At 38.6% G+C, this 72,089-nt stretch overlaps 4 protein-coding genes across 7 annotated transcripts in view; 2 read left to right on the top strand and 2 right to left on the bottom strand.

The window, feature by feature from the left end:
* Positions 1-2,844: 2,844 nt before the first annotated feature.
* LOC123981454 (EKC/KEOPS complex subunit Lage3) lies at positions 2,845-5,323 on the bottom strand. Its single transcript, XM_046066287.1, has 3 exons — positions 5,210-5,323; positions 3,292-3,420; positions 2,845-3,200 (listed from the first exon to the last, which is right to left on the bottom strand). Exons 1-3 carry the CDS (start codon positions 5,257-5,259, stop codon positions 3,086-3,088), a joined length of 294 nt encoding a protein of 97 aa, XP_045922243.1. The 5' UTR covers positions 5,260-5,323; the 3' UTR covers positions 2,845-3,085.
* Positions 5,324-8,269: 2,946 nt separating this feature from the next.
* Positions 8,270-46,459, top strand: LOC123982177. The gene is made up of 23 exons (XM_046067598.1): positions 8,270-8,412; positions 10,523-10,678; positions 12,334-12,425; positions 13,103-14,068; positions 18,371-18,591; positions 19,431-19,466; positions 19,606-19,754; positions 21,360-21,531; positions 22,557-22,607; positions 24,543-24,657; positions 27,349-27,416; positions 29,031-29,122; positions 29,588-29,998; positions 36,303-36,395; positions 36,738-36,765; positions 36,925-37,016; positions 37,576-38,206; positions 38,325-38,498; positions 41,206-41,333; positions 43,434-43,619; positions 44,790-44,961; positions 45,671-45,712; positions 45,829-46,459. Exons 4-23 carry the CDS (start codon positions 13,120-13,122, stop codon positions 45,925-45,927), a joined length of 3,909 nt encoding a protein of 1,302 aa, XP_045923554.1. The 5' UTR covers positions 8,270-8,412; positions 10,523-10,678; positions 12,334-12,425; positions 13,103-13,119; the 3' UTR covers positions 45,928-46,459.
* On the bottom strand, positions 46,406-55,173 carry LOC123981452 (ankyrin repeat domain-containing protein 34B-like). 3 transcript variants are annotated; one of them, XM_046066286.1, is made up of 3 exons: positions 55,068-55,173; positions 53,612-53,871; positions 46,406-49,334 (listed from the first exon to the last, which is right to left on the bottom strand). In XM_046066286.1, the coding sequence occupies exon 3, from the start codon at positions 49,286-49,288 to the stop codon at positions 47,636-47,638; it is 1,653 nt and encodes a 550-aa protein (XP_045922242.1). In that variant the 5' UTR covers positions 49,289-49,334; positions 53,612-53,871; positions 55,068-55,173; the 3' UTR covers positions 46,406-47,635. The 3 variants fall into 3 exon arrangements, with proteins under 3 accessions (XP_045922242.1, XP_045922240.1, XP_045922241.1); XM_046066284.1 differs by having other exon boundaries at positions 53,608-53,871; XM_046066285.1 differs by lacking the exon at positions 55,068-55,173 and having other exon boundaries at positions 53,608-53,993.
* Positions 55,174-63,284: 8,111 nt separating this feature from the next.
* rasgrf2a (Ras protein-specific guanine nucleotide-releasing factor 2a) overlaps positions 63,285-72,089 on the top strand; it is a 45,133-nt gene continuing 36,328 nt past the window's right edge. For both annotated transcript variants that reach the window (XM_046067331.1, XM_046067332.1), the window contains exon 1: positions 63,285-64,085. In XM_046067331.1, the coding sequence (XP_045923287.1) occupies positions 63,807-64,085 (279 nt within the window). In that variant the 5' untranslated portion in view covers positions 63,285-63,806. The remainder of the gene's footprint in view (positions 64,086-72,089) is intronic.

Genomic DNA, 72,089 nt, shown 5'->3' on the forward strand with positions numbered 1-72,089 from the left:
GACAGGCCGGCAGATATTACTATGTTAGAGTGTGAAAATTTTACTCACTCGCCTCATATGTTTTCTGTTTTATGGGATGTTCCATTGTGCTGCAGAAACATATTTGTGTTTGTCTTTTATAACCCCTCACAGTAATCACACGTGTGTTACAACACGCTAACAAAGACATTTTAAAACTGCCTTCTTGGGTTAGGGGTTAAAACAGCGTTAAGTCCAGCCACGGAGCTTTGATGCATCTCTGTGTAAAGGCTTAAAATACCCCCAATATATTGATATATATTAAAGAAAACTCTATTGAGTTTTAGCTTGTTCTTGTATAACCAGAGTGAATATCAGTACAAAATTATCATAAATGTCATTGATGTCATTATAAACCAATATTTGGTGATATAAGTTTATTAAATAGTATTCGAATTAATTAGTTTTCGAGGGCGCCTAACATAACAATACAATACATAAAACAAGACAAGACATTACAATTATAGGAAAGACGAAAAACAAAACAATGAACAATTTCAAAGACACATTATAAATAAGACGAATGCAGAAACAGAATAAAGATAAGTCTATATGTGAAAAAAAACACTTGATGGCCACTGAACGGCCGTGAACAACAACTTGTCCAGCAAAAACATAATAAAGAATAAAGAATATTAAATATATAGTGAACTGTATATTACATATACCCATAGCATCATTTGTAACATGAATAATTAAAGACAAAATAAGAAGCATTTTTAAACTTGTGAAATGATAAAAAGGATAGTAAGTAAGAAGGGATCTTTCAGACAGGACCAAAGCGGTGGCCATCCCTAATGCCACTAGCATGGACAAAAATACAGATTTTTAAAAGACTAGTGTAAAAGAGTATTTCAAACCGCTGCAGAAGCTTTTTTTAACAGCCCAGTTTTTAAAAAAAAAAATCTCTCTCACAGTCTGATATCCGGCTCCTTATCCTGCCGAGGGCAAGAATAATGAGCATTAATGCACATGCAGACACAGACTGTTACACAAAACGAGAATACGCCTCATACTGTTCACACTGGTCGTTTATTTGTCATTAAGAACATCCTTTTCAGACAGCTCAACAGCTCCACAACATAAATAACAGAGCCTCTGTTATAAAGGGCAATTTTTGTCCCGAGTCACAATGCTTGTCTCATATTTTTTAAAAGGATGAAACTGTCTGCGGTGATGTGGTTTAAAAAAGGAAATGTAAGTTAGAAACTCAAGCAACAGAACAATCAAATCTTTTTCTAAAGCTCCTGGTGTGTTCACAGCCAGATTAAGGAAGATAACGTTTTGAATATAGACCACAGTCGGATACTCGCATTGTGAGATTTGATAAGCCGATAAAGCAGGAGCTTGTTTTTACATGATGCAGGACTGTTGTTTTACTTGAATTCTGTGGTTCCTCTCTTGCTGGGGTTGCTTCAGCTGTGCATGTATATATTGTTGCATAGTTTAATTTATAACAAAATATCATATTTTATAAGCTTAAAAAATTGCATTATTATTAAATTATTAAATGTAGTAAAGTAAAAAGTACAATATTTCCCTCTGAGATGTACAAGTAGAAAGTAGCATGAAAATAAAAGTAAAGTACAAGTACCTCCAATTTTAATTTAAGTACTGTACTTGAGTAAATGTTCAAGTTTATTTATATAGCACATTTAAAAAACAACCCTAGTTGACAAAATGTGCTTTCCAAGTTCAGAATATACAACAATTATACACGACAGTAGAAAAAGTAAAAAATGTCAATACTCAACTCTGTTTGAAGGCCAGTGAATAGAGATGAGTCTTTAGCAAGGACTTGAAAGTGTCAGCAGTCCGAGCAATTCTTATTTCAACAGGTAAAGTATTAAAAGATTAGGAGCAGCCACTGAAAAGGCTTTTTAACCTGGATCTAGGGACATCATGTATGTATATAGTTTACATCCAACACTGGGTGTGAGTGTAATGACTTTCCAGGAGAAGTACACATTTGATCATCTCTCATCTTGCCTGAAGTTTCATTATAACTCTGCCAGTCCTGTGGCTCACTGTGGCACTTCATTTCCTTTCTTCCACTTATGACTGTCAGTTACACAATGGTGTTTACCTCTCGTTTACTCGAGGACAGCAAAATTAATGTTTTTAATTTGATTTAACTTAGTCGGATACGTAGTTGAAAGAGAGGTTGAACTACTTTATGTTTTATTTCACCTCTCCTGAGAGAAAAAGACATTTTTGTGTTGCTCTGAAACAAAATCAAAAACAGGTGCAAGCACAAACAGGTAGATGAATTTTTGATCATCCAGCGCCCTCTGCTGGTCTGTATCAGTGTAGCATGGCCTCGTCAATTATCTACAGCGATGGAAGTATTCAGGTCCTTTCCGTAGGCGAAAATACCTATACAACAATGTTCCAATACTCTGTTACCAGTAAAAGGACTGCGTTTAAAATTCTACTTGAGTAAAAGTAAATTATTAAAAGAAAAAAAACTATTTAAATTATGAAAAGTAAAAAAAAATGTGATTATTAATATGGATGCATCAATGTTGGAGCAGCATTTTAACGCTGAGGTGGAGCTACTTTTATTTTATGTATGCTAATGTTCATTATACTGCTTATAAATGCTAAATACCAGGGGGTTAAAATAAAGTGTAAAAGACTGATCTGATGATTAGTTTCCCGATTAATCATTAAGTCTATAAAATCTATAAAAAAAAACAGAATAAAAAGTGTCCTTCACAGTTTCCCAGAGACCAAGAAGTCGTCTTCACATGACTTGTTTTGTTTAATATTTTATATTATATATTAATATGTGAAGTGAACTAATGGCCAAGACACAGTTGATAACTTTCTGATCTGCTGCCTTTTATTTTTTACAAAGGAAGATTAAATAAAAACCACACCAGAGTGAAACCAGCGGCCGCTCAGCGCCACTTAAACAGTCAGATTTTACGCGATAAAACAAAGGTAAACACAGTCTAAGCTGCCAGTTGCTCAAACATCCGTCGCCGTTTCTTCCACTTGTCGCACCTGAGTCGTGTCCAACGATTGGAAACTCAATCTAAATACTTTGGAATCATTTGTCACTTCACTGGGAAACAGGGGGACCAAACATCTCCATGGTCTCCATGACGAGCAACAGATGATCCAGAAACGAGTTCACAGACACTCTGAGGATTCGAGCTTCATCTGCGCTCCACCTCCTGAAACACACGAAGAAGAAATCAAATAGAAGACATCGCCGCTGTGACTGTCAGACAAAGGCTGAAGACGTTTGAAGCAGCGTTTTCTCACACGGACAGCGTGCTGCCGGACAGCGTGAGCTGTTTGCTGATGCCGCCTTTCCTCGGCTCTCGGTCTGGCGACAGAGAGCGCAGAGCGATGACGGCCTCACGAGACGACGGGAAGGGGACGTCCAGAGAGCTGCAGGAGGGTCAAGGAAGACTGGAGGAACTCACAGAGTCTGAACAAGAAGCTGTGAAAGCAAAGAAATGCTACAAGCCGGACGTTTATCCTGATACGTTGTTCCTCTTCTCTCAGGCTTTCGTCCAACTGAACAGGAATTTGTTCTGTTAACATCTTTATGCATCGTTCACATTTTAAAAAATGAGTTTCTGTTTTTATCTAACTAAACAAGGTGCTGCATGGTTCAACAGAAAACAGAATGAAACATGAGACATCACATCAAACAAATCGACAGACTAACCTTCAACACAGAGTGTTAAAAAGATCTCAACTGGCACATCTTAGATAAATTATATAATCATCCTAAATGTATGCAGTTTTGGTGTATTCCATCTTTCATTAACCAGCTATTATTTACCATTTATTACATATTAAAAAGTACCTTATGTAGAACAATTTGCACACGTCTTTTGACCAAGAGTCAATCAACTAATCATTTGTTTATCTTTCCTGTCAGCCTGTTGTCTTCCATACCAAGAAGTGGATTCCTTAACTCAGCGGCACGTCTTCCAGCAAACCTCCCATTCTTCCCATCCCAGATCCTTCAGTAAAGCCAACTTTGGTGCATGTGTGCACACCTTAAAGTGTCCAGTAGTACAGTTTTGCACCGTTTCACACGGAGAGGTTTTTTAAGGAGCTGAAACATCTTGGAATTTATAGATTAATTTGCGTCTGACGTAAAGGATTCATAATTTGAGTGAATCCTATTTTAGAGGGGATTTTCTTTTTAATAAGCCTGGATCCATCTCTGACCGTCCTCTATAGGAAAAATAATTTGACCTTTTACAAGTATTCTTAGTGGGAAAAAATGCGAATAAATTGTCAGCAGTGGTGGAAAAGTAACTAATTACATTTACTCTTGTACTGGAGCGCAATTTTTAGGCACTTTTGAGTATTTCCATTGTCACCTACTTTATACTTGTACGTTACAGAGGGAAACATTGTACTTTCTACTGGAATACATTTCTAGTTACTTTGCAGATTCACATTAATAATGCAAAATACAATCAACAAATAAGTGATGGTGTCTTTTTATAGGTTTAGATAAGACTTAATTGATCACTGGGGGAAATTCATAAGCTACCCAGCTGTTTATAAAAAGTAATAAAAAGGAGCTCTTATCTTTACCAGCTGCAATATCAAAATGATGAAAATATCAATAAGTATAATCCAATAATATTCTGGGCCATGCTGAAGTTAGCTTCTGATTCGCAGCTGTTAGGCATTTTAGGCAAAGCCTTAAAGCTGTCTTTTTAACATGTTTTTATTCTATTCGTGAAAATAAAAAAGGTGATTTTACGTATTTGCATTTTTGCATGTAGACCACTATGTTTTAAAGACTCTCTGGGACAATCTAATCCAGATTTGACTTTGACCTGTATCTAGTCTAATGTGGGTAAATCTGAAGCTGTAACTTCAGGGTACTTCTGTACTAACATTTTCAACGCAGTAGTAACTTCTACCTTGTGGTACTTTAACTGAAGGTCTGAGTACTTCTTTTACTATTTTGTCAGTAATCCTGATCAGCAGAGCAGACAGGCTAAATAAAGATGGACAATAACAAAGAGCTGGCATTAAAACATGAACATGTTAGCAAGAAAAACAAATCATCTCCTGAAGGGATTCACATGTGCATCAGTCACAGTGAAAGTATGCTGATGTTTCTCTGGTAAAACGGCGGTTTTCATTCCTAAATGTAAAAACAGGACTTAATAATATAAAATGATGAGCTCATATTAAAGGATACAATTCCAGTTTTCCCTTCTCACGGTCTGTTTCTGCGTCTGTCGCCGCCATCGTGCTTGTTGTTTTGAAGTAAAAGGAGTTTCCGGTTTCAACTTCTTCTTCTTCTTCTTCTTCTTCTGCCTGTGAGGGCAGAACAGAGACAGTGATGGCGCCCTGCTGTCCCCCCAGCGGCGGAGTGCGGCATTACAACTGTCTCCCTGCACAAATAAAGCGCCTGAAGGAAGAAAATAGGCTACATTAAGGGTTTTAAATTCCTGCTTGCCTACGAGATCATGATTATATTATTTGATCCCACAGACACTAGCCTAAAATTGCTGTTTGACATAACTTCTGACTGTCCTAAGGCATTTATTAGTTTCTGACTCTGAGTCTCAAATTCTATGTGATCTCCTTTTTGTGATATTGTTTCACTTCCAGTCTCCCCTGAAACTATTTGGAGGCCCACCTCCCACTCTGAAAACCCCTGCACTACATTAAATTAAATTAACCCTTTCTTGCATGAATTATTAAATCACAAAGTAACAATTTTTTATGTTTGTTTTTACTTTTGAATAAGTGAAAAACTTTTTACCCCCAATTTACATTTAATTTTGAAATGCTTCCTCTGCATTGGACTGGCCTCCATGCAAAAGTGATTCAATTGAACTCAGTATAGGCCCAGCAAACTAAATGTTTTTAAAACATTTACTAAAAGCAAGTGGTATAAATACACATAAAGTCATTCAAGTGCAACTTATATCATCATTCAAAATAAAACATACATAATAAGGCAGAATATACACTTTGGAGTGGACAGATGTATTTTCAGTTATTGAGCCAAAGTGAAACTGCGTCCGCTTCATGGAGCAGCTTTGCAGAGTGTGACAACAGCAGGCTGAGAGGAGTGTGGATGAGCTACACGCGGTGATTGATAACAGCCAATCCACAAATCCTCCTTTCAGAAACCTTCTGAATTAACAAGCACACTGTAAATTGGATCTGTCACTGGCAAAACTCAACTCCTGAAGGAAGATAAAACATCACCAGCTTGTCTTGGATGAGTGTAGATTTACTTTAAAGTAGAGCTGAAACAAGTAGTTGATTAATCAATTAGTTGTCAACTCTTAAATTACTCGCCAACTATGATAATCAATTAACAACTTTCTCCTGAGTCCTTTTTTTGAGAAAAAACGTCCAAATTCTCTGATTTCAGCTTCTTAAATGTGAATATTTTCTGCATTCTTTGCTCTTCGATGACAGTAAACTGAATATATTTGGTTTGTGGACAAAACCAGACATTTGAGGACTTCATTTTGGACTTTTGGGAAACACTGATCATCAATTTTTCACAATGACTAATCAATTAATCGAGAAAAAGAATCAATTATGAAAATAACTGTACCGTATTCACTAAATAAAATCAAAGTTCCTCTGCATTGTTTCGAATACTAACTTCTGCTTAAAGTGCATATTGTTTTCTTGTCTGTGATCTTGATTAAATGATTCCTGCAGACTCTGTTTAAAAATTCAGATATATACAATGTTGTGATGCTCTTCATGCTTTGAATAATATGTGTTCAGACTTTTGTACACTGAAGCAAGCAGATTATCACCAGTAGAAGAAACATTCACACCATTTACTTATATTTAGTACTTAGATGTATCAATAGCTCACTGAAAATACTACACAACAAGTAAAAGTCCTAGATTTAAAACTGTACTTTAGCAAAAGTATTTTAAGTGCCATCAGCTGCAGGTTACACTCCGCATCTGCAGATGGATATGGCGCTCATTATTGTTTATCAAGCCTTTCAAAAGTCTAGTTCTTTGAATGTGGCCATTACATTGAGGTATACAGGAAAGATAAATTTATTGGTTAATAAAAACAGATTATAGACAAAGACATTCCAGCAGCCTGTACGTAGAAACAAATAAAGTGGTAGACTCTGAGTCAGCAGATGACTTCATGCAGGCCGATAAATTACGTGGCCTTCAGGCACGGCGTTGGCGGATCAGTCATGTGTTTAAAGTGTTTGCTAATGAGCCCATTATCTACTATCCGTCTGATGAAATGTAAAGCCACAACACTTCATTTGTCTCAAAATAGTCTTTAAAACACAGATTCATGAGAATAGATCGACATGGAAAATTATATCACATTATGATGACATCCACTGTATGTTATATGTCTTCTGTTTGTTTATTTGTTTCATTATGTAAACCACCAGTCAAAAGTTTAAGAACAGCCCAATTTTTCAATGTAAATATAAATTCAAGTGAAAAACCTTCATTTGTTAACTTCCTTAAAGACAAAAAAAAATGTTTACATCACCAAAACAGACATTTTCAGGTATAAAATTAACAATTAAATGAAGGAGTTTTGTTCAGTATTTTAATGTAGGATCAACCGATGACCAGCTGCTCTGTCTTCCTTCATTAATATTATATATAAAATATATAATACAGTACAAATGAAGCTTCTGAGGGTGTATTAACAGGCTGTTCCAAGGTGTTTACTTCATTTCCTTCCACTGCTGCAGAATATCTTGTTAGTTCTTACCTCATTACTTGATCCCTGAAAATCATATATGTCTGAAATTTACTCAGTTTTGCTGACCTAAACTTTGTCTTTACCTTCTTTGGTTATTCTGCAGCCGTGGCAGGAAATGAAGCCTTCAAACACATTTCTACAGTAAACACCTTGGGACGGCCTCTTAATACACCCTCAGAATATTATATAATTTATATATAATATTAATGAAGGAAGACAGAGCAGCTGGTCAAAACTCTTTAATTTAATTGTTAATTTTATACCTGAAAATGTCTGTTTTGGTGACGTAAACGTTGTTTTTAACTCGGGCAGTTTGCTGCTTACTTTTAGAGCATTTAAGGTTTTTCACTGGACTTGAACGAGTTATATTTACAGATATATTGTTTGCAAACCAAACTGCCGCTCAGGGACAATAAATATCAAATCAGAGAAGCAGAAAATAGAAATAGTGAAGTGGGCCTGCGTTAAATGTACTACTGAGTAAATGTACTTGCTCGTCTTTGAGCGCCCAGGTGTGCTGCTGCGGTTTCAGGTACACGCTCCCTGCTCTCTCTGTGTGACGTCAACGGGATGGGCAGGTCACGTGGTCGCCTCCGAAGGGAAACCTGTGGTTTCACGTTACTGAAACGGGAGGAAGACGAAGAAGAAGAGAAGGAGGAAGGCAAGCAAACAAGGTAAGCAAGCCACGAACTAAAGTATCCATCCGTGCGTTTAGTTACGGGTCGAGTAGGAGTCGTTTATAATCTGAAATGTGAACTTTGTGCGTCTAAAAGTCAAACTTTACTTCGGGTGAAGTTTACCTCGCTGTTATTATCGTAACTACGTCAAACGGCGTTTTAAAAGCTTCTGGTCTGCGCTGCGTTTATGAAATAACACGTAACACCGTAAAGACTTCACGAGGGGGACAAAATGAGGGAGTTGAGTCTTGTTCTCCCCCCCGGCCGAGCCCTGTGGCTGCGAGCCAGCTGAAGGTTCACAGGTTTGTGGTCATTATTGCAGGCCTGCTTCCCTGCACACACGTTATTATATCCAGCCTGCAGTAATAAAGAAGCTTCTTGATGTTATTAAATCAGAGCTGAGATGTTTCTAGACTCTGTTGTTGTTATAAAACAGCCTGTCTGACTCAAACTGATGAGATGTTGTGCATAAAGTGCAAGCTGCCCTCTGAATACTCCCATATTGGACACAGTCATGTTTTTGTATTTCGTCAGTTTATATATTTATATCAATACAAATCCTCTCCTGCTGTAATATGTCTGCACACAAATGTAAATGCCTGCCACACTGATTTATTTATTTATTTTTTGTTACTACACATCTTTTTTTAATAAGTTGCATCTGTTTATTCCATATTTATATATTTTTACATTTAGGCCTATTTATCTCAACTGTATATTTGTCTACATGTGGTGCACCTAATCACCAAAGCAAATTCCTCTACCTGTAAAATACAACTTGGGATGAAGCCCTTTGTGATTCTGATTCTTTAGTGTAATCTTTGTTTCACTGTAGCAGTGAAATCATAATATCCTGTAGTTTGAGAAAAGCAGACTCTCTGTCATTTAGCTGACACTTTTATCCAAAGCGACTTACAATTGCTATATATGTCAGAGGTCGCACGCCTCTGGAGCAACTAGGGGTTAAGTGTCTTGTTCAGGGACACAGTGATAGATGTGGGAATCGAACCCAGGTCTCCCACACCTAAGGCATGTGTCTAATCCACTGAACCATCGCCACCCCGATGTTTGAACCTAAGCTTCTAGCTTTGTTTGCAGTTGATTAATAAGTATCAGTTAAAGTCGAATGGATTAGTCGATGCACAGTTGATTAATGTGAAAATTTACTGCCTTTCTAAATGATGTTGCATCAATTTTATTCTTTAGTGTCTCATTTCTCATCAGTCTAGGACTTGTTAGTAAATCTAGGACTAGGAAGGCCGCAACTAAAGATTAATTTCATTATTGATGGATCTGTCAGTTATTTTAGATTAATGGATTAGTTGTTTGGTCTAATAAATGTCATCAAAATGTTGCTCAGTGTTTCCCAAAGGCCCAAGATGATTTCTGTCATAGAGAAGAAAAGAAACCAGAAAATATCAAATCACTTTTAAGAAGCTGGAATCAGAGAATTTTTGTTTAAAAAAATGACTGAAACTGATTTAACCAGTTATCAAAATAGTTGCAGATTAATTTAATATTCCACAACTTATCCATTAACTAATCCAGCTGTAATGCACATATGCCTATTGTATTATTATTATATATATTGTAAAATATTTAGGCAATTTCATATATATATATATATATATATATATATATTATAAGTAAATTCCACAAAAAACACTGTGAAGTTGAATTTCCTTCATTCCCATTGCATGATACTACAAAGTAGGCGCACTACCTTAAACGGTGTTTAAAAATATGATATATTTAGATATATAGATATATGATATTCACACACATGCAGCTCACACATACACAACTGTCACAATATGCATAGAAAAAAGTTTAAATTTTAAAAAGTGTTGCACACAAATTGCACAGGTTAAAATAATAAATATACAGTGGTTATCTGGTATTTGTGTTTATGGCTTCTGTGTAAGAGCTGTTCATCTGTCTTGTGGTCCGGGCTCAGGTGGACCTGTATCTGGTCCCTGAGGGGAGAAGTTTGAGTCCTTTTTGTGATGCTGGATGCCTTCTGCAGGCATCGAGAGGTGTGAATGTCTTCCAGAGTAGGCAGATGTGTGTTGATGATTTTCTCTGCGTTTTTTATGACTCTCTGCAGAGCCTTTTTGTCAGCGGCTGAGCTGTTTCTGTTCCACACGAGTGTGAGTCGGGACACTCTCAATGGAGCAACAGTAGGAAGACACCAGGAGCTGTTGTGTTAACCATCCGGAGATTTCTGAGGAAGAAAAACGTCGCTGTTGTGCTTTTTCGACCAGTGAGTTTGTTTATATGTGTTGTGTTTGTGTTTGACTCTTACAAGTCTTACAATCAAGATTTCACTCATGTAAAACTACAAAGGTATTAGTATTAAAACGTATTATATAAAAGCACAACGTTCCCTTTCGTGGGGTGGTATTATTGTTTTAATAGGATATTATTGGAATATTACTATAACACGTACACAACATTTAACATGTACGCAACAGTTTTGATATTACAGTTGATGTTATTCTTTTATATTTTGTCATTTTTATATTTATATAAATAAAAATCCTTTCCCCTTGTAATATGTTTGGAGATGGAGCATGTTTTTACTTTAGCAAGATGTCTGTGAAGATTCTCAGTCATCCAGGTCATAGTTAGCTCAGTTGCCCTCGACTTTAACCTTCTTCGGATTTTAACTACTTTATATACTGCTGGATAGTTCAGTCTTTTGCACAGTATCATATTTTATTAATTGATCATGTGTTGTATTTGTAACATCGTAATCTATGAAGTAATAAGTGACTGCAGCTGTCAGATAAATGTAGTGGAGAGGGAAAAAAATACAATATTTAGCTCTGAAAGGCAGTGGAGTAGAAGTATAAACATGCATAATATTGGTATTCTCAAGTAAAGTCAAAGTACCTCCAAATTGTACTTAAGTGCAGTACTTGATTCTGTACTTTCCACCACTACAACAGTCCTCCCTTCATGACGGTTATGATGTTCAGCTTTTGTTGAAACCTTGAAGGAGGATTTATTGGTAACTGCATTAGCTTTAGATAACTGTAACTAATAATCCAGTAACTGATTTTTTTAATATTTTCAAACGTTTTACAGACAAAACAGTAAATCAATGGATTAAAAAAAAGAATCTAGAGATAATTCGTTAGTTGCATCCTTGTTTACTTCATTCTAGGTTTCCTGAACATGAATGCGCTTTAACAGCAGCGTCTGTTCACGTCGTTATCCTGCCATCCATGATGACACCTGTTGTGCTTTAACAATAAGTCGATTAGTCAGAAAAATAATGAACAACGAGTCTGTTTATTGCTGAAGTCATAAGGGCTGCACAATAAGAATTAAAAAGTCACATTGCGATTATTTTGACAGGTATTACGTGCTAACAGGTGAGCGATGTTAGCGCTTCTTCCCCTCGTGAGTTTTGGGAAGGTGGTGAAAAAGTTGGTTTAAAATCTGAAATGTCCTCCCGTCATCATCGTCTCCTAAATGACAGCAGCACTAATCTAACAGCATTACTAGTGTTAAATATATAGTGATACTGTAGAGAATAAAGCATCTGAATGACGTCACTTCTGATTCTCCCTTAAACACCAGCCACGCTCTGAAATGTACAACAGAACCCAAAGTACGTTTCTATTTCATTCTTTAATAAAGCTTCCATCTAAAACAAAACGTTACTGGCTGAGAATACAGGTACTAGATTGTACTCTGCAGGAATAAGGGACGATACATGACTTTTCTGTGTTTTGATATCGGCATTATATTTGCCGCCACAACAATGAAGACGTCTCCAGAGGCTCAGGCAAATTGTAGTGGCATTTATGCTCTTCAGTTGCAGCCCCTGCTAAAGTCCATCACAAAGCCAACAGGGTCAGCTGAGGCACCTGGTTCACCTCCTCCTCACACCTTTGTTTGTCTCCACAGGTGATTCCTCGGCACACTGTACGTTCATACCAGGTTTGCATTCTGAGCTGCAAGCCAATGTAAGTCGTGTTGAGTGACTGCGTGTGAAAGAGGTATTGAAGCACAGGTCTTATTATTATTATTTATTTTTTTTTACCTCTCATGATCATATAAAGAAACGGGCTTTTCAAGGGCTGATTGGTTTGTCAAGAATGTATTTTTGTGCCGTCTGCAGCAACTCCCGGTAAGTCGAGCTTTCCTGGATACAACACACGAGTCGTTATAACAACAACAGGGGAATTTGCGTTACTTATTTGGATGCAGCACAAAAATGCATTCTTGACGCAGCTTGCATGGAGGATTCTGGGATAAACTCTTCACTCATGAGGGCTTCTTTACTCTGGTGACCTCGTGTGCTCTGGGTTTATTTGTTAGGTACAGACTTGCATGGATGATGTCATTGAATGTCTAATTTGAATTTCTCATCAGTTCATCTTCTGGCTTCTCCCTTTTTCTACTTCCTCTTTCTTTGTCTACAGTTCTGTTGATGATTTGAATTGATGCTAATATGATGAGAGCTTAAACGATAAGTCGGTCGACAGCAACAAATCCTCATGTTTTGAGTATCCGGAACCAGAAAACATTTGGCAAAAATGACTTAAACAATTCATCAACTATCAAAATAATTTCCTCTCGTGCACCTTATTGTTTCAGCTCTCTTGTAATGCTTTTATTGTTACTACCAAACTGAAACACATTTAAACACTACATTTTGTGTGCGTACTCTCAGGGCCCATCACCATCCTCATGTCCAATGGAGGAGGCTTTTACGGACGCACTGAGCGCGTCCGCCAGTCGCCGTACTATGACGAGGTACCACAAGGAACCTTATCTCGATCCGGCTCCTGCGACCTGCTGCCGGTAAGGGAGCAGAGAGCGGCTCGCCTCGCTCAGAGCGCCGACCCCCTCCCTCCCCCGCCTCTGCCAGCACAGCCTCCTGTGGGCCTCAAGGAAGATCCCCCCGAGAGCGAGCACGCCACCGACCCAGACCACGATCCAGACCACGACCCCGCCCTCGACATTAAACCTGTTCACCGCTTCATCCCAGACTCCTGGAAGAGCTTCTTCAGAGGAAGTGACCGCAGCAGTAAAAAGCCGTGGTCCATGTCTGGATCCTCATCTAACAAGAACAACAACACCAGTGAGGGGGTGCGCTGCTCTCCTCCACACTCCCCCTCTGTCCCCGGATCATACCGCGACCCTTATGGCGGCTCAGGCGGCAGCTGCAACTCGCACAAGGAGCTTTTGGAACCACACGACGAGTCCGTGTCAGGGCGCACCTACCACACAGCTCTGACCTACAGCGAGCGAGTGGAAGAGTACAACCAGCGCTACGCCTACATGAAGTCCTGGGCCGGGCTGCTGAGGATTCTGGGCTGTGTGGAGCTCCTGCTGGGAGCAGCTGTGTTCGCCTGCGTCTGCGCTTACATCCACAAAGACAACGAGTGGTTCAACATGTTTGGATACTCGTCTCCTGGCGCAGCATTTGGAGCTGGTGCATATGGTGACTCCTACTACTCGGGCCCCAAGACCCCGTTTGTGTTGGTGGTGGTGGCGCTGGCCTGGTTGGTGACTGTGATCATGTTAGTGCTGGGGATGACAATGTACTACCGCACCATCCTGCTGGACTCCAACTGGTGGCCTCTGACCGAGTTTACCATAAACCTGGCGCTGGCAGTGCTGTACATGGCAGCAGGTAGGCAACGCAGCTTTAAACGCCTTTTCTCATTTACCCCCGTGCTGTGTATCCACGCAGAGAGTTTTGGTTTTGTTCAGGTTTTGAGATGTTTATTTAGCTATTTCATGTATTTGTAAGAGACCGAGTACAATATTAAATGTACAGTGAGTGGCAACTTCATCAAGTTCACCGGTAAAATCTAACGCAATCCAACACAACAGCTCAGCCACAAAATCAGCCCTTAAAAACAAAATAATTAATAGTTAATTTAACTATATGTATTCTATGATGTTGCAGTTTGCAATGTTGTTATAAGCTTCATGAAGTTAGAATATGTGGCAAGGCCTTTATGTGTATATTGCTTAAACATTTCTATACAACATTCAGCCTTAAATTGTACATTAAAACCACCCAGATTAACCTGTGCTGTTTGAGTCTCAAGCCCTCCTCCTCTGAAAAACAAGCCTGCATGAGAACAGTTCTGTGTTTTGCTGATGTTGCAGTACTCATGCGTTGGATGCTTATATCAACAAGACACACTGAAGGATGTGAATGAAACTTTGTTGATGCCTCTGTAGTGCTGTCACACCTCTGAGACTGAATGATCTGCCTTTTGTATTAAATCTGTTTTTTTTATTTCATCCTGACAGGGTTGGGTATCGTTTAAAGTTTTACAATACCAGTACCAAAACCAGTACCCTTAAAATGACACTAATACCGATAGAGTACTTCATTCGTCTTACCTTGCATGAGATGCCACCGGCTGAAGCCATAGTAGTTGATTGGTAGCCTTTTTTATTTTTTTTATTGTTGTATGGACAAGAAAGGTTATCTATTTTATTTTTTTCTTGTTTCAAATAACTGTTACATAAAAGTCTTGGGAAATTTTATCTGATCGCTCCTCATCCTAATACCTATAAAAATACCCTGTCAAAAACTCTGTCAGTAGCACCGTGTTTCTACTTTGCATGAAATGTGAGCGTCTTCGTAATCATTTCTAAAGTTCTATATCTTAGGTCTTTGTTTTCGCTGTTTTAGTCTGGACGGGAGGTGCAAACGTAGCAAAAGGTCTCCGTTTTAAAACGAAAACGCAGTAGTGTGGACGGGGCCTCATTCATCCGCATGGGTAGTAAAGGAAAAGACTACAGATTGCGATGTGTTTTATATTTGAATGAGAGAGGAGGAGTGAAATAGTTTAGTGACTAAATAAGTTGTTGGAAACAAATTTAAGGCAATGTTTTGAAAGTAAAAAACGGAAAATGATTTTGTTAACTTTCGATCAATAAACTAAATTAAAAGATCTCCGCGGGTGCTTTTTCCTTTGTTGGTGAGACGCACACCTCCTCCAAAAGCGACAGTCACAAGTATAAAACGAGAAAGCAGTATGTTTAAACAAGTCACTAAACTACATTTAAGACTCACAAACAGAGTAAAGAGAGGCGACACGTCCAGCCGATCAAACCGACTACACCTGAAGCAGCTCCATCACTGCTGCGCCACAAGCAGAAGGTGAGCGGCTCTTAAAATCACGCATGGACTCGGCGTGTGCAGGCCTTTTTTATACAGTTTTATGGTGCAGCCACATAAAAAGGCACGCTCTTTCTTTCAGTGTGTTGCTTGCGTGTTTGGCTGCAAGCAAAACCATACAAATAGTAATTTTTTTGCCGTGATCTGGTTACAAAAAGTATCGATTTGAAGTACTGGTTTGACTGGAGACATTTCGATTCTACTCGATACCGGGCTGCTTCGGTTGATACCATAAAGGTATCGAGTAGCGATACCCATCCCTACATCCTGATCTGCAAAATGTCACAACAAACTGCATGTATTCTTCATCATAACTGCACATTGTAGGTTGTTAAAATCACAATTACATTAGCTAACTTCCTACTGTATGTAATGTAATAAAGCCCCAGTGTCCTGCTTTTTAATGATATATAATAATGAATAGAGGCCTACCAGCTGTACAGGAACAGTGTTGATCCTTAATATCGTTGTCCTCTTTCTCAATAGTCAGGTAATGCGTTGGTTCACTTTTACTATGTGATCGGTAGGCTTTAGCTTCAGTATTAATTATTTTCACGTCATTTTGAGTCAGTTTGAAAGCCTGAACACAACCTTCAAATGCACAATGCAACTGCAAAACTGTCTGCGTCTTTCTGAGATCACTTTTCCAAATATTAGACAATATTTCTCCAGGGAGTGCAGTAATAAACAGTGGCAGCGTTGTGCTAAAAGTCTGCCATGTCCGACTGTATGTCGGACTTAGCAACAGTAACCAAAGGGGACGTGGCTTCAGCGAAGGGTCAATTGTAAGTCACTTTGGATAAAAGCATCAGCTAAATGAATAAATGTAAATGTAAACACAAACACTGTATGTACCCCAGCAGGGCTTGACATTAACTTTTTTGCTCAGTAGCCAATGTGGCTAGTGGTTTTCCAAAGTTACTAGCCACGCAGCATTTTCACTAGCCACATTTTTGTTGTTGGAAAATTACGTATTATATGATTAAAGTTGACAATGCCGTGCTTAAATTGGCTTGCGAAAATGTACTAATATAATCATTAGCTCTGATAAGGTTGTGTGTAAAGCTCCTTTTTTAAAAAAAAAAAAACCATGTAGTCTACTAAGGAAAACACATAAAAGAGTAGCTTCTTATTGTATAAAACTGCTGCATGGGTGTAAAAGATTAATTAAAAACAATTCATCAGAAACACTATTTATTTTTAACAACAGTAAATAGTGTAAACAGAGTAGAAAAAAGTATCTGCATTAGAAACAAAGAGCAAAGAATAAATTATTTTGTCTAAGAAAAATCCACAGTTAAGGCAACAGGATTAAAAATTTCTGTAGTCCTGTATCAGTTTTGGTCACTTTGGATTGTTTGTTTTGTATCTGCATATCCTCAGAGCTCTGACTGGATTTATATTTATCATCATTAAGCTCTTGTAGCTCTGAGTAACTGGAGATACGTCCACCTGAAACGAGTATACAGGGCTTTATTTTCTAGATTATTCCCATACAAACGCATCTCCGGCTTTCCTACATAGCATAAGGACAGCCCTCCTGCTATTGAAAAAGCTTGCTATGTCATCGCTGCCGCTGGTTAAGTTGATAATTAACGGCAGGCTAAAACAGCCCTCAGCCCGGCGGCCAGTCCGCAAGTTTAATTTCCACAGTGTCAACTTGTTTACAGTGTTGTCGGTCAATGAGCAAACACAGTGTGCAGTTTGTACTCATGGGGGCATAGTGTCAAATTGAAATTCATTTGTTATTTCAGATTCATTTCAACACTACAATTTGTCAACACGCCAGAGCGGCTAGTGGGAGTGACAGTGTTACCCGCCAGGGCTGAAATCCACCCACATTTGGCTGGTTTTCGGGTGTTAATGTCAAGCCCTGTACCCCAGTGAAAATTCATGAACATATGAAAAAAAAAAAAAAAAAATAGACAATGCCATCATCGTAGCTGATTTTTCACAGTATACCGCCAAATTCCCACGGACATTAATATTATTCCTTTTAAATCTACCGAAGTTGCACCTGCCCCAGACTTTTATTCTCACACACACGCACTTACACCTCTGGACTCTCACTGCAAACACACCGACTTGCCCCGCATCTCTCCGTCTCTTTCACTTTCATCAGCAGCCTATCAAATGATTGACACTAACATGTTAATGAACGCAGTCTGTGTTCACTGTTGTTTTACCTGGTCAGTGCGTATAAAACATCCACCGTGTCCGCCGCTTGTAACATAATAGCAAGTAAAGTTGTGTTAGCGCTAATATGACAAAAATTTTATTTGAATATGACTAAATTTACTCAAGTACTGTATTGGAGTACTTTTAAGGTACTTTATACTTCATCTCCACTACATGTCAGAGGCAGCTATAAAGTAGTTACTAGTTACAATATGATCAGTAATTAAAATTATCCCAACATACTCCAACAGTTGAATTGGAATAATTTTGTAAAAAGTGAACTTTTACTTTTATTACGAAAAGTGCATGTAGCTGATAATATTTAGGCCCTTTTCTTAACTAACGCTTTGCTGTTGTAACAGATTACGTTTGCAGTCTGGTGTTGAGACTTTTACTTAATAAGAATCTGAGCAACTCTTCCCTCACTGCTGGAAAGAGATGCTGCTGTTTTTTAATGTAATGTTTCAGTACTGTGAGCACCACACACAAAATGTCCCTTTTACTGACGTGGCATCAGAAATCTCAAAGACATCTCAAAACCTGGACAGATAAGACCAAAACTATCTAGATACCACATTAGAACTGCCTATAGGCTGTTTGCTTTTTGTTAACCAGGCATCGTCTATGTCCGAGACACAACCCGTGGAGGGCTCTGCTACTACCCAATCTTCAACAATGGCATCAACGGGGCGTTCTGCAGAACAGACGCAGGCCAGACTGCTGCCATTATCTTCCTGTTTGTCAACCTGCTTGTGTATCTGATCGGAGCTTTAGTCTGTCTCAAGCTGTGGAGACATGAAGCTGCACGCAAATACCGGGAGAGGTACGCCCAGGAGGTAAGATCCCGGGCCAGCTTCATGTTTTTGTTTTGATTCATTGTGTTTGTTGTGGCGGAGTTCCTGGGATTCCCCGAAAGCGTTCAGGAATTCCTCGAAATCATTCAGTGATTCTTCTTAAGCTTAAAGGATTTTTTTCAGCAAGCCACATGATTTGCACACAGCTGAGGAGGAGTGAGTGGAGTCTGTGAGTCCTACCTGTGTGCTGGGGCTTCTAACTGTGCTAATTTCACACACTGTGCACAATAAGAAAGTCCTGATTGTGTCTGCTTTGTGTTAATTTGGTCTCTTTAAAGCAGTGGTTCTCAAACTTTTTCACATCAAGGACCCCTACACTGACACAGATTAGACCAAGGACCCCCATTTGATAAGCTTCCCAGGATCACCGATCTGATAGGATATTGGCTTTCAGATATTTTTTACAGTGTATGAATCCCATGACCAAAAGAATCACACATGGTGTTACTTGTGAATGAAATTATAGTGAAACAAAAATAATTCCCCTTTTTGCTGGGGTCCCCTTGGGACCCTGGGGGTCCCCGGACTCCACTTTGAGAACCACTGTCTTAAAGGAATTGTCCAGCATTTTGGAAAATAAGCTCATTTGATACCACTCAAATATCTGTACTGTCAATATGAAGCTTTTAAAGCTCACTAATTACTTCACTTCATCTTGTTCAATTAATAAAAAAACCGTTTTCTACAGATTAAACAAACAACATGTTGGCTTGATTTTGGGCAGTGTATTTGTAAAAATGTCCAAACTGTTCCTTTTAATAGTAAATCATCATTATGAGCTACATGTTAATGGGATGATATTTTTCTTCTTGTACACACAGATGCAGCCTTCCGATATAAGAGCTGCGCAATCACTGGTGAGCATCCTGCAATACAATCTGTATACTCAAGATATACAATAATCATGAAAGCTGCCTCCCTTTTATTTTATTCAGAGGCCAAGTCTGCACAGTTATTCTGACATAGTTGTGTTTTTCTGTTGCTGTCTCTCATCAGATGGTTCCAGTTTCAGCTCCAGAACAGGACCAAGGCTCCTCAGTCATTCCCATCCAGGCTGCTCCAAAAGCAATTCCACCAAAGATTTTGCAGGGAACTATACCATCAGGGCACATCCCAAAACCTGTTGTTGTGCCTGACTATATTGCGTAAGTGTTTGGGGGGGTGCATTCTAACATTAGCTTAGCTCTCCTTATTAGCTGGGCTCCTTGCATGCTGGCTAATAACATTTTTTAATCTGGGTCTCCAATACTGACAGTATTGTGTTGGACAGATTTGTGCAGCGGTGCTCCATCAGGGAGAGAGAGCGAGAGAGGTACGGGTGAGTGACGGAGAGGAAGTGCTGCTCGAATGCACTACGGCGCTCTGCAATCAAATATGATTTTTAACAGGCTTAAAAAAAAAAAAAGTCAATCTGTGGCGGTCAGCCTTAATATTGTGGGGGGGCCGCCACAAATAAATGAACATATGGGAAACACTGGTGCTGCTTACATATTGGTTCTGTCTTGCCTGTCACTCTGTTGTCGTTTATTGTTTCCACCGGACACCCAAAATGCTGCCACACAAACAATTTTAAAGGGGTATTTTCACCCTTACACTCTTGCAGTCTTGCTGATACCGTGAGACAGCTTTTCACCTCGATTGTATCATTAACGTTTTAATATTGGGAGATCTTGTAGGAGGAGATCTAGTCACACCCCTAATGAGATGTGAATCCTAAGAGAGGTAAATATAAAGTGCGGCTGCTTTAGTTTTGGTCCGGTTTGTGTTTACACCAACTTTTTACAAACTAACCATGTAAACATAAGGTTATACAAACTGACAGTGAACGAATTGATTGGACAGATCTGGTCACCGTATTATCAGAACCCACTTGAGGAAATCAAACAGGCCCTTAGTGCTTCTTATATGTGTGTATTTATGTTCTGTGGTGTCACAAAGAGCTCACAAAGAAATAACTGATCATCAGTATTATTAGACTTCAAATCGACCGTATGTTATAATAATGAAATACAGGTACAGACCGGGTGATAACTGTGGGATTGCTCACAAATTTCTCGATGTACTTAACGATCAGCCAAAGTACATTTATTACAGTTTTAACTACTTTTGACTGAACTCATGTGCTGACGTGCATACATGTTACCACGCTTACCAAATGATTTGCCCAGATATGTACAGTATGTCGCTTAGACAGATTGCTTCCTGAACAGTTCACAGCCCACGGATGAATTTAGCTAAAACTCGCATCAAAACATCCTGCGGTTGGTTTGTTTGCTTGGAGTCTGATCGTTTTAAAGTGGTCTTGGTTGAGTTGTTGTGTCAATTAACAGCTTTCACACCAACCCAAGTGCAAACGCACCTGAGTTTGTTTTAACTGTTGCCAACAGGTTTGGCGTGAAAACACCCAAAGATATTCGAGGAGCTGGAACCAGTGACTGTTATTGATATTTTTGATAAATAATTGACACATACAGTTAATCTGTTACACAAGTTCTGTCAGTCGAATAATTGTCTCAGCTGTAATATAAAGGCGACAATTACAAAAACATTGAGACTTTGACCTTTACACTAAGTAAACATAACCAGAAAAGCTTCCTCCACTCCCTTGACATTACAATATACAGTATTATGACCATATATGTCTGTTCCTGCTTTTGTAGGTATTGAGTAACCTCTGCATGTGTAGCTTGGCCTTACAGTTATGCACATGTAGTACAGTTGAAGTGTTATTCTCTTCCTCCATCCTGCAGTAAGTACCCAACGATCCGGTCAGATGAGGAGCGGGACCAGTACCGAGCCGTGTTCAACGACCAGTACGCAGAATACAAAGAGCTCCACGCAGATGTGCAGATTACTCTCAAGAAGTTTGACGAGATGGATGCCATGATGCGCAGTTTGCCCCAGAACCCTACCAGCCAGATGGTGATTGGTTACGCACATCTCTTAAACTTTCTTAGTAGAGAAGCCACAGTTGATTTCGTCCCCAGTGTCAGTTTTTATCTGTACTCTATCTTCATTCTCTCTGTTTACCTTTTTTGTCATGACGCGGCTCTCACCCTCTCTATGCTTGAGTCACTGCAAGGCATTTCTTCAGTGTTGTTACATGAAGAGATATAATCAAATATTTGCACAAATGTGAGGGGAGTAAGCGCTTCAGGGAGATACTGTATCTATCCGCTGGACCAAATTATACCTGAGGTCAGATTTTGTATTTGTATTTTTAACTGTTGGTTTTCAGATATGCCTGCTACTTAAAGAAACACCCCCACCACACCAAAACCCGAACGCATTGCCATGGTTCCCTGATTTCATTTTGCCACACAGAATGGCTCAAATGGCTACCTGAATCAACGGCTTTGTGTCACAAGTAAACAAGACACAATGTGTGCAATCAGCATAGTAAAAGATGCAGACTAATAAACACACATTTCTCACGGTGTGTTGGTGCTGAATCCAGATGTGAAATGTGTTTTTGCCATCGTTTAGAAGCTGTCAGAGGTTAACAAAAAAAACTTTACCAAAAATGAAAAGGTCAAAAGCTGATGAAGAAGATCTGTGGTCCAGTGTGTCGCAGCACATTGGACTGTGCTGATATACAAAAGTTTCATTTCTGCAATAAACCACATTTCACACAAGGACACATTCCTTCTGTGTTTGGTTTTATGTGAGTGCTGAGGAAGCATTTTGGTCAGAGACTGACTGCATGTCTGGAAAATTGCACCGTGTGTTTTTTGTTGTAAAAAATAAGCCTCATTTCCCCATCGTGTAGCTTCCTCTGTTTACACTTCCTGTTCCCACTGAACTTCCCCTCCACCCTCAAATTCCTTCTCTGATCCATTCAGAATGGTTTTCATCAGCATCATTGCACCTAATTTCCATACATGTAAAAGGCTTGTACTGTATTTCACTCAACATACGTGTAAACCAGTCTCTTTTTCTTTTTATAGGAGGTTGAGCGCATTAACAGAATTCTTCAGGAATACCAGAGGAAGAAAAACGTGAGCCTTTTGTCTTGTCGATGTTTTGTATACACTGTGTTTTGTACATAAGGTTCAGTTTTATCTATAAACATTTACATCAACGGCGTTGTGTCTGTAAGTGGCTATATTTTCCACACAGAACCTTAATACTGTGATAGATTAAAGGACAAGCCTGATGGTGTTTTATATTTTTGTTATTGTCAGCAAATACCATGAAATAATCAAAAACAAAAACTGTCTTAATAGTTTTTCTATTCCCTACCGTGCCTGTGGCTCTCAGCTCTGAAATTAAAGTCTTTAGAAAAAGCTCACAAATATATAGTTACATATTTTTTAAAAGGCTCAAAAATTACTCAAAAGCTGTGGTTGAATCCACATGTGGGGCTCGAGTGAGTATTTGGGGCAGCAGGACGGTGTATGTGGGACTGAGTCAGAATAAGCTACAGTGAGTGTTCATGGTGATGAAGGAATATGTAGCCGTGAGGCTCACTGATGGGTTTTTAATGGAGCTCTATGGCACAGAGGAAGAGGAGATTTAAGGCTTTGGATCACGGACAACACTTGTTGGTTTCGGTCTTTTCATGTGAGTTGTTGACAATAAAAAAAAAACTGATTTTTCCGGTCCATTCCCAGGGCATCAAATTCCTACGCTTTGTCACATCCTTTGGCGTCTGGTACTAACACACATTGCACCCTTTAGCGTCATTGTTCAACACTAAAAGTTGGCCCATTATAAATAACAGAAAGGTTGGATTGTAGGGTCAGAAACCAGACTCAGCCAGGAGGCTGAGTGAAACAAAAGTCAACATTGTTGGGGTTTTCAACATGGGGTCAGGTTTAGCTGAATATCAAATATATTCTAGAAATAAATACAAATATGAATATTTGTATTATTTGCGGGGTGGTGATGGCGCAATGGCTAAGACACATGCCTTTGTTGTGAGAGACCCAGCTTTAATTCCCCACTGTGACCCATCTACCAATGTGTCCCTGAGCAAGACACTTGACCCCTCGTTGCTCCAGAGGCGTGTGACCTCTGACATGTATAGCAATTGTAAGTCACTTTGGATAAAAGCGTCAGCTATGAAGAGATGTAATTGTATTTAAACATTCGTAATTATAATTAATAAATACGGGGCACCACCCTGGAATCAGGGACCAACAACTAGTCTAAAGGGTTTGTGCACTTATAGGTGGCAAACAGAAGGCTGAATCTGTAACCAACTCTTACTACAACATTATACACAAATAATCACAGACAACTACTTCTTAAAATTATATTAAGATTTATTTAACTCAAGCATAGATCAACAACCTTAGCAAGTAAATCACTATTAACTATTTTAAGCAAAAAGGAAATAAAGCCAATAAAAAAAATCCAGAGAGTTTATAATCTAAGCAATACGGTTACATCTCTTATGTGCAACGGGATGTCGCAGGTTTTTGACATCATTTTTGGGCCTACATGGAGCCCTCATGCAGGCTTTGGTCGGCTTCACTGTTCGATCTCTCGCTTACCCCCTTGGACAAGCCGCATGGCCAGGCTTTGAGCCTTGCTTTAGTCCTCCTAAACCTAACCAACTACTTTTGGTGCCTAAACCTAACAAAATTGTGACGTTAACCACTAGTTTTATTCTGAAAGTGTGGACGTACATTGCATATTTAATCTTGCTAACTTGACATCAGGACCGTACATGTGGAAAAACGGGACTAAAGGGTAGCAAGGGCGTTAAAAAATGACGCCAAGGGGTCTTGACCAAGCGTCCATATGTGACGCCCTGGGATGAGAAGGGGTTGGAATATCACCAACGTTATCCCCAAAGTATAATAGTAATGAGTTACTGCTTCTGAACAGTTTAAATAACACAGTAAACAGTCATTGAAGTTAGAATGTCTGAATTTAAACTTTTAAATTATTTTCCCCCATCTGTGTTTCTGCATTACCACTATCAGGACCCTAGTTTCCTCGAGAAGAAGGAGCGCTGCGAGTACCTGAAGAACAAACTGTCGCACATCAAACAGAAGATCCAAGAATATAATAAAGTCATGGAGTGGAACGACGGATACAGCTAAACATCTGAGGCATCGCTAACATAACCACAAATACGGAGGTAATGCTGACAGATGAGCAGAACTGGGGGTGAAAATGACATTTTAAATGGAGGGTTAAACCCTGTCAAGACCACATCCTGTTGTTTTTGTTCGTTTTTGTATATCTGTTCCGCGGTTGTCTGGGAGCAAACATCTATCAGCAGTTTTGTATGTCTCTGTTCATAAAAGCAAGTAGAACCAAAGGGTTAGAAGGTTTTATACTTAAAGGATTCATTCAACATTTTGGGCAATACTCTTTCTGGTGGAGAGTTAGATGATAAAATCAATACCGCGCTCATTTCCTTTGGATAACTATAAAGCTTTGTGCAGTAACCAGTTAGCTTAGCTTAGCACAAAGACTAAGCAAGAGGCAAACAGCTAGCATTGGCTCTGTCCAACGAAAACAAAGTAAGCCAGCGAGCACCTCTAAAACGCCCAAATTTATCGGATCTTTTACTTAAATTACCAAAAGTAAAACTACTCAATCAGAATGGCCCATTTTCAGAATCTTGTATATTATATTTTTGCATTATAATTATTGATATCTAAATGTTGCAGCTGTAAAAGTGGAGCTGATTTTATTATTTTAAATACTACTATAGCTTTGTGAACTCCCCTCCACAGTTGAGCTTTAAAGATGGTGGTGACAGAGCCTAGCTAGCTAGCTGTTCCCCCCTGTTTACTATCTTTTTGCTAAGCTAACTGTCTCCTGGCTTCATATTTAACTTACAAATCTCAGAGTGGTATCCTCTCTACTAGCTCTGTGCAAGGAGATAAGTGAGCAACATTCCCAAAATGTTGAACTCCTCCTTTAAAACTGTAATATGCAAAGAGCTCGATGTACTGTATGTGTGTGTGTGTTATACTGTGACTATGATTGTAGCAGAGGCTTTTCTCCTTAATTTCTCAAACGACACTGGATATCTGACGTGAATGTTTTCGTGTGATCAGTGGGAGATGTAAAAGAAAAGATGCATTATTTCTGTCACTGTTTACGTCCACTCAACGTCCGCTTGATTACCTTTCTGTCAGCCTTCAAGTTCGTCAGTCTGCATAAATTTAACAACTACTCAACTGCCTGAAACATAAACCACATCTTGTCCTGACAAATCTTCATCTAGAATGTTTCTTGAACTGCTGTGACACTTGTTTGAATTGTTTTAATTTCACTCTTTTTATATTTTTATATATATATATATATATATATATATATATATATAACTTTTTGATAAATTTCTCGATCTGGAAAAATGCATGTCCTATAGAAGACTTTTAAATTTTGTATGTTGCGCACTTGGTTCTACCATTTCCTAGATTAAGTTTTGTACTTTATAGTCACTTAAATATCCTAAGTGCCTTCATTGTATCTTCTTTGTACCACTTTACACATTGGACCTCTTTATTGAATGAAAGTGACATTATAATGATTGTAAATGTCCATATTCTTTCATCATTGAAGTGATAAATTGGTGCTTTTGTGTCATCAATACAGTTCTGTTTATGTACTGATAATCTGGTGTGACTTTCCTTTATTCAGCAGCATGCAGGCACAGTTTTGTTTTACTGGAAAAGGGAATAAGAAACACAGGGATGCTATGTAAGACTCAGTAAAGTAAAGTTAAATAAATAAAGTTAAAAAAAACTAAAGTTGAGCTGAAACCAGCAGTTCTTTCATTTATAGCTGACACAGAAAATTAATCATTATGATAAGCATGGAGAGTTTTTTTTTTTCCTGCAGACAGGAACAGACTTTTTGAATGTGACGAATTGCTGCTTTTCTTTGTCTTGTATGAAAGTGAACTGTTTGGATTTTTTTGGCAAGCCAAAAGAAGCTATTTAAATATGTTGCTTTTATTTGTATTTGTGATCTGCATTTTTCGAATGACATTTTACCAAACCATTCATGGATTAATAGAGAAAATAATCGCGTTATTAATTTGTAATGGAAATATTTTTTGTTGCAGTCCTTTAAATAAATATAACATTCACATGATATTAAACTGGTACTGCAGCGTTTGATATGAAGATACTTGTTAAAGCCTCTTTCTTTTCCATCAGTCATTTCCATTGTTTTGTCTGTAACCTAAAGTGTGGAGCCCCAAAACTAGCAAAATGTAGTAAAAGGATATTAGAGAAGTTAAAAATATAACTCAATATATCTATAAATATTTTTCAAAAAAGTATAAAATTTTGTTTGGTCTTTGCACACATTTTTTTATTTGTGTATTTCCTCCCAAAACTCCTCACATAAAGAAAATGAAAGGGCTAGAAAATGGGAAACTAAAATCGGTTCAATTTTGATTTATTTTATCATATTTATGTTTCAGCTGCAGCACAGTCATCCTCACTCAAATGATGAAATATTCACATCATGTCCAGCATGATAACTATGATGGGAATGTTCCAATTCGTGCGACTACAATATGAAAGATTATTGTTCATTGATCAGTTTAGCTTAAACTGAGTAGCTCACAGTGTTTTCAACTGTCCTCAGAGTCACAGTGTTATACCCAAAGAAGGACATAGAATTATTCTGTGCTCAGGAGAAATCCACGATGCCCGGAGATAACTCTCTGTCCTTACAAAGATAAAAAAGCAGTCATGTTCAAGATCATGTTTCGATTAAAAACTAATAGCCTATCTAACCGGGATCTCAATGTTTCTAAAGATTGGCTCCGCAGGAGGGGAGGAGTCAGAGAGAAACTGACGGTTGTCCGACTTATCCCGTGGTTCACAGTATCATTTACCGCAGTTACTGATCTAGGGTTTATCTGAGTTTCCCTCGTCTCTCAGCGTAACTTACTTAATTTTCACAAATCTCGCTTTCTGAAATGGGGCCCAGGGGGTGCAGTGAAGAAAAGAACAAAAATATTTGCCTGCAGGATTTAAGCTCTAGATTTAATACCATATTATATATTATAAATATTATACAGTTTTTATGAACAGGATGACATCCAGAATTCAACAAGCAGAAGTTTATCCACATATCTCAGTTCAAGAATAAAATTAATCCACAGTGAGAGTGTACGTTACGCTAAATTGAGCCTACAAAGTGCAAATAGTTTTTTCTCCAAAACTCCTCCCGGACTCTGTATAATAATTGAATTAACAATATTATTGATAGATATTTATATTCAGTTGAGTTTCTGACTTGTCTGATCAGCTATTACATTTAGTCACTCTTGGGATTCCATACATTCTTAATGAGAAGTCCTCCTGAGCGGTAGAAACACATTAAAGTTCAGTAACATCTCTGAATTAGGCTATTTGTGAGACATTATAGGATTATTTACCTTCATCAATTTCCCTTCTTTGTGTATAGTAAATGCTGTTGCTCTGCATTTTAGAGAAAATAACAACTGGTGTCTTCTACATTTACATCAACCAAACATTGTTTGCGCCTTCTGGCCTTTAATGAATAACTTTTTTCCTTTTCCTTGAAGACAATGAGAACTGTGTTGTTCAGTTATGTGAGACCTTTAATAGCTGCAGGGGCCGAGAGCGGAGCTCACCTGGGTGGGTCTGGATTGTTTTTATCTGCAGCAGCAGTTTCAGGTGAAACATTTCTGGTGGAGCAGAGAGAAGAAAACACCTGCGGAGCGACAGGTGAGTGTGTCGACTTCCGTCTGAGAGATTAGCACAAGAGGCTTCTGTATTTTTAAATCCCTAAAAACGTGTTACCTGTTTTCAATAGAACAAAGAAAGGTGTGTTGGTATTATGGCTTAAATCAATTATCTCCTTAAAAGCAGCTTCACTTCAATTTATATTGCGTCAAATGACAACAATCTCACAGCGCTCATAAAAGAGCAGCTCTAGACCATATTCTGTGATATTATTTACAGAAACCCAACAATTCTGACCAAGAGCAAGCACTAGGCAACAGAGGCAGGGACAAAACTTCATTTTATAGCTCTGCTGTCAAAGATACAGGGCTAAATTGTGTGAAAAGGGTGGAATTTTATTTTATTTTTATTTATTTGGATGGAACAGGAGTATTGATGGTTTTATAGCTCTGATGACACAAATGTAAAGTGAAGAGATATTTCAGTTTGAGCTGATTCACAGCGGCCGAGATGGAATTGAAGAATTGCCTTTTAAAATAACACAGGATGTTAGGATGGTTGTAGTAAGAATTTATAGTAAACCTGAAACGTCAAATCGATTTGATGTTTGACAGAAAAATAATCTGCAACATTTTATTATTATGGATTCACCGTTTTAAGTCATTTTTCAAGAAAAAATGGCAATTAATCAGTGATTTTTATCTTATTCTACATACCGAATTATCACCTCTGAAAAAATATTTATTACTAAGTAAATCTGTCCTAACAGTATAAATCCTCTTCCAGGTTCATTTCACCAAACAGCACCCAGTGGATCCAGCAGTAATGTCCTCCGAACCCAAAGGGAGTCCACCTCCCTATGAGTCAGATGTGGAAAAGTGAGTCTCTTTCAATGCAGCAAACCTTCCTGTTGATCTATATTCACTATATCAATATACAGACATGAAAACTCTCGATATGGAAGCAAAAGAAAGCCGCAACAGTTTGAGTTTTTTTTAAATTATGTGAAATGTGACCATTAGTGAATTCTTTATGTTGAAAATTACTTTGAAACCCATCTACATGAAATGATGTGGTTTGAATTTCCCAACCTGAAATAATTTTAAGTTTTAAAGTTTAAAAACTTATTTTGACTTTTATTTTTATAATTTTTTTTCAAGTTGACAGATTTTTAGTTTCTCATCTGACCTCTGACCCCGTCTAAATTTCTCAAATACAGTCAATTCTAGCAGCTTATATTTTTATTTTTTTAGCTCTAATAATTCCGACCTTGTTTATTAAGACCGATGTTGTTTTGTTTTTTTTGCAATGTTTTGTTTTGTGTCTTCTTACTCTCTTTACAGTAAAGCCCCCTCCCAACCGGCCTATTCCTACTACCCAGATGACGAGTTCCAGCATTTCTACCGCTGGGCGTCTCCGCCAGGCATCATCAAAATCATGTGCGTCATGATCCTCATCATGTCCGTGGGTATATTTGCTTGCGTTGCCTCCACGCTGGCCTGGGACTCTCAGGGAGTCATGGATAGCTTTGCGGCTGGCTCTGGGGGAGTCAACGGAATGGGATACAACAGCTTTGGTGGCGGCTCCATGTACGGAGCTGGAAACAACTACGGCTACGGGACACTCGGAGGGAACTACAACGACCCCGCTAAGGCCAAAGGGTTTATCATTGCCATGGCAGCCATCGCCTTCATCTTTTCCCTGGCCATCTTCATCATCGTCGTGTCTCACCAGAGCCTATCATACAGCAGGAAGTATATATATATATATTAAACATTTAAATAATAATGATAATTGACAACCATCTCAGACAAACATCTTCCCCACATTCCTTCCAAAAATTATATAGCAAATTGCACATTGTATAACTTATAACTCTCACTAGTCATATTACGAGGTTTACATTAGTCATTACTCAACCCTCCCCTTCCTCTGTTAACCGTCTCAAACAAATTGAAAGGCCCCCCAACCTTATCAAAGAGGTTGTTTCCCTGTCTGTTATTTTTTCCAGAGGGAAGGCTGTAAACATTTGCCCAACCCAAAATGTAGTATATGGTAGTTTGGTCTTTTTCTAGAATAATGCTTTTGATTTTTTAGCGTTCAAGAGACACATATCTATCAATATCCGTTAGCTCTTGATGAACTGTTGCACTGCCGCACACGATGAAACAGTGTCCCTTTTTCTTTCATACATTTTATACATAAGTCAGGAATGTCACTGTTATATTTATTTAATTTAGCTGGTGTGATGTAAATGCTCCGTATTTGTATAGTGCCTAGTCTTTTCGACCACTCAAAGCACACTACATCTGCATTCACACACTGAGCCCAAGTGCTCAAACAGAAACTATCATTCACGCACTGGCGGAACAGCCGCAATTCGTGGCCCAAGGATACTTGTCCTGGGGATTGAACCGCCGACCTTCCGATTAACAGGCAACCTGCAATCCTGAGAGTGAGCCTTCGTACATATTGCTCCCCAGTCCTCTAAAGAAATCTCACTCCCCAGGTTGTTACTCCATTTGCAGTCTGAATTTTCTGGTGAATTGGCCATTAATAATTCATCCAGCTCTGATATAGCTCCTGTACTTAAACTGTCCTTGGATAAAATTCTTTCAAAATTGGATACTGCTGGTTTAGTTGTAAGACTATTTTTAATTAGCTCTGATGAAACTCTTGTTGAAGGTATTTAAAAAAATATTTTTTATCTATATCATACTTCTGTTTAATTTCTTCAGATGACATCATAACATCTTATTTTGGCATATACAGGTCCTGAATCTTTTCTCATGCCTATTGATGCCCACGCTCTAAATTAAGGGTCTGCTCTCCATAGGGTAAAGTGTCGGTTTCCCCAAATGGGGCTGAATTGAGATAATTTATTGGGTTCTTTAATACATTTTTTCACTCCAAAACACACCTTAATCATATTTTTAACAATTGGATTAGTAGTTCGTTCCATTAGTTTCACAAATGTGTATATGAATATAAATATAGGGGTAAAGGTAAGATTAATCCCTCTGATTCCATTTCTTTCCATTGAGGAATATCCCTTGTTGCAAAATAAAACTTAAGGGTTGTTAATTGTACTGCTCAGTAGTACCAGGATATATTGGGACATTTTAACCCCCCCTTATTACATGGTAAGTACAGGAGAGACAAGCGGACTCTGGCACATTTATTTCCCCATATGAATTCTGTAAATAGCCTGATTTTATGAAATCGAGGTAGAGGAATATTCTGAAATACATACAATATTTTACGGAGTATACTAAATTTTATAATATTTATTCTTCCAATCTGGGATAAGGGCAGGGTGGGCCATCTATCAAACGATTATTTCTTCCATCAAGGGCCCGTAGTTTGCTTTCGACACTCTGAGCTAATTTAGGTCTAATTTGTATTCCTAAATATGTAAAGCAATCAACGACATTGAATTGGGAAGCCTCTGTAATTGGGTTTTCCTTTTCTTTTTCATTAAGTCATAGAGTTGAGGACTTAGTATTGTCAATGGTATACCCTGAGATGAAACTGAATGAGTTTATTAACTGTTATAGAGCAGGGGTTGTTTTGTTAAGGTATGATATATACAAAATTACATCATACGCGTATAATGAAAGTTTATGTTCTGACTGTCCAGTTATTATTCCCACAATTCCCATGTACAGCTATAACGAATGGTTCACTAGAGTAAACAAAAGCGGGGACAAGCATCCTTGACGGCATCCTCTTGATTACTATTGGTTCTGATATTTTTGTTTGTTAGTATTTCTGCAGGCTCTCCAAGCTTTGGATAATATTAAGGACCCTCCTAACATTATGGAATCCCTGGCGAGCGAGAATGAACCCATTTTGATCCCTATGTATTACACTGGGTAACGTTTCTTGCAACCGTCTTGCTAAAACTTTGCAAAGAATTTTGAGATCAGAGTTTAGTAAACTTATTGGTCTCATATTTCCGTATCTATTATTAGACTTTCCTGGCTTTGGCAATATATAAACCTTTTTTATATATAAACCATTGAGACACAGTCTCTTTTACCAGGGAGTCCTGTATAGCACAAATAAAACACAAATTTTCAACCATGAGCTGAAAATAACCATAACAATAATGTTATCAACGCACCTAACTTAGATTTGGGTAAACTGCCGTTGTCGAATGCTTCCATAAACATTTCCAGTAGTGGTTTGAGCATTTTTGTTTTAAATTTCTTATATAGGTCTATTAGCAATCCATCTGGACCTGCTACTTTTCCTGCTTTCATGCCTATTTCCTCCTCTGTAAGATCTGCCTCTAACGTCTTTGCATGTTCCTCAGAGATAGTTGGAATATTTAGCTTCTCTAAAAATGTTTTTTGGGCTTTGGGTTCATAGTCAACTTGTGGTTCATATAGTTTTTTTATAGTATTCCCTAAATTCGTTGTTTATTTCAGCAGGGTCTATAATTGTGTCACCATTATCTTTTACAATCAAAGTTTCTAACTGTTGTTTCTAACTGTTTGATCTGCCATGCCAAACATTTTCCACCGTGCCCATAAAATGTTCAGCCTTAGCAGACTGTGCTACCCCATCAGCCAATAATTTATTATATTCTGCTCTTAATAGCAATAACTCTTTTTCTACTTCAGGAGTACTATTCCTGAACACCTGCTCCTGTTGAGTTTGTATTTTGGATTCTAGCTGTTGCCTATTCTGGCGTGACTCTCTAAATTTGGATGCAGTATAGCTAATTATGTGTCCCCTCAGGAAGGCTTTAAAGACATCCCACTTGATACATGCTGTTGTTTGCGTTGTATTATCTTTAAAATAATTATCTATTTCCGCCCCCACATATTTTATAAATGCTTCATCTTGTAGCCACTTCTGATTAAATTTCCATCTTGGTGGGTCCCTTGCAAGATTTCCATCTGTATAAATCAGACAGCACATTCCATGGTCTGATATTAATATACTACCATAGTAACAGCCCCGTATTTTTGAAAGTAATGATGCAGAGATTAAAAAGTAGTCTATCCGTGAGTATGTCTGAAAAGTACTCGAGTGGCAAGAATAGGCTACATCGTTAGGTTTCAAGTGTCTCCAGATATCTAGCAGATTTAACTCTTTAATGAAATGATGAATAGTTGTTGTACTTCTAGCATGAGTTTGATCAGTACCTGTAGACCTGGTCGGATCTAATGTACAATTACATTACATTACATGTACAATCCCCTGCAATAATATATTCTCCTGGGAGAGATGCGAGTGTGAGAAATAAATGTCTATAAAAGCCGGGCTCATCCTTATTGGGGCCATATGTATTAACTAAATTCAAGTTAACTGAGAGCAGCGATCCCTTAATAATCAGATACCTACCACATGTATCCCTGATTACATTAGTAATTTGAATGGGCACAGAATAGTGAATAAGAGTCATGACTCCCCTTGCTTGTGATGTAAATGATGCTGCATAGGTGCTTCCCTACCGTCTGCTCCTAATTTTTACATTGTCCTCTTTAGGGTATGTGTCTCCTGCAGGAAAGCAATTTTTGAATCAGTGTCTTTCAGCTTATTCATAACCTTTGCCATGAGGCCATGAGGATTAACACGTCTAAACGTCAGAACACACATTGAACATGTTATACAGCAATAAAAATTTTAAAAAACAATTCTCCCAACTGAATGGGAAGCCCTCCTATCTATTGCTTCCAGACGCTGTTATGGACCGATCTACGGCTCAGTCCACTCAGCCTACACCCGGACCGATGTAAATTAAAAATGAAAAATAAAAATTAGGCTTCATTTGCCCTTCCTACTCCGTAATGTTTTTATGAATTATATGAGACAAATATAATAAATCAGTGTAAGCATAATAACTGCTGCTAATGTCAGCATCCTCAAGAAGTTATGTTATATAAATTCCTGTAATAAAAATAGGTTTCCAGTGTTCCACATATTGATATATCTCTGCTTTGACTTTAGCATGTGTGTTTATACGTATACTTGTTACCTACAAATACACACATACCCACGCACACCTTTACACAGATAGGCCAATGGGGGAAAAAACAAAGAGTTATGTTCCATTGACTCCCCATTCAAAGTAATACAAATTACATTATTTTGCAGTCCGTAGTGGCAGATACTCTCTCATCCTATAAGTAGCTTCACATCTGCACCTCCGGTATCCAGCCTTCCATAAAAGAGCATGGGTCCAGGCCCTCTACGCCTTTGGGCAAGTTCACCAACCTCAGGTTTTTCAAGCGTGACCTTGTTTCCATGTCCGCAACTTTATCTTCCAGAACTTCGTTCCTTTTCTTAAGAGCTTTAACAGTTTCTTGTAGCTCAATGTGCTCGTCCATGGCGGACGAACACGGTCAGACAGTTCTTTCTTAGTTTCTTCAACGGCAGTGAGAATAGCATCAAGTCTAGTTGAGAACTTGGAATTCAAGCTGTTTATCGCCACCAGTATCTCTTCTTTGGCCGCGGTGAGCTGCCCTATTGTTCAGGAGTCTCCATGCTGACATTAGCATCTTTGCTGGTTTTATGCTCCATGCTTTGTGCCCCATTAGCTTTGCTTGTGTCTGTGTTTTCTCTCTAACCCTACTCGTTTTTCCAAGATTTGGCATCTCCGTTTTCAAACCGAGGTTGCCTGCACTTTCAAGGACCGTTGTATGTTTATATCAGGATCGAGCGTGACTTACTCGTTCGCGTTCATACCAGAAGTCCCCTGTGTGTAACTTTTTGAAAAATTTCTCGATCTGGAAAAATGCAAGAAGACTTTTAAATATATAAGATAAAAATAGAACTGGATATATATGCTATATTTTTTCTTCACCATGAATCACTTGATTCATTTTAAGTTGTCATTTGGCCTTTGCACACATTTCATTTCATTATTTGTCCTTTTCTTCCCAAGACCTTAAAAATTAAGTTGTTGAAAAACAAAAATAGCTATCATATATGATGTTAATAAGAGAGTAAAATCAATTAAGTTTTAGTTTATTTTATCAGCCGATAGGAAGTTAAATGAAGGAAATGTTTAAAGCTATTTCTTCTTACACTCCAATTTAATTATATGGGCTCAAGAAGGTGCTTTTGATTTGACTTTTGCATGCAGAATTTAATACCATATTATATATAATAGATATTATAGAGTTTTTATGAATTGGATGACATCCACAGTTCAACAAGCAGAAGTATATCCACATATCTCAGTTTAAGAATAAAATTAATTCACAGTGAGAGTGTAAGTTAAGCTAAATTGAGGCTACAAAGTGCAATTTGTTTTTCCTTTTTTTATCTTCAGTTGTATTTTGTCTGATCAGCTTTTACATTTTGTCTGTCTCGGGATTCCATACGTATGTAATGATAAGTTGCTCTGAGATGTAAAAACTCATTAAAGTTCAGTGACATCTATGAATTAGCCTATTTGTGAGATATTACGGGATTATATGCTTTTCTCAATTTCCTTGCTTTGTGTATAATAAATGCTGTTGTTCTGCATTTTAAATGAAAACAAAATAACTATTTTTGACTAATACATTTTGTCAGTCTCGGGATACATTTTGTCAGTCTAATACATTTTGTCAGTCTCGGGACTCCATACTATGTAATGATAAGTCCTTTTGAGATGTAAAAACACATTAAAGTTCAATAATATCTATGAATTATTTGTGGGATATATGTATATGTCCCTGCATTGAATATATATATAATATACTATATGCTGTCGCTTTTAAAATTAAAAGAAAAATAACAATATCTATGACTTATCTAAACAGCTACTACATTATGTCAGTCTCTGGATTCCATACAAATGTAAGTCCTTTTTAAGATATAACAACACATTAAAGTTCAATAACATCCATGAATCATTATTTATTATTTCCTTGAAGACAGTGAGAACTTCCTGTGTTGTTCGGTAATGTGACACCTTCAAGGGGGCGGGGCTTAATTGGCCGAGAGCGGAGCTCACCTGGGTGGGGCCTGGATTGTTTTTATCTGCAGCAGCAGTTTCAGTTGAAACATTTCTGGTGGAGCAGAGAGAAGAAAACACCTGCGGAGCGACAGGTGAGTGTGTCGACTTCCGTCTGAGAGATTAGCACAAGAGGCTTCTGTACTTTGTTATAAATCCCTAAAAACTTTTACCTGTCGATACAACAAAGAAAGGTGTGTTGTTATTATGGGTCAAATCTATTATCTCCTTAACAGCAGCTCCTGTGTGGTAAAGATCAACGGGGAAATTGTGAGCAAAGTGCGAGATTATTAGGCTGATTTATTTGGATGAAACAGGATTATTTGTGGTTTTATAGCTCTGATGACACGAGTGTAAAGTTTAGAGATGTTTCAGTTTGAGCTGATTTCACGACAGCTGAGACTGGCGTTGAAGAATGAAATTAAAATAACACAGGATGTTATCATGGTTGTAGTATGAATTTATATTCAACCTGAATCGACTAATCGATTTGTTGTTACACAGAAAAATAATCGCAAGCATTTTTTTTTTTAAAGCAAAAATCTGAATCAGCTTTATTGCCAGGTATGTGTACACAAATGTGGAATTAAAATAAAAAGGCAAATAATCTGTGACGAAACTGTAACTGTCATTTATGTCAAATTCTACAGTCCAAATGATCACTTCTGAGAAAAAAATGTATTACTAAGTAAATCTGTCCTAACAGTATAAATCCTCTTCCAGGTTCATTTCACCAAGCAGCACCCAGTGGATCCAGCAGTAATGTCCTCCAGGCCCAATGGGAGTCCACCTCCCTATGAGTCAGATGGGGAATAGTGAGTCTCTTTCACTTTCCTGTTGTTGTATTTTATTTATATCAATATACAGACTATATATGAATACTCTCCATATGGAAACAAAGAAAGCGTTTGAGCTTGGTTTAAATTACGTGAAATGTGACCATTAGTGAATTATTTATGTTAAATTACTTTGAAACCCATCTACATGAATTTATGTGTGACTTCAATTTAATGAATTTCCCTCCCTTAAATTTTGGTGTCTAAATTTCATTAATTTAAGCAACTTGATTTTTGTTTTTTGGGGGTTTTTGTATTTTTTTACTGAAGTTTTTGTCATGGAAATGACCTATTTACTTTGAGCGAGTTGAATATAGTTTTGTTTTTTGTTTTTTTTTAATATTGGTTCTGGTACTGACCAAAAACCACATAAAATGAAATTGCACAACGTTTTAAAATAATTCCGACCTTGTTTATTCAGACCGATGGTTTTCAAAGTAAAATATTTCAAGGTCAAATCCTTATGGCCTTACTTTGCGGATTTCTTTTAATTTTTATTTAATGCTATGTTTTTTCTGTCTTCTTACTCTCTTTACAGTAAAGCCCCCTCCCAACCGGCCTATTCCTACTACCCAGACGACGAGTTCCAGCATTTCTACCGCTGGGCGTCTCCGCCAGGCATCATCAAAATCATGTGCGTCATGATCCTCATCATGTCCGTGGGTATATTTGCTTGCGTTGCCTCCACGCTGGCCTGGGACTCTCAGGGAGTCATGGATAGCTTTGGGGCTGGCTCTGGGGGAGTCAACGGAATGGGATACAACAGCTTTGGTGGCGGCTCCATGTACGGAGCTGGAAACAACTACGGCTACGGGACACTCGGAGGGAACTACAACGACCCCGCTAAGGCCAAAGGGTTTATCATTGCCATGGCAGCCATCGCCTTCATCTTTTCCCTGGCCATCTTCATCATCGTCGTGTCTCACCAGAGCCTATCATACAGCAGGAAGTTCTACCTGGCCGTGGTGATCAGCTGCGCCATCCTAGCATTCCTAATGCTAATTGCCGCCATAGTATACTTGATGGCAGTGAACCCCATGGCTCAGTCCTATGGATCGGTCTACGGTGCCCAAATTACAGGTCTATGTGCACAGTACCAACAACCACAGCTTTCAGGAGTGTTCATCAATCAGTATCTTTACCACTACTGTGTCGTGGAGCCACAAGAGGTGAACACACACTTTTGACTTCCTGGTCTTCCTTGTCTTATGTGACGTGACGTGACGTGACCTTTTGTTGGCGCGGGAGGATTTGTTCTGTTTGTAACTGTTGTATGTCTCATTTCAGGCCATCGCTGCAGTGTTGGCCTTCCTGGTCGTCGCCGCTCTAATCATCATGCTCGTCTTCGCGCTAAAGACTCGCCAGAAAATCCAGGAGTTCGGCAAGAGCAACATTTTGTGGAGGAAAGTGAAGGCCTTCGAGGAGCCGGAGCCGGAGCCGCCTCAAGATGTAGAAGCGTGGGTGAGTGGCAGTGCATTGTTTTAATTATTCAACATGCAAGAGCTGCAACAGTTAGTCGTATTAAACGATTAGTCAAACAGCAGAAAGAGTAATTGTTTTTAGCCATATTTCAAGCAACAATACTAAAAAAGATCAACTTACGCATCTGTAACGTGAGGATTTTCTGCTTTCCTCTGTTTTTATGTTAGGAAAATAATATTTTGGGGATTTTTTGACTGCAAAACGTTTCATAGACAATTATTTTCATTAAGAATTTATCTATATTGTTTTCTTGATCAATAAATGTTCTACAAAATGTGAGAAAAATATAAACAAATATGCCCCACAATTTCCTAAAGGCCAAGGAGACGTCTTCACATTCTGTTCCCAGATGAGAAAATTGTTGTTACAGTTGCTCACTTTGCTAATCAAGGAATTAAAGAAATATAAATAATAATAATAAAGAGTGGGTAAATAGAACATGTATAAATCTAAAAATATAAATAGGAGTGTGGAAATATGTACAGTATGTGACAGACGGGAATAAATAGTATATGTATAATTAGTAATGAATAAATAGTAGTAATAATAATGAGGGCTGATAGTGTTAAGAGATGGAATAGATTAAAATCCTTTAAAATTGCAGTATTATAACAAAAGAGAAATGCCACAAATCCTGGATAGACAGGATGCTACATGTCTTTAGAAGGCAGCAGCTTTCACCAGGAAATATTTATCATTTCGATTTGATAATTGGCTTAAACAGTTATAGACCTGCTACAATTTGTGGATCAATCAACAGAAAATTACCTTCAACTATTTTTAAAAATTGAATAATCATTATTTTTGCTGTTCACAGCTTCTCACATGTGAAGTTTTGAAGTTTGTCTTTGTCAAACATGATGGTAAACTGAATATCTTTGGAGTTTTGGACATTTGAAGACATGTTGCCCCGGGGTGTGTTAAAGTATAACACAACATTTTCTGGCATTTTATAGACAAAAATATTAACTGATAATGAAAATATTCATCAGTTTCAGCCCTGAATGGTTAATTATTGATAAGCAAATTTTTAATTTCAGCTATAAACCTGACACTAAAATCAAAAGAGGCTATTAATACTGAGCCTGAAAGCTTGTCTCAAGTAAAGTGTCCGCCTGTGTTCTCTAATGAAGCGCAGTGTTTTTGTATCAGCTGAAGTGGTTCAACCAGTTTGGTGGCAGTCACCTGTTTGTCGGCGGGGGAGGGGAAGTGTGGAGCTTGTGCTTGGTTTCAAGGTGTGGCCCTACACGGATGACCGTTTCAATCTCACTGCTGTCAGTACATTCAAACTTCAGTATTTACATTTTATGGTGTATCATGCTTTTCTAAGCTATTTTCAGAAGAACAGCTCTCAAACTTTGACATGCCCTAGTAAGTAGCGATGAGTAGGTGAGTCAGTTTGTGGATAGTTGAAAGCAACGATGACATTCAGCGCAGCAAAGTCCCTGCAGTTCACTGCAGAGCAACGACCAGAAAGAACAGGTCGGACTGGTACTCTGAACACATTAACTCCACTGTTAGCAACATGATACTGGGAGCCGTAGGCGTTTATTTCCCTATAGCTTGTGCAGCTGAGGCAGTGTGACTGTAGCAACCTGCAGCACATACAGGGTGTAGCTCAGTACTGTCGCATATTTTTAGAGGACAAGTCCACGCAGGCTTTTCATACCAGAGATGGTAAAGATCCAGGGAGTTTCTTTGAGGGAGTCACCCGTCAAACTGTCATTGGTAAAAGCACTGTTTAGTTTTTTAGATTATTTCAAATAGCTTAGTGCAGCTCTGTTTTGTATAAGGATCATATTTCTCTTGTGGTAGGGCAGCAATTAATGATTATTTTCATAAACAGTTAATCATTTGGTCTATAAAATGTCAGGAAATGGTGAAAAAAGACAATTTTTAATTTTAATCGAATAATCAGTTAGTTGTTGACTATTAAATTAATCGTCAATTATTTGGATAATCGACTAATTGGTTTCTTAAATGTGAATGTTCTGTACTTTTCTATGACAGTAAACTCAATATCTTTGGTTTGTTGACGTCATCTAAGGCTGATCGACGTTTTTCACCATTTTCTGACGTTTTATAGACCAAACAACTGATCGATTTTATCAAGAAAATAATTGACAAATTAATCAGCAATGGCAATAATTGTTACTTACAGCCCTAATCAGCCCTAAGAGCTGATTTGAACTGTTAGAGTAGATTAAAATAGTGAAAAAAGACGATTATTAATTTTTACTATCACGGATGTGGGAGATTGAAACTAATCAGAATAGTTTTTTAACCATCAAATAATAATTTATTCTATAAATTGTTGCAGCTCTAATGCATATTAATGCTGTCGGGGTATAATATAGACATGTATTCTTGTATGTACGGTATGTATGTTGCAGTGGTGGAAGAAGTACTTAATTTTCATACTTAGGTAAAAGTACAAATACCTCACGAAAAATATTACTCAAGTAAAAGTAATAAAGCACCTGGTTCTAAAAGTACTAAAGTATAAAAAGTACTTCACATTCAAATCTATGATCTTGCAAAAAGCAAATGATCTTTTTAATTCACAGGTTTGAATACAGCATCAAAAGTTACAGTGAATCACAAAATTTTTTTTTTTTAAACTGAGTCGCAAGAGGACAAGTATTAGCCTGTAGTTGCTAATGTGTGTGAATTTTCCCCCCAAAAGGTGAACAATGTGTCCACGGCCCCTGACGCTCTCCCGATGTCAGACTACCCTGAGAAGCTGAGGGGCTCCAGGAGTTACCTGGATGACGAGAGCAACTATGACAAACCTCCCTACAGCATCACCCCACAGTGAGTTTACTGAGCGAGAAACATCTGCAGTGACAAAAGGCCGGTGTTGTTTTATGTACTGTGTGCCAGGAAGGGCGGGTTTGTGCAGCAATTGGTGCTACTCAGTGTCCCAGTTCAATGCTACAAACACTTTTTTTTAAAGGTTTTTGGCCTTTTTCTATAAACGGTTCACAGTAGAGAGCTGTGATCAAAGTGGGGACGTTGCAATGACATGGCAGTGTCTAAAGGGCCAACTGTGATTGGTCGGCTTGGCATTTCCTCCTACACATGTCCGGCTTGTCCTCCATCTTTTGCCTCAACTGCTTTTAAGGGTCGTACATACCATCATTGTTTGTAGCAGCCCACACAAACAACAACAGTGGCTAAACTAAAAACAGCGGCAAGGGAACATAGAAACCCGACAGCCAACTAGCGTTTTGACGGTTTAATTGTGGAACGACGCAGACACCAACGCACAAGCATAAATGCTCACGATGACTTAATGCAGAAGTATAAATTGGCCTTTAGACCAGGGGTTTATGTTTGCAGCATGTTCTCTAAAGTTTAAATGTAAAGTGAGTGTTGAGCTGTTAATGGGGACTACTGTCCCTGAAGGCAATATGAAAAAGTTGCTCAGACACAGGTGGACAAAATGTGAACCTGATCTGGACAGAAATGAGACACCTTCAGGAAGTTCTCAGAAAGAAAAAGCAATTGGATCAACCTTTAACATTTTCCTTGTTAACCCTTCAATAATTAAAATTTTTGGCCACTCGGGGGCAGCAGAAACAAGTTTTCATGGGTCATGGCTGTATGGAAGTATTGTGTATTATGGAGCGGGTGCTTGACTTTAGACCGGTTTTCTTCAGATTGCTGCTGCCAAAAAAAATTTGCCAAATTTCCGCAAATACAACACAGATACTGGAAGCATTTAAGCAGAATGAGCTCGTCTTTTCAGATTGTTACGATCGTCAGTCACCATGCCAGTTTCATCAAAGGACTTAATGAGCCACTTTTTCTTGCAACACTGAAACTAAGTGAAATACTTTCGTGCTGATTAGGGAACATGAAAAGGGACATGTCTGCAGGAAGTCATTGTTGTCCTGTTTACTCATCAAGATGAGATCACAAATCAAAATGGCTGTATTTTACTTCCTCCTACATCTCATAAGCAAAACATACGTGTAACAGTTTAGTAGATTTACAGATGCTATTTTGCCTTTGGGGACTCACATTTGCAATCCATGTAATGTAGTCGCCTCCTACTGTTACTTAGATTACAGTTACCGTAGTTCTGTGTTACTGTTTTGCAGTTTTTCTAAATTGCTTAAACACATTTCTTGAAAATATGTCTCTTTTTCTCAAAACTCTAAACACAAATCCACAGCTTCTCACCCAATTCCCCTAAAACTTTAAATTTTCAGGTCAAAATGAAGCTCTCCACTCAAAACAATTCAGCCTTGCTGAAAAAAGAAACTTTTCCCGCAGAAACACACACACTGCAACACAGTCTGAGATAAATTTTAAACAATACTACAAAACTGGTTATAAGTTATGTTGCTTGTGATTCTCTCCCTCAAAAAACTATTCACACGATAAACACAACAAAAGAAATAACAAATTTAAACATTTGCACATTTTTTATTTCTTTGTGTAATATACAGTGCAGCACACCGAACAACTAATTATTCTGCCCCAGCATCCTGTCTTTGGTCTGGGACAGGCCAGAGATTCTCGTCCTTCACCTCCTTTCCCATCTCCTCCTCCTCCCTCTACCTCCTCCTTTTTCTTCCTCCTCCTCCTCCTCCTCCTCCTCTCTGGTGTCCTACACCTCTTCCTTCAGATTTGTCTGGATCCATTGTTCCTAAACTGAATGAACTGACTCCGGTCTATTGAAGCTTCTGAATGTCTGTGCTTTCTCAATGACCACATGTTGTAGGCAATGAGAAATGACGGGATTTGTGTGTAGAGTTTAGGGAAATTGGTGTTCTTTTTGAAAAATGGAGTTATGGTTTTTAGTTCAAAAGCCTGCTTATAGTGTTAGAGCAATGGAGAAAAACTGTAATGGTCTTTGTTATTATAATGAATCTAACAATATGAATACTGCTCCTTGTCCCACAGGCCTTCAGTGGAAGAGAACCGGCCTTTGCAAAATGGGACTCCCTACAGCCCAACCTCAGATTTGTCCAGCTCGAGTGGCAAGCCCAAGAAGAGACGCGCAGCCCGGCCACGCCGCGCCAATGGACAAGACTTCGAGACTGACTATAACTCCTCTGGAGACGAGCTGGACGACGACGACTTTGACAGGTAAGAAGAAATTAAAGATCCACATTGGAGGTGCTGACGTACAGGAGTCCAACTCACTCACAAGTCCAAGTATTCAGATCCTTTACTTAAGTAAAAGTAGCATTACCACACTGTCAATTAGTCCATTACATGTTAAAGTGCTGCAAGTAAAGTTTTACTTAAATAGAAGTACAGAAGTATTACTTTTCTTGCTTTAATATGTGTATTTATCACCTATGCATTAACATTTAAGCAGCATTTTGATTTTAACTGATCAGGGATGGAGCTGCAACGATTAATCGAATAATCAGGTTTGAGTAAGAGGAATCATTTGAATCCAGCTTGTTAAATGTGAATATGTTCGGGGATTTTTACTTTTCTATAACAGTAAACTGAAAATCTTTGCAACTAATCGATTTTTTTCGAGAAAATAATTGACAGATTATTCAGCAATGGAAAAGAATCGTTACTTGAAGCCCTAATCAGCCCTAAGAGCTGATTTGAACTGTTAGAATGGATTAAAATGGTGAAAAAAGACAATTATTGATTTTACTGGGAATAGTTTTTTGTCCATCAAATAATCATTTGATCAACAAATTGTTGCAGCTTTAATACATATTAATGCTGTCGGCATATAATATAGACGTGGATTCTTGTATGTATGTTGCAGTGTTGGAAGAAGTACTTAATTTTCATATTTAGGTTAAAGTACAAATACCTCAAGTAAAAGTCATGCAGTATAATACTACTTAAGTAAAAAAGTACCTGGTTTTAAAAGTACTTAAGTATCAAAAGTAAAAAAGTACCACACATTCAAATCTATTGCTCTTACAAAAAGCATTCAACCTTTATTCAATGTTCATGCAGTGTTTTGCACTTTTAGGACTTAATAGACAGAAATTACTTTAGGTGTTTGCACTTTGCAAAATTTTAATCTACAAAGGAACTCAAGCTATCAGGTAAATATAAGGGAGTAAGGAGTTCGATATGTTACTTTGAAACGTAGCGGAGTCAAAGTGTAAAGGAGCACAAAATGGAAATACTCAAGTACATTAAAATTGTATACAAGTACCGTACTTGAGTGAATATACTTAGTTTCCAACACTGCCAACTGTACCTGGGGTCTTCGAAGCTTACGGATGTGTTTTTCCAGTCATTTAAATTTACCCCTGTGTCTTCTCTCTCTTTTAGTGAATTCCCTCCCATAACAAATGAGCAGGAGCGCACCAACTACAAGCGTGAATTTGACCGCGAGCACCAGGAGTACAAGGACATGCAGGCGGAGCTGGACGCCATCAATAAGAACCTGTCAGATGTGGACAGAGAGCTGGATGAACTGCAGGAGGGCAGCCCGGAGTACCTGGTGAGAGCTCACTGTTACTGTTTGATATTTATTTGTTCAATCCCCTTATAGTCAACAACTGATATTTTTCTCTCTGTCAGTCCAGTTTGAAAGATATTAATGGATAGATTGTGGAACCTACAGCAGAAATGTTGTTTTCTTTAAAATTTCAACAGAACATTAAATCTGCTGTAATGTTTTCATATGAATAGGGGATGAAATGCGTAATGTAAAAGGAGTTTTTGTGTGACAAACCCTCAGAGAATGATCACCAACTTCGCAGTTTTTGCATCTTTCAACTTCACTTTTTGTGGTTTTGATGGCCTACTAATGTTTAAAAGTTTCAGTCTCACTGCTGTAGTCAGCTTTCCAGCAGCAGGCTTGTTTTCAGATAAAAATATGTTTAAAACGCCGCCGTACACGTCCTGCTCAGCAGCAAATAAGCAGACAGACACAGCTACTGACAAGATGGTGAACATAGTGGATCATTTAGCAGCTAAAGAGCCAGATATTTTCTGTAGGAGTGGGAGACGGATGTGAAAATAAGCTACCGTTTGATAACAAGTTACAGTAAATTAACTTTACAAGGTATATACGTCAGTGTTGTGTTGACAGCTTTGTAGCCTCCAAGTGGTCAGTAACCGTTTTTAGACTGAAGTGAGGGAGACAAAATAAACCGTTTTACTATTTTGAAATGTATCTGATGAATTGTTTACGTTTTCTTTAACAGGATGCTTTGGATGAGTACAACAGGATAAAGGACATGAAAAAGGTGCGTGGGATCATTTCATTCATCTACTGCAATGTAATGAATTGTGATATTTTATTTTATAGCGTGATTCTATAACTCATATTCTTTGTCCAATTTTTTTTTTTCTCCTTTTTCAGACTTCAGATTATCAGATGAAGAAGCGCAGGTGTAAATATCTGAAGAACAAGCTGAACCACATCAAGAAGAGGGTCAGCGACTATGACCGCAAGGCCTGAACAACTCAATGAGGATATTACGCCTGTCCAAATACGTCTCAGAAAGGACTCAATCTGGTTTGCCGCCGTTTTTTTTTGGGGCGGGGGGGGGTGACAGCTGGTAGCTTGTGAAACATTGCAAAAGTTGTTTGTCCCTATAGGCTGTCTTGTATTATGCCACTGTTTATATTATGTTTGTCACCTGCCGTAAATACTGTTATGTGTATATATTTTGCCTACTGTGATCTGAAATTGTCCAGCAGCCACTAGATTGTAAAGTGAATATACATTTATACACAACCCCATTTTGTTTTTAAATAGCTCTTTTTACTGTCTTTAATTCTATATCTATCTATATCATGTAAATACAATATGTGGGGAAACAGATGTTTTTAGCAGTTTGTGTAAGTAAGTTCACATGTGTTTCTTTACTCAGGGTTGAACAAACGGACACTTTCAAATGATTATGCGTGTTTAATGCATAGTGATGTACCTTTTACAGTGACTTGTTATACCTTTTTTTTATTATAATAAATTCCTTTTTAATAGACAATTATTTCTTGCTTTTCTTACACAGTAAGCGTTGTGGCCAGCAATGGCTTTGCACAGACACAAACATTTGGGACTCCTTGAGCAAATAGTGAGTGTGAAAACAATTCCAACACTCAAACACTGTTGATTTAAAGCCACTAAGTGTAGAATTTTTTAATGTTTGTAGCATCTTTTAAATCATTCTGAAGGGATTGTTTGTAGGCGCCAATGTCAGGCATTTTCAAATTCTGTACATAGTGACTTTAAAGCTGCACAAACTGATATTTTATATATTAACAATGGATCAAAGGACCATAGGTAATGTGAATGGTGTCTTTTGAAATAACAACCCTTCAGAGAATAATTAACAATACTATCAAGATTGCTGTTCCATTCATGTCTGCACTGCTTATAGCTTATTGCTTAGGTTCATCCATCCATCCATCGTCAACCGCTTATCCTGCGTACAGGGGCACGGGGGCTGGAGCCAATCCCAGCTGGCATAGGGCGAAAGGCGCCTATGGACAATTTGGGGTCACCAATCAACCTAGGCCGCATGTCTTTGGAGGAAGCCGGAGCACCCGGAGAGAACATGCAAACTCCACACAGAAGGGAAGGTTTGAACCCGCAAACTTCTTGCTGTGAGGCCACAGCGCTATCCACCGGACCATCGTGCCGCTCCATCTGCTTAGGTTAAGAACTTGCAAATTCTGCCCTCAACCCTGTTTTCTTATTCATTTTTTTTTTTAAAGCTTTGATAAACATACAATACAGTATCTGGCCTCTACAAAAGTGAACAAAGACACACAGACTAACTGAACACAGTGGAGTATTTGGCAGCTGAAGAGCAAGCTATATTTTTAACTTTTTAACTTAATATTTAAATTTTCTAACACGTTAGCTAAAAGAACTTCACAAGATGACAATATGTCAGATGTTTTCCGCTTGCTCTGCTGGCCCCAAGTGGCCAAAAAATCTTGATACAGATTTAAGGAATTTTGCACATTAAAACTGCACACTGAAGCTACATGCACAGGTACAACACACTGCACACTGAAGTGTACTTTGTACATTACATCGACATGGATGTTTCTTTTTCTTGTCTATCTGGTTTGCCTCTGAAGTTCACTACAGGCACGACATCACAAGACAAAACATTAAAAAAAAACACAAGCGTCTCTTCCCTCCTGGCTGGATTTTAACCCGTGGTTTTGAACTGTTCGGTCTGCATCGAGTGTCTCCTCAGCAGCATCCTCCTGGTCAGCTCTTTGGGTTGCCCAGGAGGAGCAGAGGGAAGAAATTTTTTGTGGCCTGATTCTTTCTCACTGAAACCACTTGCAGCACTGGAGCTGAGGTTATAAACATTAAGGATGGGGGTGATGGTTGAGTTGAGGGTCAGAGGTGGCAAAGATCTAGGCCTGGCCTGGGAGATGTGGTCCAACAAGAAGGCTCCAGACCCTCTGCGCTCATACCCAGACAGCACTCTCCTGCTTGGGCCTGAGGTCAGTGACTCCCTGGAGCCCTGTGTGCTGGAGCAGCGTAAGAGAGCTAGCTTCTTGCCTTCTCTTAGGTCTCGTGCTCTCTGCTGGGACTCCTCAGGGAGATTTTGGATGTCTACAGCTAGCTGGGGATCAGAGCTGTAGATGTCCTCCCCAAGCTTGCGCCTCTGGATTATGCTCTGAAGGCTTGACGAGGCCATGCCGTGATGTAGCGGAGTGCAAAGGTTTTTGTCACCAGAAAGGGAGGAAGAGGAGGTGATTGAATCTGTTCCAAGGTTAACAGAATGGAGGTTAGGATGGGAGGCAGAGTGGGATGATAGGAGACCTGGTAAGGATATATTTTGTCCTGCATGTTTGGCACATTCATTCTTTACGTCTCCATCTACACCGCTGTCCCTTGCCAATCGTCCTTCATACCATTTGAAGTTGTCAGTTGGTGAATTTGTGCTGTTGTCCCCGTCCCTATTCATGGGAATTTTGACAGGGACGTCCTCCGTTAGGTTGAGGTCTTTCCTGTTTTCTGAAGACGAGGCTGCGTGAGGCTGCTGTGTGAGCAGAGACGCTGGGATCTTTAGCCAGGGCTCAGAGTTCAACCTCAGAAGGGGCTGCTGCAATCCGTGCGGCGCCACTTGGCCAAGCCTTTGGGGGCATGATGGGGAACATGGATGGGAGCTTACACCACAGGACTGGGCTTCTTTAAAGGAAAAGACAGGTTTTGGGGGACATAAAGAAGAAGAGGTGCACTGGGGGGAGGTGATGAGCTGAATTTCAGAGGGAGATGCAGGAGGTGCTGATGTCTTTGTGTCCATCTGATCTAGAGGACCAAGGGGAGGCATGCTCAGGTACTGCTTGGCTTGCAGTTTGCCACATGGGAATTTGTCAGTCGTTATGATGATCACTTCCTTCCCCTTGGCCTTGCATGTGTCGAGCAACAGCTTCAGAACCTTCCAGTCTCCAGCCATGACTGCGTAGACCAACGCTGATGTCCCTGACTGATCCTCTAGGCTAATATCCGCTCCACTGACCAAGAGCAGAGACACCACCTCAGGGCCTGCCTGCTCCTGGCAGGCATGCATCAGGGCAGAGCGACCTTCCTTGTCCTGGATGTTGGGGTCCGCTCCTTTCTCCAGAAGAAACTGGACCAGCTTGGCCCGGCTGGCGCTCTGGGTGTCAGTATGATGGGTCCTGCAGGCTACCATCAGGGGTGTCTGACCTTGGCTGTCACTCTCATTTATGTAAGCACCTCCTTCCAGGAGCAGCCGTGTAAGTCGCAGGCGACGAAGGAAGACTGCTTTTAGCAAGGGGTTTCCTGAATCTATAGCTACCCCAGGAATACAGCCTTCTCCCTCCATCCCTATTGGTCCCAGCTGGTGGTTTTGGAGATGTAGTAAAAGGTTTCTGTTGAAAATAACAAAACACTTTTAGAGAATTATATAAAAGGATAAAATTAAATAAAAGTTGAGCAGTTGCACATAAGCCATTATCATAGACAAGCCCCCATATCAGCTTTTCCTGCAGCATGGCCAAGACCGATGTGTATGCTTTGTTTTTTGCAAGAACGACACAGCTGAGGATGCTTGTTTGGTGCCATAGAAAGTTCAGCATGTTAGTTAGCTTAGAAGGGCTAGCTTAGCCTGGCTGGCCAGCTTGTCTGCAGTAGTTAGTTTGCTATACCAAAGCCATGTTTTTGACATGTTCCATGACCATGTAAAACCTGGTCACTGGCTAGCATGCACTTGGTGTCTCCATCAGTTGCTGGATTTGCCGTGATGACTGGCAAGGAGAGGCCTCTTGCTAGCACAAGTCACATGTTGCATGTAGTAGCAGACTGATCTTATCCAGACAGTGTTAGCTTGTTGTGGTGGGCTGTGTTGAGTATGTGGGTGCAGGTAAAGAGGAGGCTTGTTCCAGGATGCTGGAACACATTGTTGAGCCTTCTCTCTTCTCTGTGTCATCATGGCTCAACGAAACAAAACACCATTTATTAAAGACAATGTAGACTTGCTTGCACTCATAGTGACTATTTGTTACAATACAATAGTTGTTCTGTAGATGATAATTATAATATTAATAGTATATAATTATAATAATTAGATGATTTTAAATCTACATGTATGTAAAATAAGTTGTTTGATCCCACAGTTCCTTTTAATGCAAACGTCCTCTGCAGCTCCAGCAAAGGCTGCCACTTTCTATCCGCCTTTGCACTGTTTGTCCTTGCTTCTCTCTATTAGACCAGATAAGGTGGCAGTTGCCAATGTCTCAGACAGTAACACAACATTTTCCTGTATGAGTCACAGCCCATGAAACAGAAACACGTTAAGGATTATGAAGTTTATTTTGACTTAATCACATAAACTGTCCTGCTGCCACAAATACTAACTAGAGCACCACATGTGGATTGATATACGCTGTTGAAAATAGTCCCCAAAAAATGCACTATTTTATTGTGTTTGACTAACATTTGATACAAACTACAGTGTCCAGCTGATTTAGGAAATTACTTGTGTCTTAGGCACCAGAAGGACTGAGGCTGAGAGACACAGACGGGAAGGCAGGACACATAGTTTTGGTAAAGTCTCATGATTTTTTGACAGCAAGGCAAATATAGAAAAGAACCAGACTGATCCTTTAAAGTGCAAATTCTGAGTTATAATTTAATGGTGTTTACACCCATATTAGATCAGCTGTGTAGAAACTTAGAAAGTGACTTAACTTAAGTTTAAAAGTAGTGTTTCACTGTTATCTCTGTTTGAAAGTTTCAAGCCTGTTTTACCGCTGACCAGACCACTAATGGGTATGGTTCTGTTGCACCTGTAGCCACACCCAACAGTGATGTCATGGTGTACTTTAAGTAAGGCTAAATCAAGGGCAATTGGACTTGGTTGAAGGTTCTTGAATATGTTTCACATTCAGGTGGTTTCTTCAGCTCTGACTGACAATCACGAGTCCCAGCTATTTAACCTTTGTGGCGTTGTTATCAAGGTGATGGATCCCGCTTGGTTAGTGCTCATGGCTGTAACGACAGTCAGTATGATTGTTAGTCATCTGAGCCAAAGATGTCATGAGGCCAAATGTGAGTGTTTGTTCAATCTCCTGGTAAGAGATGAATGGACAACACTTTAGGTTGGGAATAAGTTGTGTTGCAGTCGTCCTCCACTGTTGGGAGATGGTGTCTCTACTCTGGTGTAAAGAGTTAAAAGTGTGTTCCTTATCCTTCAAATGTAAGTAAAGTGCCGATTCTTGACATCACCTATTTCCAGTACAACGGGGGATACCACATAGCCTTTTTAAACAAATTAACAAATTATCTTTTGATCTTTACAAATCAAAACTTGATAATCTGACAAATGCCATAGCCTGGAAACTAGACAAATCTGCAATACTGTGTTTTAATTGCATAAAAAAAAAATCTTTAAATCAAATCGAATCATGGATTTGGAGAATTGTGACACCCCTATTCAAATTGGATGCAGCAGAGACTGAGATTTCCTAATTTTTAGTCCCATGTATGGGACTAACTCAAAGAACACTGGATACTACAGGTCCCATAATGCTACTCAGTAGTGTCTTTAATTAGACCCTCCCTGCCTGGTAAACGTCCATGTCTTTCAATTTCCACACTCACAGTTTGAACAATTGTTTCTGTTGATAATTTGAATTCTTCGAGCCCAAGCCGAAAATAACCTTAATGACATCACTATGACATCATCAGGTTTTTTATCTTAGACTTGACAAATCTTTCCCAGAACCCCAGAAGACTTATATTTGGTTGGAATTGGAAATACGTTCCAATCAATAAATGGCCTCAGTCTATGGCCCTTCAGACATCACTTGAGTCTTGGTATCTTGTTCACTTCTTGATTGTATCCTGTTTACGTGCACTGGCTTTGAAGATAAGCAGACAACATGTTTTCTGTCTTATTCTGCTTCATCCTGCTGCTGCCGTCAGCAGTGACATCATCACTGAACCAAACTGAGCTCTTTACGCTGGCAGCCACACACGTCCAAGACAAAACACCACCTGCACCGTGTTTGACAGATGAGGTGGAGGTGGCGTGCATTCAATCATGCTGTTCCTTTTTTTGTTGAGGCTTTCATCTTTCCATCACTGCTGCACAGGTCAATCACTGAGTCATTAAAACGCTTACAGAACTCTACAGGCTTCTTATTGTTGCCAGAGGGTTGGATCTTTATAAACTCTCTGATGTTATGCTTGTGTATTTTTGTCTTGATGGTCAAATCTTTCACTTATCCAGTGAAATATCTCAACATTTACTGGATTAGAACAAAACTTGATCCAGACATTCGTGGTTCCCAGAGGATGAATAAGACTTGACAGGGACTTTGTTGATCCCCTGACCTCTAGTGCGGTTGGCATTTGTGGTTTTGAATGAAATATAACTGTTGTTCATAGATTGCCATGAAATTTAGTTCACATGTTCATGTTTCCCAGAGGATGAATTGTATTAAGTTTGGTGATCCCCAACTTTCTATAACTTAAGTAAGAATAACAATACATCAAAAAATCCATTACAAGTAAAAGTACTGCATTCGAAATGATAGAAGTATCTACTATTCAGGCAAAATGGCATCTGCTCGAGATATGTTGTCATTTATTATACTACTTAGCTGTAACTAACTAACCAACTAACCAATTAGCAAATGTTTACATGCTAAACTAGGACGTGAAACATGGCAATTATTATACCTGCTAGGCATCAGGGTGTCAGTATTGTCATTGTGAGCATGTTAGCATTTAGCTCAAAAGTCTCAAAAGCCTGATTTCCACTGCGCGGCTCGTCTCATCTTTACTACAAGGTTCAGTTCATCATATTTTATATGCTAATTAAAATCTTAATCTGCTAAGTAAATATAGCTGTCAGATAAATGTAGTGCAGTAAAAAGTACAATATTAATTCTTTATTGTAGTGAGCCAGCAGAAGGTAGCAGAAATTGGAAATACTTATATGGCTACTTACTTTCCACCATTTGATTCAACACTCCTAAGATTTAGAAGAAAATTATTTAGTCAGATTTTTTTAGCTTTGCAAATGTCACATCTAAAATCAGCTCTACACCTTTTCAATTATAGAAAAATGTTTGAATTAAAAGCCCCTCAAAAACACAGTTCATTTGAATGAAGCTGAAAGTCTGCACGTTATCCTCATACTGTAGGCTACTCACTCCTGGGTTTCCCTTCACACCCAATGTCTTAATTCTTACAAACTGCACTGTACATACACGAAATGGGTATATTGTACAGTATATTACAGTGTATTGTTTCCACACTGCCTGCAGGCTGCTAACAGTTTTGTAGAATGAGGGGGAAAAAACTCCACTTCACCTGAACAGGCTCAGCTCAACACTCACCCTCTATAAGAGCCCACTACCATCACTGTGTGTGTGTGTGTGTGTGTGCTCGCGCGTGTGTGTGCTTGCACATATGCTCATTGCCAGTGTGTGCTCATGGTGCAAATGTCAGAGCTGTGTAACACACTCTTGTGGAGAAAAAAGGTGTTAGTCAGAAATGATTAAACATTGCATCACGCAACATGTTAAAATGTTATTTCTTGTTCAGCCACAACAAATCTTTACATCCATATGTGCTAATTCTGTCAAGAGGTCATAAGAAGACAAAATTAAGTTGAAAAAATCTTGTACTACTTACCAACCTTCAGTCAGGATTAGTCCTCTCTTGCAGACATTTACTCCCCTGTTGCAGATCTGCGACTGACGTCCTCTGACCAGGCAGCGCTGAGATGATGTGTGTGTGGTAGTAAGTGAGAGGAGACAGGAGCTGCAGCAGTCAAGGTTTTTCAGATTGTGTTTGCTCTTCAGACAAAGTATGTGATGAGAGAGAGTGATACAAGCTTGTCGTCAGGCAGGTCTAAGAAATGGTTAATCCCTCACCGCAGCAGCAGCAGCAGCAGCTCTGGAGAGTTGCAGAGAGGGAGAACAGGAAAGGTTGACGGAGATGAACGCGCAAGGTGAAGCACTATAGCAACCCAACGCCACAGCGTGTCTGATTTGTCTTTTCATTAAAGGAGGTCTGATTCAGCAAAGGCCTGTTAATCGTGAAACTGCCTCACAGGACTTTCTTTAGTTATGTACAGAAAGGAAAATTATTTTGTCCACCTTATCAATGACATCTCCATGACAACCATCAAGGAGGCCGAATGACGGCACATGTTGTAATTGTGATAGAGGAACTGTTCTTTGTGTCTGTGTGGGAGTGTGTGCGTGTACCTGAGTGTGAATAAGAACCTGTGCATGTACTTGTGCATGCACATGATTTAAATTATTGTCATATCTTAAATTAGGAGAATGTGAGAATCGTTCTTTGATTGATTGATTGTAAATGTAACTTAACATATTAAAACACAAAATAAAAACACCAAAGAAGAAATACGAAGAAAGAAAAAAGATTATATTTAGTTAACATGGCAAACATTACATCATGTCAGTAACCTGAAAGATGATTCTTAAAGAGTCCTTTAAAAATGCAAAACTGTATTTGCATTGTGCTATACAAAAAGGCTGCAAAAAACATATTTCTTTGTATCGTCTGCTCAGACTATTACTAACCCAGCTGTTAATTGTCCAGATCATACTACACAGGTTCCCATCACTTTTCTGTAGCCATAGAAACACACATGGCAGCTCATAAATCCACCACAAGGCGTCAGCATTTGTCAGTGTTTTCCCGTAATATACAATGACCTTTAGCTTTAACCTTAACCTTCTCACTTGTCAGTTTATTAGATCCAACTAGTCCGAATTAATGCAGTACAATACAACAGCCCTGCATAAAATCCTCCTTCCATGATCTTTATAAGGTTATTAATGTAGGACAAATAACAGAAACTCCTCTCTGTGTAACACAATGCAGTTCACCAACACAACAAACTACAGCCTCCAAAGGACCAAATAGTTGAATCAACACACCTTTTTTTAACAAAAACTGAACATTAACCTTTATTGTAGGCCAGGACACTAGTTGTGTTCCCTTGTCATGTTTAAATAATTAAATAACTGTTCTAATTATTATCATTAGTATTTCAACAAAAAAGCAAAGAGAGAAAGGGTCAGAAAGGTTAACACAGATTTACTTTGTTTCTTCAGACTTACTTTGTTTCTTCTTCTGTATACAGTTCTTCAACTGTCAGCCAGTTTTAACTACTTTATATAAAACTGGCTGACTGTATATGAAGTACTTAAAACTAGCTAATACAAAGTAGTTCAAACTAGCTAACTTAATATAAAGTAGTTCAAATTAGCTGACTGTAATAAAACTAGCTGACTGTATATAAAGTAGTTCAAACTAGTTAACAGTATATAAAGTAGTAAAACTAGCTAACTGTATATAAAGTAGTTAAAACTAGCTGACTGTATATAAAGTAGTTAAAACTATCTAACTGTATATAAAGTAGTTAAAACTAGCTGACTGTATATAAAGTAGTTAAAACTATCTAACTGTATATAAAGTAGTTAAAACTAGCTGACTGTATATAACGTAGTTAAAACTATCAAACTGTATATAAAGTAGTTAAAACTAGCTGACTGTATATAAAGTAGTTAAAACTAGCTGACTGTATATAAAGTAGTAAAACTAGCTAACTGTATATAAATTAGTTCGAACTAGCTAACTGTATATAAAGTAGTTAAAACTAGCTGACTGTATATAAAGTAGTTAAAACTAGCTAACTGTGTATAAAGTTGTTCCAACTAGCTGACTGTATATAACGTACTTAAAACTAGCAAACTGTGTATAAAATAGTTCAAACTAGCTAACTTAATATAAAGTAGTTCAAACTAGCTAACTGTATATAAAGTAGTTAAAACTAGCTGACTGTGTATAAAGTAGTTAAAACTAGCTAACTGTATATAAAGTAGTTAAAACTAGCTGACTGTATATAAAGTAGTTAAAACTAGCGGACTGTATATAACGTAGTTAAAACTAGCGGACTGTATATAAAGTAGTTAAAACTAGCTGACTGTATATAAAGTAGTAAAACTAGCTAACTGTATATAAATTACTTCGAACTAGCTAACTGTATATAAAGTAGTTAAAACTGGCTGACTGTATATAAAGTAGTTAAAACTAGCTAACTGTATATAAAGTAGTTAAAACTAGTTAACTGTATATAAAGTAGTTAAAACTAGTTAACTGTATATAAAGTAGTAAAACTAGCTAACTGTATATAAATTAGTTTGAACTAGCTGAATGTAAAGTAGTTCAAACTAGCTAACTGTATATCAAGGTGACCAGTTTTCTGAAATGAAATCCGGGGACATTTTTGGTTTAGTCGTCAGTATGTCATTAAAAAGTATAATGTTATTATATATGAAACAAAAAAGGGGGATAATTTTGTTTTTATAATCTGTCAAATATAACTCTGCTGTATGAAATCAAGTCATTTTGAGGCAGAAACTACTATTCAGTCAATACTTTCTGGCAAATGCATTTTTGGCCTAGAAAGTAGTTAAAACTATCTAACTGTATATAAAGTAGTTAATAGCTGACTGTATATAAAGTGGTTCAAACTAGCTAACTGTATATAAAGTGGTTCAAACTAGCTAACTGTATATAAAGTGGTTCAAACTAGCTAACTGTATATAAAGTAGTAAAACTAGTTATAGTATTAAAACCAGCTCTACCTCGAGCAGCTGCAACAGTAAAATGCTACTGTAATAATAATAATCTAATAATGTCATAGAATCAGATTGGTCACAGGAGACATTTTACTGCACAACCAGTACTTTTACTGCTGACACTTCATGTACATTTTGTTGAAATGCTTTTGTACTTCTACTTAAGTAGCATTTTGAACTTAGTACTTTTACTTGTAATGGAGTATTTGCAGTTTTGTGAATACTACCACTTTATAATACTACTACTTTAGTCTGAGTGAAAGTCGTATGGCCTACGTAATACTCTCTTATCATGTTTTTATTTTGTTTTGCATTAAAGGCTTCTTGGAAGAAGCTTATTTGCTTTGTAACACAGTTGAATAAGTAAATCCAGTTAATAATATGTATGTTAGGTCTTTATTTCAGGGGAGGATAATAAGGACAGAACCGCTGCTCATTTCAACTCTATACAGTGAATGTGATGTATGCAACGGCAAAACAAGCCATTACCTGCACTTTGTCTGCCCTGTTCTGATGGAAATCACCACTGTGAACAAGTACTCTCAGCTGGAAACAGGAGACACCCACGGGGCTGTATGTTTAGCCATCATGACTAACCAGGCACCTGCTTGATTGCCCTCTTAGGGAAAGAACTGAGTTTTTTATTTGGAGATTTTGTATAGGAAAATATCATGCAGTGAACTGAATTGCAGGTCTAAAACTGACGTTGTGCTTTGGTAGAGAAAATATTTTTCCCATAACGTGGTGCGATATTAACTGTCACTGTTTTTCCTGTAAGTCTTTTCATTTAGGCCTATGAGGAGTAGCCTACTTGGCATTAAACACTTGAGCACTGACATTTGTTTATTTATAAAGTATTCATGCAAACACAGTGAATTCAATATCAATTTTGCTGATTGTGAAGGTTAGACTACACAATAAAAGGCATCTGATTGATCACTTAGCCCACTCAGACTTATGTTGCCATTAGAAACACTGGCCAAGACTATTTTCCAAAGAATGAACATTTTGGATTAGCCAGATTAGACTTTTGCCAAACCAAAACAGAATCACGGGGCGGACAAGCAAAATATCGAGCTGAAAGACCCCGAAACACTCCGTAGAGCCGAGAGGAGCAGCGTTGGTTATAATTCTGTGGGTTTGTCACCCTTTTACATACAAGTATTCATGTGATCTATTATTAACATAAAAATAGGCACATTATTGATTAATTTGCATATTTAGTTACTATGCAATATAAATTGTTGTTGTGCCCCCCACTTGTGTTTAGGGATTTTCCAAATAATGCATGAGCAATATTCCCTTATTATATATCCTGATGTGTAGATTAGCCGCAGCCTGCTGCCTTCTTAGCATGAGACATCCCTGGACAAGCCTGTCCTCACCAGAAACACATCCCTCTGGGTCATTTATGCAGCTTCTTATTATGACCCACATTTAAGTTTTTTGTTAGGGCCTGACCTCTAGTGGCAGAAGAAGTCAGGTGACGTAGAATAAAAGAGCAACAAAGTCTGTGTAAGGATGTGGTGGGGTGGATGGATGAGTGAGGTAAACAGGACTTTCAATCAGGAGACTGAGGTTTGAGTTATGTGTGGAAGAAGGTTGAAGTTGAAATGTTTTAAGTTAAATAACTAACATAGTAAGGCCTGGTATGCATGCAGATGGACTGGTACTTTGAATGGTTTTGGAAAACAGTCTTACAGTATGTCATTTTTTGGGGCAACTGACAATCGACCTATTTTGTCGTTTTGGTATGAGGATGTGTTGGTAATGTCAGCGCCTACATACTCACCAGAAAAGGTTCTGATGTGGTTGGAATTAGGAAAATTTTTATTTCTCCCCATGTCAGTGAATTTGTGAAGCTGCTTTTGCTTTGACAGACATAGACTATTTTTGAGACAAAGACAACATTTCTCAGAGATATATTTCTGTTTTGTGGTAGAGTGACCCAGATAAATCACCAAACTATATTTGCAGACCACTAGACCAAAGAAGTGCAGTGTTGTGGAGGAGTTGTGGGTCCTCGCTGCCATTCGCTTGGTTCCACATAGGTGCTCTCCCAAAATAAACACAACACAGCATCAGATCACAGCACATGTAACAGATGCAGAAGCACCTGTGAATACAACGTGTTAAAGAAATTACCACAACAAAAATATTACGACCTACATTGTGCACAATAGCAGAGAACACTAGTTAAACAATGCAAATCATGATCAGTAATATTTGGTGATTTATGTGCAGCAGTCACAGTGGCAGACACACAGTAGTAGTAATCCTCCATAATCCTTTGCTGGCTATGTCTACAGATGAGAGTAATGTTATTAAAGCCTCTTATGGCCCCACCCAAGACCACCCACTGTTCCATGTCACTCGCTCATAATCAAATAAAACTGTTCATGTTGTTACGCTGACAGATCTGTATCTCTTAACAATTAAATAATACAATTGTTCACATTTGCACGACAACAGTGAAATCGAACAGTTTCAGCATAGTGACAGGTTTGGTTCATCATACTGAAATATTGAAAATAATTAATCATGTAATGTGAAAGTGTGTGGCTTGTAGGAGATAACCCACAGAGAATTATGACTGACTCTGCAGCTCCCCTTAGCTCTACAGAGCTTTATTATCACCTTTCAGCTCTTTGTTTTGGTTTTATGACCTTAACTGTTTCCGTCTCATCGCTCCCATCAGCGTTGTTTTCAGCAGCAGCTGGGTTTCACAGCAGCTTTATTATAATGTGTCATTGTTGAAAATTCATTATTTTGCTTAAAGCCACTGCAAACTTGGTTTCAGTTCCAGCTTATTTCTGTCTTAAGAGTTTGTTTAAAGCTGAATGTGAGTTATAATGGCACCACTTTATAATTAGACTCCTTTATATAGAGGGCTATCATATCATATTATTCTATTATGGTTTATAAATGATTAATTAATGTGTATCGGGTATAATGAGCCCTTAATAAGAAGAACTTTTTGGTTGCCTGATTGTGACAAGTTCCTTTGTCTACAGTCAAGCATGGCATACAATAGGACAACCCAAACGTTGTTCTTACTGAAGACTTATAACTGATCTATAAACAATTAATATACTATTTATAATTTAATTATGAAGCCATAACTTAGAACTTATAAATCCTTTATAATCTGTGACTTATAAGAAAGTGGTACCAAAGAAATAGAGTACTAACAGTGTCATTCTGACTCTTAACCGTCAATTCATGTGTAGGTATTGTTTCAGGTGATCCAGGTGGTGCTAAAGATTTTCACACTGAAGTTTATATTTGAATGCATCATATGAGCTTATCCCGTATTTTGATTGAGAAATCTTAGCATAAAGTCAAAATGCTCAAATAATGTACCGCTCAATTAAAATTGTGCAGCTCTTGTACAGCTTGGAGAATGAGCAGTGCAGTATATATAAGATAGAGTATATATTTATGACAGCTGCTTTGTAAGCATACAGATGCTCAAGCTGAGCCGTTTTTTCTCTTCAGGCTGAAAACAGATGAAAGTGAGTGTGTCTGCTGTCTGTGATGCAACATGTCCTTGCCCTCTCCTTTAACCTCAGAGGGATTGTTTCTCCCTCTCCCATGCAACTCCACTGATGATATTAAGCTGCAATGAGACTGTTTCATTTGTCAGCATTTCCACTGTTTGCCTGTGGGCCTCAGATATGGCCTTTAAAGCTTTGGAGCTGATAAGACACGACAGGATGAGGTTAATCTACCTCAGTGGTTAATGGGCAAACTTTACAGTTGCCTGTTTTCCTGCTAAACCTTAGTTTACATTCATCCTATGCTGATGTTTTACATGCAGTGCAATCATTTTTTTAATTGTGGCTATCTACGTTATTTCAACACGTCACGGTGTTGTCGCGGTATAAGGCTCGCTACGTCTGCATTGCCACTGGACGTTGTAATTGGACGTAAATTGTGAGGTGTGATTATTCTTATTGAATGATGAAGCAATTAAAGGATTAATCAATTAGAAGATTCTCAGATAATTAATCATCAAAAATGCTGAAATGTGAAGAGTTGCTGCTTTTATGCATTTAATTGACTGTAAATATAATATTTTTGGGGTTTTGGACTGTTTATGGAACAAATTGAGCTTTTTGATAAAGTTAGTTTGTATTATATGAGAAATTTTGATGGTAATTTTTCACCATTTTCTGACATTTTGTAGACTAAACAATTGGTTAATTGAAAAATCAGTAGATTAATCAACAATGAAAATATGCTAATTGTTAGTTGCAGCCCAGTCCTTACTAAAATAAAAAGAAAAACGCTTTTCTCAAACATCTAAAGGGACCTAATCTTCCTCTTGGGTCTACCTGTTCTGTGCTGTAGTGCCATTTCTTTCTCTCTGCATGCTTCATTTGCATCTGAGCATCTGTGTCTGTGCAGAAGAGTTTCAGGATCAAGGTGGGTTAGGAGTTGGCGTGTGGTCCCCTACCAGGCAGTCCCGTTTTAACATCCCAGCAGGTCCCGATCTGCACCAGCGTGGGTTTGATTATTCTCCGTCAGCCCTGCTGACGTGGGTGGCAGCAAATCTCTTGAACCGGGAAAGATGCACACTGGCTCCAGCTGAAACATTATCACTCTATCAAATCAAACCTCGACAGGCAGCGGTGGAGGGAGTATTCTGATCCTTTACTTAAGAATAAGTACTAATACCTCACTATAAAAGCAAGTAAAAGTCCTGCATTCAAAATGTTATGTAAGTAAAAGTTTCATCAGGAAAATGTCCCCTGTGACTATTATGTAGGCCTATGCTGTCATTAGAAGCTGGATTTTACTGGTGTAGTATTTTGTAAGCTCTTCATATGTTTTGTATGTAAAAATTAACTGAAGCTGTCAGATAAATGTAGTGAAGCACAATAATTCCCCCTGAGATGTGGCGGAGTTAAAGTATAAAGTAGTGTAAAGCATAAAGTAGTACTTAAGTCTGGTACTTGAGTAAATGTACTCAGTTACATTTCACCACTGTCAACAGTTCACACAGAGTTAGAGTTAATCACAGTAAACTGATACTAAGCTGCCTAACAGATTACACTGGCATCGTCTCTGTGTTACATTGTGTGTTTTGATATTGTGAGATTCATGTGGTGTCTGTTGCATAATGTCCTGAGGCTGTCAAAGTATTGCATGTTTCAGACCCTGACCACAGCCAGACCCTGACATGAGTCTGTGACTGCACAGCGTGGGGGTTGGGGTGGTGGGGTAACAGGGAGTCTTTTAGCGTTTAATACCCCTCTGTACCATCCACCACATCATGTACAGTATGTGAACAGAAGTGAAAGGCAGCTTAGCTAAAAAAAAAAAACCACACACACACGCACACAACATCTGTCTCCATGCGTTCACACACACACACACACACACGTACACACACACGCTGTCTACTAAAGTGCTACAACATCTGTTTGTGCTTTCAGGCTCGATGACAGTTTGAAAAACAAACAACATCTTCTGAAGCATATCACCAATTTACAAGAATAGAAACTTCTGCTTTTGTGCACCTTTCAGTGTGTGTGTGTGTGTGTGTGAAGGGAGGGCCTTAACCCCTAGAGGTGTGCAACCTCTGACATACATAGCAGCACTATCAGCTGACAATTGTAAAGGTTTAGGCAAATAGTGGTCGAGTGTCCCCAAAAGTGATGGAAACACAACTGTGTGTGTGCAAAGAGGGTCAAAAACAAGCTCAATGTCTATTAGCTAACACAAAATAATATTTTATAGTTTTTTTTTTTGTATCTTGGAGATTACCTGCTTAACATAATATAAAGTTAAATAAATACCAGACAAATTAATTTGAATTTAATCAAATGTAAGTTTTAGGAGAAAGGCATTTTCCCCAGCTACTGGGGTAAGACCTCCATTTGTTTGACACATTAAAGAACTTTTTATTGATTTTTTTTGTATCTTTAAGAAGGCTATGCTAAAGGAAAATAAACAGCTATAGTTGACAAATTAATTTGTATTTAATGAAATGTATGTTTTAGGGAAAAGGCATTTTCCACATGGGGTAAGATCCCCCCGTGAAATCACTTTCATAGGTGCAAATTACAGATAAAATAAACTACAACTAGGTGGTTCCTAAAATTTATTTCTCAAACTTTTATATAGTGAGTTTGCTGGAACTTCATTAGCAGAAGGTCTGAGGTAAAATAGGTGATTCCCTGCTAGCTAGCTGCAAATGTGAGCATATGTGAGCTTATAACCTCAGAATTTTACCTCTGACTTTCTGATAGTCAGTGTCTAAATAACATCTTACTTACAAACGATCAACCGGATCAGCGACCGAGGAGTTGGTCTTACCCCAAACATACTACTTTGACCAAAAACTCTAAAAATCTTGCCCTCTAAACAATTGCATAACTTATCCTAAGGCTCTCCTTAATGTATGTATGTGTGTATAGAACACAATTTTTAAAAATTACAGATTATTTTAAATGACAAAAAAATTTGATCAGTCAGAATTGCTTTGATCTCAAAACATAAAAAATTGTGATGAAACAGAGGGGAAGCCACGCTGTTCTTTAAATATTCCGATTTACTGCATCACCTGTCCGGCTGTGATACCACCGTTAAACCTTTGGCCCCTTTCACGCGCTCCTGTGCACCTGCACCCCGTGGGCGTGTCTCTGCTCGTGCGCTCCTGCGAGGCGCAGCGGGCCGGGCAGTCAGCAGCGCGCGGCGGGCTGCAGCGACATGTCTCTTTAAGTTGGTGTCAAAGCCGATTACCGCTGATCTCCGCCGTGTTTCTGTTTTCACCGTCTGTTCCCTGTTTCTATTTTTGTTTCGCGCTGCTGAAGATACGATCAGCGGTCTCGTTTTGAAACGTTTTTTACCGGCCGGGTGGAAAGAAACGCTCGTCTCCTCGCGTTAACTCCTAGTCAAAGTTTGGAGCATGGAAACGTCGTGAAGCGTTGTTGTTGTTGTTGTTTTCTGCAGCTCTGCTTTGTAGGAAAGCCCACGTTAAAGCCCCAGGCTGGCGAGCTGGTGAGTGAGATGTGCGCTGCGCCGGGGACTCTCCAACTTTTTGTACCATAGTAAGCCTGGATTACCTCTCCCTGCACACGGAGACATTAACCGCTTTCTCTCTGGCGTCCTCCTGCTAAAATAACGGCAGTGATGTGATGTGATGCCTCGGGTTACTGTTTGAAGTTGGCACCAAAATAAAAAAAAAAAAATCCGAGTGAACATAAAATGCAGAAGGGTGTGCGGTACAATGAGGGCCACGCTCTGTATCTGTCGCTGGTTGCGCGTAAAGAGGGCACCAAGCGCGGCTTCCTGAGCAAGAAGACCACCGAGAACAGCCGCTGGACCGAAAAGTACTTCGCCCTCTACCAGAACGTGCTCTTCTACTTCGAGAACGACCAGAGCACCAGGCCCTCCGGGATGTACCTGCTGGAGGGATGCACGTGCGAGCGGGCACCTGCGCCCAAGGTCTCCGCCATCAGCAAGGAGCCCACAGAGAAACAGCAGGTGAGTCTTCACAGCTCCACTGGACCGTGAGAGGCAGGGAGGGAGAGCCAGGTTAGCTAAAAGTTTAAGAATGGAGGGTTTAGCTGTTTCATTAGGGAAATATGCTTCTACCCTTTTCATTCATTTAAACCCTCGGGAGTTCATGTTGGTAATTTTCTGTACCGACTTTCTATGGATGCATTTTTGCCTTTGTTCCACCTTTTACTCCTCATGCATGGTAGCCTATTGTGTTCAGCACGCACTCTGCTGTAAGTCGGACATGTCATTTTGTGAAGTTAACAAAATATCAAGCTGCAAGGAACCCAAAATACAAGAACAATGTCACAGGTGCTAATCAAAATAGCGAGAATCCCTAAAAAATTAAAATGAAACAAACAGTTCAAGGTTGTAAAAGTTTCACTATTTATTATTATTTATTTATTTATATGAACTAATAAAGCAATATTACATTCTGCCTACATGTTAAATGATTTTATGTTAATTTATTCATTAAAAGTCTACAGTATGCCACCAACAATCTCTGAGGAAATAAGAGTTAGGAGGATCCAACCAGCTATTTATCAGCTATTCAACCATTCAGTTAACTAGCTGAGAAGTAGCTGAGTTTACCAACTAGTCATTTCAGAACTGAAGAAGTCTCTTGGATGAGGGAGGAAACGTCTTCTAGTATCTTCAACCAAAGTTGACCTGGATGACTGAGAACCTTCAAAGTAAAGAGTAAGATGAGGGGAAGGTTTTTTTATAGTCTACAGACATGATTGAGATGCTGACAGCTTGTCTGTACATGATATCTGAAGTTATGTTACTATAAATAAAACATGCTCACTGTAAACATAGGTGAATAGAGGAACTCCAGACCAGCTAATAATATTCAAACTAGAGCTGAAATGATGACTGACAGAAAAGTAACCGGCGTTTTAGTCATTTTTCAAGCAGAAATGCCAAAAACTCTCTGTTCCAGCTTCTCAAATGTGAGGATTTGCTGCTTTTCTCTGTTTTATGTCATTAAAAAGTGAATATCTTTGAGCTTTGGGACTGTTGGTCAAACAAAAGAATGTGTATGGTGTGGTGTCGGCTATGTTAACTGCTTAATGAATACTTTATATACTGGTTTTGATAGTGGGTTGTTATTGTTGTATATGTAAATGGGTAAAAGTATAAATGTTATTGATTGTTTTTTGTCGTTTTGTGTTTGTACTGTCGGACTTGCTGTTCTGCTCCCTTTCTTGGCCAAGCCGCCCTTGTAAAATTGATTTTATCTCAAAAAAACAAAGGTTAAATAAAAAGAAATACCTTACAATAATTACTAACTGGATACTGTACATAGATACTTTTAGTCTTTTAGTCTCAAACTCTGAGTCTAGTTTGAGCCTTGATCGAGATATGAAACTTAACATTAGACAGCCTCCTGTTCATTAGTCTGATAAGAGACAACTTGCTAATAATAATGCACTCTTAAAGAAAATACAGCACAATTTATCTTTTTTTTTTTTTTGACAAAACACGTATAAACACAACCTCCACTGAACATTCTTAGCCTTGGGATGAGTGTGTGTGTCAGTCAATCCGAACCAAAGTACGGCTGCAATTAATGATTATTTCTAGTGTTAGTCAGCAGAGTACTTTTATTGATTAATCATTTGGTCTGTAAATAGTGAAAAGGGCCCAGCAGAGCCCAGTGTGATGTCTTCAGATGTCTTGCTTTGCCTGACCAACAGCCTAAAGCCCCAAAATATTAAGTTTACTATCATGGAAAAGAAAAGAAGATATTATTCCCTTTTTTTCCTCCCTTAAAAATAATTTGAAGGGTGATCGAAATAGTCCCATGTTTTAATTTTCTGTTCTAAACTCGAGCATCTCACCGTCTTCGTCATTCATCCTCCTTACCGGACGCCTCTGCCTGCAAGGCCTTCTCTGTTTTAGAGAGAAACCCTGTGTGATGAGGAAGACACAAAGCGCCTGGTTATATTATTGAGAATTCATTGTTAACAGAATTAGCCTTTATGAAATACTTGTTCTGTGGAGGCTAATGCTAATTTTTAAATGACCCATATTCCTGTTTTTGCTGCTGCAGGGTATGAAGATGTGTTTTCATCCCATGAGCTGCTGGCATAACGTGGAGTGGTGGTTATTTAATAATAAACGGTGTGCTCTGAGAAACAAGCTGCACGTTCGACCCACAGATCCTGTTTGGCAACGGGTCATTTCAGTTTTTATACAAACTGGATTATATATCAGTGAAGTCCAATCTTCTTATCGATACGCAGGTCATCTGTCACGCCTCGATAGGCATTAATCACATGCTGCCTGTGACAGCCTGACTCAGTCATGACTTCACATGCTCCGTTTATGGAGGAAGCAGATGTGCTGCAGTGTTTTTACAGCTTTAGTGTGCTAACAATTATTCCGCTCACGAAGCCCCAGTAGGGAGAGAATCCGCTGAATTACTCTGATCTGTAAATGAGATTCTGAACATTAATATAGCAGCAGACAACTATTTACTAGGCAAAGATTTAGTGGAGTAACGGCAGAGAATGACAAAACACTTCGTTTTGAGGAGAGTGATGCAACGTCTGTTTCTTTGCACATCCAACGCGGTGAATTAATGGTGTACTCTGACCAAACCAGAGCTGGTGATTGTAGTGTAGTGGTGAAAAGACTTACAAAAAGAGTTTTGTTGAGTTTTTTTTTGTTTCTGATCAGTTTGAGTGAAGTGTGTATTATGATGATCTGTGAGGTAAAATTGCTGTTTTTCTCAATGCGATCTGGTGATTTGTTTCGGTCTGCGATGCTGGTGCTCTAGTGGGACATGCGGTGGCCGTGAATGTCACTTGCAGCTCTTCTAAACACGCCACATGTTTAAGGTGCACTTAAATCTCTCTCTCTTGTTTTTTGCATTTCTATTGCAAAATACAGGACTGTATGAAAATGCTTACGCTGTCTGAAAAATTGAGAGGTTCTGTTCTTTTTTTTCTTACCCCATTTATATTTAATTTCAGCCCTTTCTTGTGAGAGATGTTATATAAAGAGATTACATAGTTTTTGTTGGGCACTGTGGTTCATAAATGTGCATTTGTTTTCAGACACTATGCAGAGGACAACCATCCCACCTCTGTATTAGAGCTGTTTTTTCCACACAGATCCCTCTGGAGACACTAAACGTGTCTTACAACTTCCCAGCACTTGGATACAGACTTTGTATAATATGTAAAATTGGGGAGTTCCCCTTTAAACAGCTTCTAGCATGGTTGTAGAATCTTAGTCTTGTTTAGCAAAAGGAAGCGTTCAAAGAAAATACAAATAATCCTGGGGAGGGCCTTGCATCTGTAGAAAGTAAACAAGGTTAAGCCCCACTCCCCACCCTAATATTTTATTTCTACAAGACTGTCAGTGCCTCATAAGATGAGAGGGAAACTTTGGGCTATCTTAAATAGATTAAAGGTTCAAGGTACATGTATACATTTATAACACAAGGCAGCACAAAGAAGTTGTAGCACCCTTCACACCACACACACACAGAACATATATACAAATATTTAAAATTAGAATAGAATAATAATAAAACAATATATACAATCACTTGATTACATTCTGTATTTCACACCAAGATGGTAGATAGATCAGTTCTATGTCATTTATTCATGGTGGAGTGCAGACGATGAGTTGAGGAGTCTCACAGCCTGAGGGAAGAAGCTTCTCTGCAGTCTGGTGGAGCGACAGCAGATACGTCTGCATCTCTGAACAGGCTGTGGCTGGGTATTTTAGGCTGCGTTCACACTGCAGGTCTTAATGCTCCGCTCAGATCCATTGCTCAGGTCTGAATTTTGTGATTGGTCAACTGTATTTTTTTTAGATGTGTCTCATATCAGACTAGAAGTGGGAACAGGCCAGTGGCCTGAAAGTGACTCGCTTGCGTAAAAGTATCCGTCTGGTGCAGCATGCTGTCGTAGAGAAGTAAACATGGAGGCCACAGACAGTACAGTTTTATTGTTAAGTTGATCGCTCACCGCGGCTCCCGCAAGCACAGAATTGTGACGACAGTCGTTCTAGAGTTACGTCAGAGTCGCATGAATTCTGATCTGACTCCAGACAGAGGTCACATTTCAAAAAATCTGACCTCCATCTGATTTTGCATATGAAAGTGGCCCAAATCCGAACTGGTAAAGATCAGATTCCATGTGACTTGTTCACACTGTTATAAAACAATCTGAATGCAGCCTTAATATCCTTTGGGGCGCTGCAGGCACCTCGTCTCAGCGATATCACTGATGCTCGGTAGATGAGTTCTAATGATCTTCGGAGCGGCAGAGCCATCCAGTCCTGGACCATGCACCACATCTCACCAGTTTGTGATATTTCCAGTCAGGATTCTTTCTATTGCTCCTCTGTAAAAGTTAAGAACTCAGCAGAGGAATTTTGCCTTCTTAAATTTCATTAAGACAAACAGCCGTTTGATGTTGTTTGAAATGATTTTTCTGTCCTGTTATTTTTAACGTCAACATCTTATTAGAAATTCAGGCTGGATGAATTTCCTTCTCTCTGCTGAACATCTGTGCATCTCTCAGTATTATCAACAAAGTCAGTATTTGTCCATTGGTTTTGCACCTGGGCCCTCTGTCTGCAGATAATAGAATTTTCACTTATTTTGCCTGCATGAGGAAAGTGCCTGTAGGGCGGCCTTTAAGTACTAAATATTTGTATTTGTACAATAATGTTATTGCTAAGCAGCAACTTGCCTTTCAGGTTTTCTGGCCTTTAAAGTACACTTTTCTCATTTACCATACACGGTCCGCCGTGTGTTGAGTTGGATGTTTGCCTCGTCTGTGTTAAATCCTGTTGTCATACATAAAGGCATCAGTAGCAGGATGCAAAACACTTTCACACACTTGCTTGTTTGTACGTGCCTTTTGTTTGGAGGTTCACAGAAAGTACCAAAAACTGTTGTATTGTAAAATTTAATCATGTGGTGATGGAGAGCTGTACATTCCAGCTGAGGTGATTATGTCGTTATAATGACACATGCAGAGGACTTCACGATCTCTAAACAGCTGATTCATGTGAAAGAACCGTAATTTCAGTCAATATTTCAGTTGTGTTTTTTATTTTATTTAACCAGGAGAAAAAGAAATAAATAGGCTGCTTCCCTTTATTAATATATACACACACACACATACATATATATATATATATATATAAGGGAAGCAGCCTATTTAAAACATTTTCATTGTTCTTTTAAAAACATCAGTAACCAAGGATCTAAACTCCAGAAAAGGCGCCATAACCTCCAACCAGAGGCCCCACGATGAAATAAAAAGCAACGCTGCATGGTAGGCAGACTCTAGTTCTCTTAGCAGTGATGATGAAGCGTGCATGTACGACACATCACCGATACTCAAGCGGGAATCAAATTGTAAAAGCTTATTTTCTTAGAAAATCTGCATGTGTAGTAAAATATATGAAATTGCTCCATAATTTAGTAGAAGTGAGAGTCTGTATCCTGAAACAAAAAACGAATAAGGCAGCACTAGAGCTGAACTATTTTTCTGATTAATTCTCACACCTAAGACAGGAAAAGAGGACAGTGCGATGCAGTGTGACAGCTTGGCATTAGAGCCATGGGGGGCCGTCTGCCTGCCAGCCTGCACTGTAGCTACTGTTTACTCCTCACTGCTGTAAGCACTGCCAGTGATAGTCGGCCAAGAAACCAGACCGGACAGTACAGCCACATGCAACAACTTCTAAAGTAGGCAGCCAATACGATGTCGTGATAGAAAAGAACTAGTTCAGACTAGGGGTCCACTAATAATCGTACTGGCCGATTATCTGCGCCGATTTTCAGCATTTTTCCTATAATCTGCATCGGTCATTTTAAAAACAGGGAAAAAAGCTCCTTTGGCTCTGATGCAGCCGCCTCTCTCTGTCTGCTCGAGCCCACAGAGTGTTGAGCACAATGAAACTGACTGGTGTCTTCTTTCTAAACTTCACACAGTATTTTGATGTCAGGAATATAGTTTATTTATGTTCCATTTATTTCCAGTGTGATACTGATTTTATATTGTTGCTGTAAACTTTACTTTTGCTGCTGCTCTGAAAACAGTTAGTTATAATAAAATATTAAATTTGATTACTGTAACTTATTCTTTTTTAAATAACATATTTTTAAAAGGCAATTATTTAGTGATGAAAAGATAAAGAACAGAACCAATAAATAGTATTAATAAAAGTATCAATAAAATCCTAACAATATAAAATGGATACAATATAAATGGCAGCCAGTAAAGACAAAGTTTATGATTTAGTTTATGAGTTTATCACTCATAGTTAACAAGTCCATCTCTGGGATGGATCTCTAATTCATTTAATTTACTATTTATAAAGATTAAACATGACAGTTAACTTTAATTTTGTTATTTTCAACAAGTTTTTGTGTTGAGTTTGTGTTATTCAAAATTTTGACACCAAGATTAAAAATTTTACAGCAAATGTGTATCGTCTCCACATATCGGTCATCAGTGTAATTGGATACTAATAATCCGTATTGGTATCAGCCTGGGGGGGGGAAAAATATTGGTTAATCCCCATTTCAGACTTTTGGGGGTGAAAAACCAGATGTCAGGCGAGACACAATAAAAGTTGAAATCCGGGGCACGTTTTCAGACAGTTTCTCCTGGACGATAATCGTAGTGTTTTCCTCACTCAGTCAATCACTCCATAATTGCTAGAAATAGTTGTGTAAAGAGTAGGGGGGGGGGGGGGACTCTCGTTTTTTGGGGGAAATTTACAGAAATTGTCGGACGCAGCCAACCAAGAAAAACATATTGTGACTTTGGATTGTTCACACATTATTCCAAGCTGGTTAGCGCCTTACTGCTAAAACGGCCTAAATGAGCTACTTTTGCTGTGCTAGCAAGTGAAAGCAGAGACAAACAGTGTGAAGGCCTATAAAAATAGCTGAATCAATTGTATTAGTGTTTATATTAGATTTTATTTTGATGTAACTGCCAGCGGTGGCACGTTTACAGTTTGTTGACATTGTGTTTTCATCAAGTGGGAAATGTGGGGTGTCGATATTATAGATGTCTCCGTCGGAGGCTGATGTGAAGGTTTTTTTCTCACTCTGACAATTACCATCTAAGTTTACCGTGTTAGCATGCTAACATTTGCCAATTGGCACTAGAAGTACAGCCGAGGCTGATGGGAATGTCATTGGTTTTGCAATATTTGGTCATAAACCGAAGTGTTGAACAGGTTAAATTTTGACCAGATAAAAAAGTTAATTGATCACCAAAGTTTCAGCTCACCCTCTTGGGACCATGAATGTCCATTTGATCACAATCCATCCAATAGTTGTTGTGATTTTTCAGCCTGGACCAGTGGTCGACTGACTGACAGTAACAGTAACAGTAACTTTCATTATCAATTTATCTGCCAATTTACTTTCTGGATTAATCGTTCAGTCTGTTACACATCAAATAAACTGTAATAGATTACATATAGTCGGCGTCACAGTGCAGGTGAGAGGAAAATAACAGACTAAACGACAAGATTTACGACACAGACGGTCATTGTTTGATCTCCGTCTGACGAAGGCTACTCTCTGATTCTGACAGCGGCAGGTTTTTAAATGGAGGAACATTAATGTCAGACAAAACATCAGAGAGCATCAAAGCACTCTTAGACAATTGATAACTTGGCTCATTTGATGTCCACTCTCTTCACAGATACTCTGATAGCAACATTAATTATTCAATCGCCTGTATCTGTGGCTGATATGGGGATAAAACCTTCTTCATTAACATGACTGTGATCAGTATATATTGACCTCAATATACTAAATATGCTTCTTTGTTCTTGTGAGCACAAGTCAAGATCTCATCCTCTTAAAGTTGCTTTTATCATTTTATTTGCACTTAGCTTTTAGCAAACTTTAACTAATTTACTGGTAGAATGAATAATTTGAATTTAAGAAACGGTAAAATTTAAACACTACTCAATTTATACATT

Source organism: Micropterus dolomieu, linkage group LG13 (genome assembly GCF_021292245.1).
Source record: "Micropterus dolomieu isolate WLL.071019.BEF.003 ecotype Adirondacks linkage group LG13, ASM2129224v1, whole genome shotgun sequence".
In the NCBI taxonomy this organism is placed as follows: domain Eukaryota; kingdom Metazoa; phylum Chordata; class Actinopteri; order Centrarchiformes; family Centrarchidae; genus Micropterus; species Micropterus dolomieu.

What these genes read in the sequence shown, in the direction of transcription:
- LOC123982177 (XM_046067598.1), top strand. Translation starts at nt 13,120, where the DNA reads ATGTCCAATGGAGGAGGCTTTTACGGACGCACTGAGCGCGTCCGCCAG. An exon ending in GGGAGAGGTACGCCCAGGAG is followed by an intron (nt 18,592 to 19,430) that starts GTAAGATCCCGG and finishes TTGTACACACAG; the next exon opens with ATGCAGCCTTCCGATATAAG. An exon ending in TGAATCAGCTTTATTGCCAG is followed by an intron (nt 36,766 to 36,924) that starts GTATGTGTACAC and finishes ATCCTCTTCCAG; the next exon opens with GTTCATTTCACCAAGCAGCA.
- LOC123981452 (XM_046066286.1), bottom strand. Translation starts at nt 49,288, where the DNA reads ATGGAGGGAGAAGGCTGTATTCCTGGGGTAGCTATAGATTCAGGAAAC.
- LOC123981454 (XM_046066287.1), bottom strand. Translation starts at nt 5,259, where the DNA reads ATGGCGGCGACAGACGCAGAAACAGACCGTGAGAAGGGAAAACTGGAA. An exon ending in GAGAAGGGAAAACTGGAATT is followed by an intron (nt 3,421 to 5,209) that starts GTATCCTTTAAT and finishes ACCCTCCTGCAG; the next exon opens with CTCTCTGGACGTCCCCTTCC. An exon ending in TCCGGCAGCACGCTGTCCGT is followed by an intron (nt 3,201 to 3,291) that starts GTGAGAAAACGC and finishes CGTGTGTTTCAG; the next exon opens with GAGGTGGAGCGCAGATGAAG.